We start from the raw sequence: 72,089 nt of genomic DNA on the forward strand, positions 1-72,089 counted from the left end.
GATTTAAAATCTAATTTCATTCATTGTTCTTTTGGAACATGAACATACGCATTACACCCAAAAAATCGTAAATGAGAATAGGAAATCCTCTTACCAGTCCACCGTTCTTCTGGAATGTCAAAATCTAAACATGATGAAGGAACTCTGTTTATTAAATAGACCATTGTATTACAGGCCTCTACCCAGAATTCTTTCCCTAAACCAGCATTTGATAACATACATCGAGCTCTTTCTAAAATAGTCTGATTCAACCTCTCAGCTGCACCATTTTCTTGAGGTGTATACGGGACTGTTTTAATCCTCTGAATACCATTATTTGCACAAAAATTGTCAAACTCCGTAGAACAAAACTCACCACCATTGTCTGTTAATAAGCATTTTATTTTTCTTCCAATTTGATTTTCCACCATAGCCTTAAAAACTTTAAATTTTGAAAAAAGTTCAGATTTGTTATTTAGCATATAAATCCAAACTTTTCGAGTGAAATCATCAAGAAATGTGACAAAATATTTAGCACTACTAAGAGATGTTACCTCTGTAGGACCAAAAACACCAGAATGCACAAGTTCTAATTGAGAAGATTTCTTCTCATGACCCGTCCTTATAAAGCTAGTGTGATTTTGTTTGCCATAAAAGAAATGCTCACATAATTGTAAATCAATCGATTTTAGACTCGGAAGTTGGTCTCTACGAAGCATAACTTCAAGACCTATTTTTCTCATATGACCGAGCCTCTTATGCCAAAGTTCAGCATTACTATCTGCAACCACCATGGCTGCTCCCACTTCACCATGACACTCTAATGTGTACAAACTTCCAGTTTTTTACCCTTTTGCTAAAATTAATTGACCTTTTAACACTTTCCATGAAGCTAAATCAAAACTAACATTGCAGCCTTGTGTATATAACTGACTAACAAAAATTAGATTACGCTTAAGTGTAGGTACATGCATAACATCTTTTAAAATCCATTTGCTCCCATTTTTCAATGACAATAAAATGTCCCCTTTTCCCACTATGTCACATTCTTTATTATCCCCAAGAAAAACTTTACCAAACATACCTTCTTGGTAATTCATGAAAACACTCCGACATGGAGTTGCATGAAATGAGGCACCGGAATCAAGGACCCACGAATTTTAATTTGTGTCACCAATTGCAAGTACCAAAACTTCATCAGTTGCAAAATTAACTCCATTATTTATGACTTTATTTTGAGCCTTCTTGTAATGCCAACACTGCTTCTTTGAGTGCCCTGGTTTTCCATAAAACCAGCAAGACCCATTTCTTCCTCTCGATTTGGAGTGATGGCTCGATCTTCCTCTTGTGTTACTATTATTATTATTTCTTCCTCTCTCTCGACTTCTACCTCTATTGCTCATGCTCACAACTATAAGAGCATCACCAGAAGAGGGTTCTTGATGCTTCCTCTACATGTCTTCACTAAGAAGTGTGGCTGCAACTTCATCGAATTTCAATTTGGTCTTGGCTGCAACTAAAGTGCTCGCAGCCATTACTACACCTTCCTAGTTGTTCGAAAGTGAACATAGTAAAAGAATAGCTTTGATTTCATCATCTAATGGTATACCAACTGAAATGAGTTGACTGGTCAATGTATTAAACTCATTTAGATGATTCAACATTACTCCCCCTTCTTTCATTTTCAGATTATATAGCTTCTTCATTATAAAAACTTTATTTGAAGCAGAAGGTATCTCATATAATGAAGATAATTTCTCAACTAACTCTTTAGTTGTCTTCTCAGCTGAAACGTTAAACAACACGTTACTTGAGAGTGCCAAGAAAATTGTTGCCCTTGCTTTCAAATCCATTCTTTCCCAGTCTTCGTCTAACAATGATCCTTTTCCCTTTGTCTTACCAAGCAACGCAAGTTGTAAATCTTGCTTGATGAGCAAAGACTCTATCTGTACTTTCCATAGCCCAAAGTTTTTCCCAGAAAACTTTTCAATCTTCCATTTTTCTGCTTCATCCATGGTGCCTGCAAAAAAAAAACTTCACCGATTTCCAAAAAAAATTGAACGAGCTTAACCAAGCTTTGATACCAATTGTTGAAAGTAAGTTGTAGACCCAAAAACTATTTAACAACAGAAACAAAATAGAGCAATAACAAGACTAGAGAAAAAAGAATACAAATAGAGACACCAAAATTATAGTGGTTCATCCAGATATTCTAGATTACATCCACATTACAAGCAGGGCCAATATCTCTATTAGAAATAAATCTTGATACAATGATACATCAGCTCTCAGCTCATAGCATATATAAATGCATTCAAGCATCTCCGAGAATCAAGGAGGAGCAGTTACAATCAACGGTGATTGGGCTTCACAAAGAATCTCTACAGAACTGTTACATTGCAGAACTGTTACAGCATATGGATGGACATTTAAAGGAACATTAGCTAAATGATCTAATGACTATTTTGACAATGGAAAAGGATTTTAATCATGGGCTTTTCTCCCAAATCGTGCCTGAGCCCAACACACCCACATGAGAGTGAGTTGTAATTCTTAAGGAGCTATTCAAGAACGATGGATGAGCCATCTTGGAAAACTCCAGGTTATCCCAAAATAATTCAATCATCATGATCATGTTTTTGACCTCCATAGTAAAGAGACAATATTGTTAGACTATGTCACTACCCAAAGGGCACTTGATGCTTTCCTTATATGAAAAGAAAGCAAAATCCTTCAAGAGGATGAAAACTGAAGGCATGCATCACTTGCATGCACCGATGATGCATTTCAATGCATTCACAACACATTAATTCTGAAATTGTATGTTGCAGTTAGTTTTGTAGGCATCATTTTTAACTAGTTTTTAATTAATTTGCATAGTATACAAAATTGTTATTATCAAGCAATCTCTTTGCATGTTATTGTTTAGGATTTTGATTTTAATTAATTATTATTTCTTTCATCACTGTATAATGTTGAGACTTTTAGTTTTTCTTTATAATGTATTCTTTAATTTCAAAAACACACATTAAATAAAAGTGTTTTATTCTGATTTCAGTTGTCGTTGTTTATGCTTTGTTTTTTATTTCTTTGATTAATAGTACAGCATAAGAGATTTTATTTTAGATCATCAATTGGTATCAAAGCAGGTTGTAGGATTTGTTCTTTTGTAGGTAGGGCAATAGTTCTCTCCAAGATCTTTCAAAATGGAAAATGGTGGCAACTTTCCATTCCAACTTCCATTGTTTTATAAAGACAACTATGAATATATTGGAGTATCAAGATGAATATCCTACTATGATTTCAAGATCTTCAAAAATTAGTAGGAGGATACACCAAGCCTGTACACCAGAATGTATTAAATGCATTAACACTAGTTCAACAAAATCAGTTGAAAGAAGATAAGAAGAAGGATAATCAAACTCTTTTTATCATTCAAACTACATTGGATATGTGTATTGTCCCCCATATAGTTGGTATGAAAAAGTCAAAGGATGCATAGGAGGCCCTTTAATCTACATACCAAGGATTTGACAAGCTAGGATTGGTAAGAATTCAAACCCTTCGAAGAGATTTTAAAAATTTTAGGATGAGAGAAGCTAAATCCACTCATGAATTAATTATGAGGGCTCAAACTATTATCAATCATCTTAAAACTCAAAGGGAGACTACCACAGAGCAAAAAGTTCTAGAGAACATTTTGAGATTTCTTCCTTCAAAGTTTGATCCAATGGTCATAAACATTGAATAGAGTAAACATGCATCTACCTTAAAAATTGAAGAGTCGATAGTCTTAGTATGAATACTGATGATACTACATTGGCGGAGTATCCTAAGCATTGTAGAGTATTGATATATTGCATTCATGACCATATTTGTCATTGATATCAAAATAGTAGTAATTCTATTAAGACTGAAAGAATAGAAATCAGTAATCTTAGTATGCAAAAAAGTTGAGGAAGCTTTAGATGATGTGTAGTGGAGGATATGTTCTTGAGGTTGTCCTGATGATGTGGTTTAAAGGACTAAGTCTGATTCAATGTTGTACTAACGTTACACATATTTTATTAGAAGCAATGTAGAAATAGAGTACCTATTTGACAATTTCCGATCTTTGCATTGTATCTTTTCGCCAAGATGTAATGAAGGTGATGCATAGTTAACAGTGATAGAGAATAGTCATGTGATGATGCAAGCATGTGTACAAGATGTGGTTTCACATGTGTGAAGTTTTGTATAGACTGTGAGCCAACAATGTTGTGAATTAATTAATTATCTTATTTTAATTAATTGGGAAAGCCTCAAGGCTAACTCAGGGAATTATTATGAAGATATGGTATAAAGGAAAGTTGTTTTCCTATTTTGTAGAGAGACTTGGATTTAGAGGATCAAGAGGAATGTGAAGTATTAGTGCACAACTTGAGAAGGAGTAGAATGCTTACTAAATGTGTCTAAGTGATCCAAGGGATCATTGGATGTGTAGTATCAGATCTGGTTACAAGATCTAAAGAAATAGAAGACTAATTAATAGGACAAAGATAGAGGAAGATGTATATTTTAGTTCTACTATTCTACAAGGAATAATAAAAATATCATTTGGACAATGGGTTCTTTAATCTTAACCTTGAAGTTGTTTGGGCAGTGACTCCCACTACCTTCCACAACTCCTAACAAGGCTGGAAGCTCCTAATAGGGATTCAAAGTCTCCTAATAGGGACTCATATGTACTAAATTTTGTAACATACTCTTTTCAGGGTCTATACAAGGAATATTTATATTAGTACATCATCTTATGTGTACCATCCCCACCAAAGTTTTCCCTCTAATCACGGGTTTCCCTAGTTAACATATCTAGTGTTAATTGTGCATGAGTATGTTGATGTGGTTTTAGTTTATATTCTTCACATGGTTATGTTTGTTTAAGATTAATTTTTTCAATGATAGTTTTATATATTAGTGGCCTATATATTCTAATAGATAGGTTCTTTGCAATCACATGAAGAGTGAATGCAATGTTCAACAGAGAATCTAGTGGAAATCTTCTAGTCTACAATCAAAATTGAAGCAAAACCTATAGCCCATTTTCAATCAAACAAAACTCAAGGGGATTCTTCTACATCAAGAGAACATGATAAAGGATGAGGAAGAGGAAATAAACAAGGAAGAGGAAGGAGTTCTAAGGATCGAAGAAGCATCCAATATAGATATTGTGAAAGGTATGGATATTATGAATCTGAATGTAGAAAGAAAAAATCTGATTTGAATAAGTCAAGAGCCAACTATACTCAAGAATGTCTTGAAGATGCAAAGCACTCTAAGATCTTTACATGCAATTTGGAAAAAGAACCTCAAAAGGATGTGTAGTTTCTTGATAGTAGGTGTTCAAATCATATGCCAGGTAAATCTTATCTTTTTTCCAAATTAGATGAACCTATGAGAAGACAAGTCAAATTTGGTGATGATAAAGAGGTTGATGTTATGGGAAAAGATACCTTTTTAATGAAAACTAAGCAATGAGAAATTACTTATATTCATGGCTCCTTGCATGTGCTCAAGTTACATCATAATATTTTGAGTATTGGGCAACTTGTAGGAAAACATGACAAGTTTATTTTTGAGGATAACTACTTTAAAGTTTTTGATGAATCAGCTAGCCACCATCTTAGAGCAAAGAATTGTAAGACAGAGAATAGATTGTTTCCTCTCACTTTTTTTTCCCACTAATATGCATGTTCTTAAGGTAATCACAGATGATTCATAATTATGGCATCAAAGGACATGCTGAGAGGACTTCCTACAATTTAGGAAAAAGGAAAAGTTTATTCAGGGTGTGCTCTTAGTAAGCAACATTGAGAAAGGTTTCTGGTGAACAAGTCATGAAAGGAAAAAAATCCTCTAGACCTTGTGCATTCTGACATTTGTGGTGCTATGCAAGAGGAATCCTTGGGTAAGAATACCTATTTTTTGACCTTTATTGATGATTTCTTACACTGCATATGGGTTTATTTTCTTAAGAAGATATATAAGGCACTTGGATGCTTCAAGCATTTTATAGCTATGGAAGAAAAACAAAGTGGGTATTCCATTAAAATACTCATTTAGATAGAGGGGGATAATTCATCTCTAAAGAGTTTGTTGTTTTTTGTGACATGCATGGCATTCAAAGACAACTTATTGTAGCCTTTACCCCCTTAGCAGAATGGTACATTGCAGAAAGATAGAACCGTACCATTATGGAGATGGCACAAAGTATGTTAAAATCTAAGAATCTTCCAAATTCCTTTTGGGAAGTTTTAGTGGCAACTACAGATTATATTTTGAATTGAAGCCTAATAAAAGTGCTTCAGATCATCACTCCAAAGGAATCTTGGAGTGGACACAAGCCCTTAGTAGCTCACTTTCATGTATTTGGTTTCCCTACATATGTTCATCTTCTTATTCAAAAGAGAAAAAAATTCGATATCAAATCCTAAATTTGTATCATTGTGGGTAATTCTGAATCCACCAATGGATATAAATTTTATGAACCTGACATAAAGAAATGGATAATTAGTCAATATGTGGTTTTTGATGAAAGGGGAGTATGGAAATGGAAGAAATAATTTCAACAATTTACACCATCCATCATGGGTAATGAAGATGTTCAAGTCGCTCCTCTCCCTACAAGCTCAAATCAAAGCTCAAGCCCAAGTCCACCAAGTTCACCAAGTTCATTTTTAGGTAAAAGTTCAAACTCACTATCTAGTCCAAGTTCCTCACAAAAGGTAAAAAAAATTAATGAAATATATCAAAGTAGTTCTAATGTGGATCTAGTTTCTAACTTTGCATTGTTAAGTTCCATTCAAGTTGAACCTTCTGTGTATGAAGAAGTTATGATAGAACCAATGTGGATTGATGCTATGAATGAAGAGATGCATGCTATTGAGAAAAATGACACGTGGGAATAGTTCCACTTCCAAAGGACAAATAGGTGATTCATGTCAAATGGATTTACAAGGTGAAATATCATCCTGATTTTTCCATGAAAGGACACAAAGCTAGACAAGTTTCCAAGGGATTCACACAAACACCTAGAGTAGATTATTCAAATAATTTTGCTCCAATTTCCATATTTGATATAGTTAAAGTTATATTGTCTAGTGCTGCTCAAAACAAGTGGTCAGTCCATCAGATGGATGCAAAATCATCTTTCCTAAATGGTTATATTGATGAAGAGTTTTATCTAGATCAGCCTATTGGCTATGAAATTTTAGGTAAAGAACACTTGGTTTACAAGATTGAAAAAGCACTCTATGGGTTGAAGCAAGTACCACATGCTTGGGATGCATGAATTGATAGTTATTTCTTGAGGAAAGGATTCATTCAAAGTCCTTTAGAGCCAACCCTCTATATCCAACATGCTAGTAATAATATTCTAATTATTTACCTTTATGTTGATGATCTCATTTTTATAGGTAATAGCCCATCTCACATGGAGAAATTAAAAGAAGAAATGAAACAAGCATTCGAGATGTTAGATCTGGGAGTTATGCATTATTTTCTTAGGGTAGAGGTGCAGCAACAACCTGATGATATATATATTTCTCAAACCAAGTATATTATTGATTTATTAAATTAGTTTAGAATGATGTCATTCATGACACTTACTACCCCTATAGCCCTTGGTTAAAAGTTAACCAAGGATGATCCAAGTCCCCATATTGATCCTACAAAAGTTTGGTTGGGAGCCTCATGTACCACACTATAATGAGATCTATTATGATGTATGTTGTGAACCTAATCTTTTGGTTCATGATGTTGACCCTATGGCAAGACACATTGTTAGTTGATGCCAAAACACTCAAGTCATCATGGAAGTCAGTATAGCTTGAGCTACTAGAAAGAAGAGTGTTAATCAAACTCATGTAGGAACTGAGCTAACAATGGAAACCAAGCTCTAGTGTTAACCGAGTTAGTTGGCATTCTAGTTTTAGAATGACAACCAAGCAGGTAATGTAGAGTGAACCAAGATAGCTAAGTTGAGAGTGTTTCCCAAGTATCTCCATATCACCCAAGTAAGCTATTGGACCCGAGTATCATCACTGAGTTGACTTGTTTCCCAAGTATCTCCATATCACCCAAGTAAGCTATTGGACCCAAGTATCATCACTGAGTTGACTTGGTAGTTTTTTTTAAACTACTGAATTGTTCTTTTACCTGATGTAATGCAGAGTCACTATTTGGATCAATATATAAGGAAGACACTTTTCTTCATCCAAATAATAATCATAGAGTTACATTATTATCATAAGAAAATATGGATAGTGGAAGAGTAGATTGATTAGGGGGATATCAAGAAGTAAAAAGGAAAAGAAGAGACTCATTTATCATAGTCAGGTAATCAATATATTATTCAAAGGATATTCATCAACAAATAAAGTTTCATAGTAGAGATCAACCTGCCAATTCATCATAATAGGTGTATTAGTCTCAAATCCTCTAACCAATAGGACCTAACAGTGCTTGTAGAATCTCTTAACTGAGTGCATAATTCATTGCATTGTATAAATCCATTCACAAGGTGGACCTAGTAGTCCAACTTACTCTTAATCAAGTAGATCACTTGAAGTGATCAATTATAAGCCATAACAAGCCAACTTTATTATTCCAGTAGTGAAGCATTCTGGGTGTCATTGTTAGAATATTTAGTCCATTGATATAACCGAGAGGGGGGGTGAATCAATTATCTAAGTATTATCATGATAATCAACCTTAAACAAATTAACCATATGAGCAATATGAACTGAAACTACAACAGGATACTCATGTACACAATAACAACAAATATGTTAACTTGGGAAACCCTTGATTAGAGGGAAAACTCTAGTGGGGATGGTACTCACAAGATGATGTACTAATATAAATATTCTTCATTAGAGGATGGACCCTATTAGGATTCTATGAATATATTTAATACATATGAGTTCCTGCTAGGAGACCTTGAATCCTTGTTAGGAGATTCCAACCCTGTTAAGAGTTGTGGAAGACAACTGGACCCACTGCCCAAACAACTTCAAGGGAAAGACCAATGAACCCACCATCCAAATGATCTATGTATTATTCCTTGTAGAATAATTGAAATGAAATGTACTTCCTTCCTCTTCCTCAGTATTGTCAACCACACCTCTACTCCTTCTCATCCTGTAACCAGTTCATAGATCTCACACCCAATAATCCCTTGGATCATTTACACACATTCCTCAAACACTCTACTCCTTTTCGTACTTTGCACTTGATACCATGATCACAACATTCATACACTCACAAACAAGGAAAACAACTTCCCTTTATACCATATCTTCAAAATAATTCCTTGAATCAGCCTTGAGGCTTTTCTAATTAATTATAATAAGATAATTAATTAATTACAATAGCACTGTCGGCTCACAATCTATACAAAACTTCACACATGCGATACTAGGCTTGTGCACTCACTAGAATCACCAATAGACTTTCCTTTGTCACTCCCTGACTGTGCATCTTCTCATTACATCTCAAATGTAAGATAGCAAACAAACATCAAGAACTTTTCCCCAATACTTTGTCTTTGAACCACTCTTTGCAAATAGGTACAACTTTTGTATGTCTTTGACTTAGAGTTTATGCACTTGACCACATCATCAAGATATAGTGTAGAACATTTCCATGACTATGCTTCACCAGGCAATCAAACCATTGTCCATACCATTAAGATCTATGTCTTCTTCTCAACCAACATTTAGAGAAACCATGTTATGTTGACATCAATGACAAACGTAACCATGAATGCAACATGTCAATACTCTCCAATGCTTAGGATACTCCCCAAAGTAATATCATCAGCATTCATGCTAACAATCTCCCCATTTGGCATTGATGGAAACATAGATGAAAAAACATCTAAGTTCCAAGAATACCAAATAGTGTTCTATTGCTGCTATTGACTAGCATCAATTTTCCACACACTAAAAAATTCTCAATACAATAGGTGCATACTCCTACTTCTTAGACAACAAATTTTTACTTCTCAATAAACAATTCACAATACATCAGGTGTATATTTTTGCTTCCTTATATGAATCTTTCAAAATCTCTCTAAAGAGATATCTCTCCCTCATTCATACAGCTCTTCTCCCCCATTGCTTAGGAGATATTTTTCATGCATAATCTCTCGCGCATTGACATCAATGTCAAAGGCCTCAATCTTAAGGTTACAACATACTAATTGTTAAATACCAATTGCTAATATGTTTCTCTAAGTCTTCAACCCACTCAAATTTATAATGATACTATTCAAAACCAAATACCAAGAGCCCTCAATAACTCTTTTCATCAAAGATACTCCCCCATATGGGAAGCATCAACATTCAATCTAGGCTAACAATAGTGCTTTGTACTACTAGACCAATGCACTCTTTGCATCATCTACTCAAAAGTAGGTAGGGGCATAACCCCAAGCATACCTCTCAAGTACTCAAATGTATATAATTTAGGCAAAGGCTTCATAAAGATATTTGAAATCTAATCTTTAGTACTGAGATACTCCAATCTAATCTCCTTTTCTGCTAGTTTCTCTCTTAGCACATGATACTTATTAGATATATGCTTAATATTATTAGATATATGCTTAATATTAGAATGCAATAGAAGATTCTTATACATACTCATTATACTTGTGTTATCAAAATAAATGATAACAAGCTCTTCAAAATCAATTTTGATATCCTTAAGAACATGCTTCATCCACAAAACTTGATTACAGTTATTTTCTACTACAACATACTCTACCTTAGCTATACTTTGAGAAATGAAATCTTGCTTCTTGCTTAGCCATGAAACCAATCTTCCTCCAAGAAAGAATGTTTCACCATTGGTTTTTTTCTATCATCCATATTGCTTTCCCAATCTACATTAGTATATGCACATAGAGTGAAATCAGTTGATCTATCATACCAAATTCTATAGTCATATGTTCCTTTCAAATATTTGAATATTTTCTTTATTTCTGGAAAATGATACTACTTAGGATTAGCTTGAAATCTACCTAAAATCCTAACTACATTTTCTATATCTAGTTTGGTGTGAGTTAGATACTACAAACCTCCAATCATGGATCTATACTTCTTTTGTTGTACTGCAGGTGTCTCATATTTGTTGGATAACTTGTGACCAGTTATCATAGGTATACCAATAGGTTTACAACTTTCTAACCAAACCTTTTCAACAAGTCATTTGGGTACTTAGCTTGTGAAATAAAAATACCATCATTGTTCTGTATAATCTGCAATCCTAGGAAAAACTTCATTTCTCCTATCATGCTCATTTGAAACTCATTCTTCATCTCTTCAACAAAATTATCATTTACTTCATCATTACATCCAAAAATGATGTCATCTTGATCTTTTCATTTGCTATCTCCTCATCCTAAGCTTTTCCCATTATCTCCTCATGTTGATCTTTTCATCTACTAGCTTCTCACTTTAAGCTTTGCTTCCACTATCACCTCATCTTGAGCTTTCCCATCTTGTGCTATATTGGATCAGTCCCACTATCTTATCATGATAAGATTTTATAAAGTGCTCCTTGTAAATCTCTTAGTCAGTCAGTTGTACATCCCCTAGATTCAGTCCCTAGCTTAGTATCATTGTATATATATTGCCACTTCACATTGGTTCGTGTCTGATCAGAATCTATAGCTCTCCTAGCTACACATTTCAAAAATTCCTCATGCAAGATCCTTATTCATCCAAGTGTTGTCCTAAAAGTTTTAGTTTACCTACATCTCATCACCACTCTAGATACCACTGATAGATCCTTATAGGATACAACTTTCCTCTCATCCATTCTTGGTCTGTACAACTCTTGCCCTATTGATCTCTTTGGCAGAAAGTTATTTTCTATGGATTTACTCTTTCTTTCAATATTGGATTTCAATTTTGGTTCTTGATTATCTTTTCCACATAATTTTAGTGTTCCCTCCTCAAGGTCGCCACAATCTTTTATATCATGGAATGCTACTAATCGGGCAATTCAAGAACAAGGTTTTGATCAGGTCTTTTTTATCTTCTTTTCTTCTTGTGAGTCAATTGGATATGACCCTTTCATATTAAAAACATGTGATCACTTGTGGTTACATGGTGCGCTTGGGAAATATCATTTACTTGTGGGTTACCTAGTATCATTTTCACTCTTCTTCCTTTAGGATTCATGTATGATACTGGGGCAATCCTTACATGTTTGTTTTGAGTTAGTCCTATGTAATATTGGTGCAAAGGCCTCGATGTTCTTGATAACCTTGGCCTATACCTTGTTAGTGTTTTAAAAAGGTACTAAAACTACTAAGCGACAAAAGCTTAATACTAGAATGACAGTACATACACAATCTAAAGACTAGCCTATTCTTATCAACAATTGCATATGTAAGGTATTTGGACCCAACTTCAACAAAACCACAAATGGTTTTCTACTCTTTTGGCTCTGCACAACCAGGGTGGGTATACCCAGGGATGGTTCAAATATGAAACTACTGTATGAGGATTATTCTTAGTTTCATTTTGATTCTCATTTCAAAATCCTCAAATATACATAATTCTTAATAACTTGCCAAAACACATCCCATAAACAGATAGGGCCAAGAAATCTTCTATAGATCTGCAGATGTTTTTAATAACAATGGCTAACTGAAGCTAAAAAGATTTCATGCAGACAAGTGCTGGCCAATTTTGAAGATCTACAGGAAATAAAAGTAAAATTTGATTTGATGATGTATTTGAAAAACAATTTGTAAGATACTTCTCTTTCAGCTGAAATAACTTGATCAGTGCCTAATCCATTGGGGTTGCAGAGTCTATAGCAAAATCTAAGATCTAATTTGTTGCCTTACAACAAATTGTATCAGCAATTCTCATCAGAATTTATCATTCAAAATCCTTTTCAATACTTAAGGAATCTTATCACATTCATCAAAGCTTTTACTTAATCCATTGAATTAACAGCAATGATAGATGGATATACAACCTAACTAGATTGCATTCAATTGCATAAGCTTTTACTCATACAACATCAAGGTAGCTAAGTATTGAGCAGGAGACAAAATTCAAAAAGAATTGACATGGGGACAGTTCATAGTTTGTATTCATTTCCTTTGAAAATGGTACATCTTTTACAATAAACTCAGAAAAGCCTTCAGAAATAAACACAGTTCATTCTATCTTCATGTATTTTCAGAAACATTTGACAGAGAAACACATTACAAAATTGCCTTCAAAATTTGGACCAAAAACTGGACTAAGCACAATACTTAGAAGAAAAAGAATTCGGACCATTCTTTAGCCTTGGGATCTCACATAAATAGTGTGAGATGCAACAAGCTTCAGGCTAAACAAATCACAGGTGTCCTTCTAAAGACAGAAACAAAATAACAGAAAGGTTAATTACAACAAACATTTCTTGGTGGGTCCCTTTCTGTTATGCTTCTTATTTGTTGAGATACACACAATCTGATCTTACAATCAATCTTCATTCTTGGAGTAAGTAGCCATGAGGTTTGAAAGTGATGTGTTGTCTTCAGCTATCTGTAAATTTACTTCAGCCTGGGGAGTTTTTGTGTCCTCAGTATTAACTTCGGGGGTGATTGTTACTTTTTCACCTTCTCCCTCATCATCTTCTGATATTTGTTCTAGAAACTGATTTTTCCATTTATTAAAAACATCATCCTCTGGCCAATCAAAACTTAGAGCTTCTCTTTGTATCTTTATTAAAAAATTTGCACTTTCTTCTAAATCATCAAATTCTTTCTTTATAGCAGTATAAAACAACTGTATTTTTACTAGCTCTTCACTTGTATTTGCCCAGAACCAGTGGCCAGCCTTACTCATAATGTTTATTGTTCTTTCATTGAATAACACATCTATCTCCCTATTCCATTTTTCCTTTTCCTTTAACGTATCAACAGATTCTAGAGCACAAGAAAATAAGGTGAATTTTTCAGCAATATATTTGGAAAAACAGAGTGTTAATCTTCTCTGTAAAGAATCTCTTTCATCACCAAAATTCTCTAGCTTAATTAACAAATCAAAAATCTTCTCAACTTGGTGATAAGGCATTTGGACTACAGATATACATATGATTGTAATATCATTGTTTCTCTCCCTCCATTTCTGCGCAAGAGAAGTCAGTCTATCCTTTTCTTTGTTCAACTCATCCAAAAAGGTTATAATTCTTGTCAACTGGTCATAAATGTAGACACCTAAAAACCTTTAGAAAATAAAGTATTTTTATTTTCTGAAAAATTCCTGATGACATCATCATTTATTAATTAATTATTTAATTAATTAATTAATTAATTTTTATGCCATTAAATCCCTTTATCTTAATTAAAAATATTTAATTAAGGAATCCCTCCCAAAAATGTTTAAATCTTATTTAAACATTATTTCCTTATTTATTAATTATTTAATTAATAAATTGACCAAAAATTCTAAAATAAATAAAAAAATTATTTTTTGCCCAAAACTTGGCCAATTTCTTTAAGACCACTAACCTCTTCCAAAATTTTCTAATCCTTCTTTAATTTTGATTAAAGGCTAATCCCATCATTTCCTACCCCTAATCCCAACTCAAAATATTTAATCAAGATTAAATATTAATCCTCATGTTTATTAAAAATATTTTAATAAATATCTCCTGAACCCAAACCCTTGAAATAAATAAAACTTTATTTATTTCATAAAATCTTATCCTAGGAAGTTCTAGACTCTTCTAGAAAGTCTTCATCCTCATCCAAAGCCTAGACTCTTCTAGAAGATGTCTTTAACCCTAATCCTAATCCCCTCCTAACCTTGTCACATTCCCTAAACATGGGTTAAGACTTGCTAACTCAAGCCAAAGTTAACAAATATCTCCTCCTTCACCCACCCTCATTAATTGCAATCCACTTGCCATCCACTTGCCTAGTCCTAAGCCATCTCTAACCCTTCCTCTAATCATTTTTACAACCCTAAGCAAGCTTAAAACCCCCCTAAACTCTCAAATTTGAATTTCATGGTATCTCTCACAAATATCTTCAACCACAAAACTTTATAAAGCCCACAAAGTCATAAATGTTCTTACAAAGCACTTATGAAGGGTCTTTATGAAGATTTTATCTCTTGAGCCTCCTTTGTTGACTCATCCTTGCCCTTTCCTCCATCCTCTCACCCTGTGACATGTGTCACTCCCTGATTGGTTGTAAGGAAGCACAATCCATGTGCTCTCCTCTCATGCAATCTGAGCCCTCCATAAGCTTTTTTCCATCCTTGCATCTTAGCCCTCGATCCCTCAAGCCTCTTGCCTATAAATTGGATCCTTCCCCTTTGAAAAATAACACAATCCATGAAGTAAAGTCATAATGCCATTTTGAGAAGCCATTTTACATCAAAAGCATACACTCACACCCAAATTCCAACTCCATTTGAAGCACTTTTTGAAGCATAAAGCTTGAGCATACACCCTATCTATTTAGGCAAAGCTACTCAACAAGAGAGCTTCTCATTGAGAGAGCCCATTAATGGCTCATATTCTCAATTGAGAGCTCATCTTAGTCTATCTTGAAGTTTATGAATTTTGTTTAGTTTGTAGAAGCTTTATTTAAATTTGGTTTCTATTAGCATACTAACATTCCTCATATACAATAAAAATTTGACAATTTTATTTTATCCCTCAAATATATTACACCCTGCTTTAACTTTTCTTCATATTGATTTCTCACTTTTATCTGCAACTCATGCAACTTTATTTTTTCTTCTTCAAATTCCTCTGCAGTATAGAATTGTGGCCTTTCAGGGGTGTCAGGTATTTCAATGATAGGGGTTGATCCAACAAATGACTGTGGAGGGTACATAATTCTAGGCACACTGGATTCTCCCACCTTTCTTTTCCCACGTATCTTCTCCAATTGAGATACCCTATTTTCCAGCTCAATTCTCTTTTTTACTTCTTGATTGTAGGCATCCACCACTATTTCATACTTATTCTGCAAATTAGTCATTTCCTTTTCTTCTCTCTCTGCAGTGGCCAAGGAAAATTTAGAATAGTCCACATTCATGTAGGCTGCCTGTACATTTGAAGTATCAGCGACCCTCCTCACAATGATATTCCTTGTTAGTCCTGAATCATCAGGCTGTAATGGAGTAGTCCTGGATCCTCTTCTTAGTGACCACATGACAAGGGCAGCCTGATCATTACTGAATGTTGTCCCTAAGAATTCCTTTTTATCTGAATCCTGTAATCTTAAATTATTTGATACAGAATTAAAAATTAATGCATCAGCAATATCCCAATTGGGCAATAATAAAATATTTGCATTTTTCACCATCTATCTACCCTCGTCAGGGGTTATATTTTGGAATTCCTATATCATCTGTTCTTTTACTTGATCCTGAATGGAGGCTTCATCCATTTCTAGATGTTCTGCTTTCATATCCCTACACCTTTTTTCAAAAATGTGCATGTTTTCCCTCCATGCAAACTGATGAAAGCCCTAGATTTAACAAAACTGTTATCAGACAAAAATTGCTAACTGGCCTGCTCCAAAACAGGGTCTAATTCCCTTCCTCTGAAATCTGCTACAGTCAATTCAAAACTTGGCATAGGAGGCTCCTGGGGGTTCCCTTCATCAATTTCTGCTTGAGTGACAAAAACTCCTCCTTGCAACCCCATTTGTTCAATTTTCTCATTGGTGAGTTGCTCTTCCTCAATTCTCATTGGAGTATGGGAAGGTGAGTAACCTTCATCATGGGATTCTTCTTCCCTTATTATTTTTCTTCTTTTGGGAGAAGGTTCAGGGGGTCTTTCTTCAAGGATAGTACTAGTAGATTCAATTACCTATTTTTCTTTGTTTAAAATGGGCATCTGCTCCCGAATAACAGTATATCCTGTGCTTTTTCGGACAACCAGTGGACCTACTCCTATGTTAGGGGTGAAACCCAATTTCCTCATAACTTCTCTGGGTTTATCTGGAAAAGAATCAATAAAATGTTGTTTCTTTTCATTCATTACCTCCATTATTTTTGAAAAAGTATTCATGAGTTTATTTATCCTATCTGCATTATTTGCAGCATTATTTAGAGGACTATAATCTTTGTCAAAACAATTAATGAATTCCAAAACTTTTGAATAGACTCTCCATTTTTCTTTCTTTGTTTCTTGTTCCTGGAGGGAATATTCATTCCTTATTATATCTTCAGGGAAATAAAATTCATGCTGACTTGGACGAAGCTTGATTCTACATCTAAGAGCAGAATTAAAGAAGTCTTCTGTGTCACAAAAACGAGCATGAGATACTACCATCTTATACCGATCCAAAAATTTGTAGAGGAATATCCATCCTTCTTTAGTGATTACAAACTAGTGAGCTATAGTGCAAGTAGGAAAAATTGATCCTGTTCCTCTTTTGTGCAAAAAGGTTTCCTCCACTCCTCCCAACTGCCATAAAAATTCAGCTACCCCTACCTTTAAAGGTACCTAATAGGGTAGTACATGGGGTGTCCCTTTGAAACCATAGACCCTAATGATAGTTGAGACTGGATATGGGATGATATCTCCCCAATTATGTGATACTTTTAAACTATGGGGTCTGTCCATAGGCCTAACAAGATGCATTAGTGCCTTAGGAATTCTGGGATTGTCACTTAATATGAGGCATCTTAGTTTAGAAGCAAAATGCCTATCAAATCTGACAAAACTAGCATTTTCTTCCTCCCAAGTCATGTCTGCACTCCACAATTGAACTGGTAGTGCCTCCCCCTCTTGTTCCCTATTTAAAACCATTTCTTTAGCGAAATATGTAGCCCCTTTAAAAAGAAACATATGCATCAATAGGGAGTACTGACCCCAAACCTTTTCCACCTTGCCCTTTGCAATCCCCACCAATCCATTGTGAATCTCATTAGCTAGGTAAGATGCAAAATCAAAAATTATTTCTACACCGAAAGAAGAGATTTGGGTGATCATATACACGGAGCTCACTGGAATAAAGTCTTCTTCACCCTCTCCGAAGACTCTTCACAGGGTCCTGTATATTTCTACTGCCCTGGCATTAAAGCATGATTTCTTGAAAGGTTCTTTAGAAGATGATGTTATTGTTGGTAGATTTCCAATCTTGCCTATGTGGGCTTTCAATGCACCTTGTCTAATTATATCCCTTTTGGACATATATTCTTTTTCTAAGTCTATCAAATTAATGGGCACATGATACATGGTGAGAGGTCCCAGACTGAAAACCTTCCTAATTTCTTCTGGACTAATGGTAATTAAAACCTCACCATCCATTCTTCTCACTACCTTAGTGGCTAGATCATAGCTTTTCGCTACAGTTTCAAGCAGGTCATAATCCATAAACACACTGGGAACAACAAGCTTTCCAAGGTCAAAATTCCATATATTGGCATGAGAGGCATACAATTTCCTCTCTGCGAACCACTTTTTGAACAGACTCAAACCAATTTGAGAAGTCTGAGCATCCTGAACCCAATTACCCTTATCATACAGTCCATCAGCTACCCTTAGCCTAGGGTTCAATGAGGTTAACCTCTTAACTTGTGCTATCTCTACAGTAGACTCAGGAAGCAACTCAAGCAAATCATCATGCACATTCCTATCCAAATAATTTACTGCACCTGAAAATCCCTTCTTTGGAGGCATCTTGAACTTATTTTTCACAGAACTAGAAAGCCTACGAGGATTATGGTAGTATTACTTACTTGAATTTTGTCTTTGTTTTCCTCTGTATCTCTGCAAACTTTTCGCGAACAGACAGCTTCACAATTTCTACCAAGTTTTGGCACACTTTCCTTCAGTAATTGCTTCTACACAAGAATAGCTTCAAATCTTTGCTCACATGAGATGAAACTGATGAAAAATCTCTATATTATACTCTATCTTTTCTCACGGATGATGCTTTCATGTCTAATTAATACAAGGAGTGGCACTACATTTTGTGTTTAAAACTGTGCCGTCGATCTTTAAAGATCCTACAATCATGTGATATGGAAAGAACAACTAGGAGTTGCATTTGACATGTCAGTCACTTTACCCAATGAGAACTTACCACCTATACCATTCTTTCCTTGATGGCACTTGTATCTGGACCCATTGACATCTGAGGACACGTGTCAGCATGACGCTACTTTGTTATGCATAAAAAACAAGCATCTTGCCATAGCGAAGCAGTGACAACCGTCGATCTGATTCAGAATCAATCAAATGATATGCCACTAGGTTTGCTCAGAAAGAAGGTGGTGGGACCTATTCGCTATGTCACTATGGTTATCTCCCTTGCAACTCTTCATAGCGAGAAAGTGACAGCCATTGATCACATACTCAATCAAGGGTGAGGAAACCGCGTGAGGTCTTCTGATTCATACTCGCTATGTCGCATGGCTTAAAAAACATGCAATTTTGCATAGTGAGGTAGCGAGGACCATTGATTCCATTCCAAGCTGATGTTTAGGATCTCTTTGCACATTCGGACAAAAAGGCATTAATGAAAACAAAGATCTCTGCATAGCTGGCGCCTATCAAAATTTATTGTAGTCCTAAGTATCATTCCACGTCACCAAAGGTCACCGCCGATCTTTCTTTTTTACGGGGCCTTGCTACTTCGCTAACGGTGAAGTATCTAATTTTTTTGATAGCGAGGTAGCGAGCTCCGATGTTTTAAAGAATTTCATACCAGAAAATGCAAGGGGCAGAAAATGATAATTGCTGTTACTTAAACTGCGTCTGACAACGTCATTTATGACTTGTCACGCCACCTGGTGAAGTCGAGGCACCGGAAAAATGTAATGTCATCACCCCTTCAAATTTTACGGGACCTCACTACTTCGCTAACGGTGAAGTGTCTGATTTTTCTGATAGCAAGGTGGCGAAGCATTGAAAACAACATCATTCCGGCTCTATTTTCAGATATTCTACTGGGTCCCCTTTCCTATTTTGGATGGTAGTTGTAATGTGTACCTGCACAATAAATCATTCAAAAAACCAATGTCCGATCATTGTATCTTCACTTTGGGGTCCCACCTTGTAGAATACTCAGCACTCGCTACCTTGCATGGCTTAAAAAGCATGCAATTTTTCATAGCGAGGTAACGACAGCGGTAGATCTACTTGGATCTGACGGTTAGAACGATTGAGAAAAAGGGAACCTTGGGGAAACAGGAAATAAAATGGACAAAATATTCTTCTCATTTGAAAATTTAAAAGTTTCGCGCCCGACAGTTTATGAATAGATAGATCGTAGGGTTTTCATGAGTTTTTTCTTATGGATGGATTACTCAGAAAACCTATGTTTCAAAATAAATTTTTGACTTTTCTATAATTTAACAAAACTTCTGTTGTAGAAAAAGTCACACCAACATACCCAATATTCCTATATCAAAATAAGTGCTCAACTACATGGTGGTGCTCCCCTTTGGAACACCCCCACACTCAAGCTTCAATGGATTCCCTCACATCTCACATCCATAGAAACATAAGCCTTTTTTTTCCTCATCCTATCCAAAACTCCCATTCAAATCAATTGTACAATCAATTCAAGAAAGGATAATTACTTAATAAAATTTTGCAAGAAATTCACTCAAGTCGCTTGGTCACATAGGAAATAGCACTTCACAATAACACTTTGAAAATTCATGGTGAGAAATGAATTTGATTCCATGCCTTTTGTTAAAAAAATTCCATTAATGCTTGGAATGAAGGTAGGTGTGCTAACATAATGCTTGACAGTTTGTCACTACTTGTCATTGATCATTTGACAAAGTCTTCATGACTCAGTAACCATAGGTGCCTTTGTTACTCCCAACCTTGCTCGGTAGACTCTATGACCCAACCTTACTCGGTAGATAAGTTAACTCACTAATAACTAATACTGATCTTGCTCAGTGATCCCTTTGTATCTTCTATACAAATTTGGATCTTTGTCACATTTAAATTGAAATTGTTTTGGATATTGTCTTTGATAGCCTAGTTCCAGTTCTTCTTTGAGAACTTAATTGGAAATGGTAGAGTCACCCAGTTCTTGAGTGACTTGCCCATCATTGCTCGGACTAGTATCCTTGGTAGACATAGGAATCCATTGTTGTCTCATCTACTCTCGGATGTTATTAGCCTTTGCCTTCTTCTCATCTTCAATTTTGCCAGTATTCATACAATTCTTGGCAAGATGACCAAGTTTTGTACATATGAAACATATTTTAGTGGTATCTCTTTTTCTCATATGATTTTTAACATAATCAATACCAATGTGTCCAAATTCTCCACAATAATGACATCTACACCAAATATTGTAGTCCCAACCAAGTATTTCTTTTACAATTTGCTCTATATGATTCAATGTCTTTGTTTTGAATTTTGATGCCTTGTGTTCATGTTTCTTACATTTATGACAGTTGCCTTCAAATCTTGTTTTCTCTTTGCATTCATTAGCCTTATGACCATGTTGATTGCAATTGTAGCATTTTCCATTGAATTTTTGTTTCTCATTACTTGAGTATTTATTTGATGTATGACCTATCTTACCACAGTGATTGCAAGTAGGTCTTTGATTCTTCTAAGCACCTTGTTTAGAGGATTCATCTTCTTCTTTGTATCCAATTCTTGCTTTTCTTTTTTGCCTATAGAGGTTTTTCTCATTCAGTTGATCCATGTCAGCTTGAGATTTGTTCATTCTTTTGCTTTTCAGAGTTTAGGTCATTCCTCAATCTTCAATTGATTTGTCTTTTGGATCTCAGATCATTTTTCATTCCTTCATTGATTTACCTTTCAGAATTTATATCATTCCTCATTCTTTCATTTTCAAATCTTAGGCTTATGATTTCCTCATTTGCATTGGAGAGTTGATCAATAAGTTCTACTTGCTGAAGGGATTGATTTTGAATTTCATTATTCTTTCCATTTATCTCTTCTTTTATCTTTTTCCTTTGTTCCAAGACTTCACATAATCTTTTTGACTGAATTTCTTGTTCTCTTTTTAGCTTTCTTACTTGTTCTTCCAAGGAACCATTCTTCTCTAGGAGTTCTTTGATTGCATTATTTGCTTCATCTGAGCTTTTTGAAGGGTGAAAGTCTTCAATTCTTTCTTCAATGTAAAGATGGTCATTCATTTGGTTAGCAAGTTCCTTTCTTCTTTTCAAAGATTGGGAAAGTTTCTCCTTAGCTTTCTTGAGTTGGGCAATGGCCATTTCTAGATCCAATTTTTCATTGTCAACAGCTTTGTCTAGTCTAAATATCTCCATATCCTTGATCTTTGCTCAAGTTATTAAACTCTCTCCTAAAAACCAAAAATCTCTGATACCAATTGTTGAAAATATTCAAGACTATGCTAAGTTACTGAGAGGGGAGGGGTGAATCAATAACTTCTAAAATTTCAAAAAAATTAACCTTTAATCCAACCATTCAATTATCATTTAATCCATCATATAAATTATGATCTAATTCAATGCATAAGAAACTGAAAATATGAAAGCATCCATAACACTTGAACACAAAGATTTGGTGACCCAGAAACCTTCCAAATAGAAATTATAAGTGGGGTGCGGATGGTACCCACAAACTTTAGTACTATAATATAAAGTTAGCTTGTTAAAGCTTACATTAATCACTTTTGATGATCTACCCAGTTAAGAGCAATAAGGACTGTTAGGTCCACCTTGTGAGAGAATTTACAAACACATAATGAAGTATGCACTTGGTAAAGAGATTTATGAAAGACTATTAAGTCTACCTTGTTAAAAGATTTTGACTAGTTCACCTATTAGGGTGAAGTAGTAGATCTCTAACTTGCAACTTGGTTTTCTAAATGAGATTCCTTTTTGTACTAATCACCTTTCTGTGATAGATTTGTCACTGTTGCTCCTTATATTGATATGGCCTTTACAATTCACTCTTCTTTCTATTGTTCTTTTATTGAAGTTGATTACATTGCACCTTTCTTTTACACTTGGATGTGATACAATACATTACATATATATACCAATCCAATTTACATAATTACAAAGTTAGCCATCACACAAGTTAACACAAATATTACAAAGTCGGCCCACATGAAGATACTCGGGTTCTAAAGATTGACTTAGTTAGGTTCTGATACTCGGTGTCCACTAGCATTGCTCAGCATTGTCATACACTCGATAGACGTAGAAGCTCAGTCCATACTAATCACTTCCAAGTATTCTTGAACTTGGTCTGCATTGGTGACTCAGTAAGTATTGTGCAACTCGAAAAACACTGAATCACTTTTTTACCATGACATGACTCAGTTAACACTATCACCTGGAGCTCAGTATAAACTAAATCATTTGGTTAACACTAGATTTGCATCACATGAACTACGAGCTCGATACACACTAGATTGCTTGGTAAGCACTGATAAACTTGGTGTATACTAAAATGCTCAATTTGAACTGCTAGACTTCACACTAACTGATTATGCTCAGTAACCACTAGAAATAATCCAAAAGACTCAATAACATCTATAGTACTTGGTGGCTACTAATTTACATGGAAAATACTGTAAGCTGGTTAATGAGCTCGATTATTGTATAGAATCTGAATAAGTGTGTGCCACTAATAACAAACTTAACTAATATGCCAACAACATTGTCACCTACACAAGTAGCCATGGTTCAAATAAAAGAATCTCCAACTTCTTTCTCAAACTTTCAATCAAAATCTTGCTTCCTTTTCTTTTTCTTCTTCTTCTTCTCCTTCTTCTTCTTCTTTGCTTCTTTTCTTCTTTTATTCTTTGTAGTCATTTTGAAAGTTATTGGGTTTTCCACAATTCCAACAAATCACCTTAGACTTACAAAGGGATTTTGATCTCCCCTTCATCTTGAACTTATAATGGACATGTTTCCTATTTTTCTTGGCCCTTTCTCCTAATCTTCCTCAATCATTCAAAACATCTTTGGAATTTAGAGAGACCTTCCTTCTCATATCCTTAGAAAGTAGAGAATCGACACCATCCCTTTTCTTCAAGATAATTGTAGTACTCTCTATGGCCATGACAAGGTTATCTCACATGTCTAGCAATAGACAGAAATATTTGGCAGCTTTCTTTGCCATCCATTGGAACCCGTACTAAGGTGAACTAAGTTGCCAAAATATAATCAAGGCTTTTCAAATACTCCAATATTCATCAACCTTCTTCCATTCTCAAGGAATACAATTTATTTCTCAATAAAATCTTATTTAAAAAACATGATTTTTCTTCATATATCACTATTAGCTTCTTCCAAATCTTCTTTGAAGTAAAATTTTCATGGACATTTAATAGAAGTAAATTTGTGAGATACAATCTTATGAGACCTTTATTGTTTCTTTCTATTATGTCATATAGCGCAACTAAAGTATGATTTTGTGGGTCTTGGGACATTTTCATCCTTCGCTTCCCATAGATCTTGATCGATCAACAAATATTCCTTCTTCAACTTCCACATTTTATTTATGCCAAAATAATTCTACACATCAATCCTCCCCTCTTTACTATCCTACAATATAGAAAATGAAATACTTTGCATAAGCTCCCACTCAAACCTTAATTATCTCAAAAAACCCTGAACTGAAAAAATAGAACAAAAACTTGACAGTTTCTAATATCACTTGTAAGTAAAAAATAGATATGTGGAATTGCTTCCTATGCTAATCTTGAGAGGATGATTATGAAATTTTCAAGTTAAGCATTATGAATATTTTAAGACACAGACAAGATCATTAATGAAACAATGATGAGCACAAAGTGCAATGATTATTGTGGGGAAACCCTAATGGGAGAAAAACCCTACACTATAAGATGTGAGAAATGTATTATTGAGTCTATGGAGATTGCAAAATACTTCAAATATAAGTTATTACAAGAGTATCACCTCAACCCTACAATGTAAGATGTGCATAATGTATTATTGAGTCAATGGAGATTACAAAACACTTCGAATGCAAGTTCTTACAAGAGTATCACCTTAACACAAACTTGGAGAAACTTCATAAGTGTTCTTCTAGCACATGATCTTGGAAATAAAAATGTTCAAACTCCTCCCCAAGTCCTCCTTTTATATTTTTCTCACAACCTAGAAACCACATGGGGTTTTATAATACCATGTGCAATAACCTCATCAACACATGTTACACATCCTTGACTTGTATTTCCCAAGATAGGCTTGAATATAGTTAAAAATAGTGTCTCACATCCAAAGTCTTATTCCCTATTTTTAATCCTCATAATTGTCACACCATGTGTCATATAGCTTGTAAAAACAATCTCCTATATTTTGCTATGGAAAGCCCACCTTTTTAAAAATAAATTTACATTTTCCAAGGAACCAACATCTAGAAAACTTCTAAACTACTTTGTAGAATTATCTAGAGAATATTGTAAGGTTGAAACACATATTTTCTCAATACTATGCATTTGACAAACACATCTATCAACCCATTAGAAATAACATCTAACCTAAAATACTAAATACTCTTCAAATTTTAATATGATGGATAGAATACCCTATTTCAAATCTCCTAGTTTGGAGTTGACTAGGGGATGTTGGAAAAGGTGAGTTGATTGGCTTGGATGAAACATTTTTTAATCCTTCATGAGGAAAATTGTGCCTTTTGTAGGTAGCAGTGATAGAAATCCATGATATCCCATCTCAAGATGTTTGCATTTTTGTTGATAAAATTATTTGCATCATATTGATTCTCACCATAAATAAGGTCTCATACAAGCTCATAACAAATCTCATAATGCATTAGATGGTAAAAAATAGAAGACTCTTAATTTAATTTTATTAGTTTAGACTCCAAATACACATCATTTGACATGAAGCGTTCTAATTCCATGCATATATTATACACACATTACCGCAACTAATGCTAAGGAAATCAAAATTTTAAAGAAATCCTAATAGACTTGGGAGGAATGTCTGTCCCATCTCTCATACGAATATAGTGCTTCAAATAGTGTTGCATTTAAATAAAATGTAACAATTATGTGGTTTATTAAAATTGACTTTTAGAACCTTATAGATCTCATATCTTAAGTCTTTGTCAATATCTCTTTTGAGCATGCAAGGAAGCTTGGTAGAGAAAATATTACTAGCAATTGCACCAAAGGTGCAATGGGTACACCATAGAAGTGTGGAAGATCAACTAATCCAAAAGTTGGTTTTATTTATTGACATATTTGTGTAGTGAATTTAGACAATTAATAGACATAACAAATAATATTGTTTATGTCGGAAAGGTCTTAATAGAGCATTACACAACTTTTGGTTGAAATATGTTGAAGATTCATAACCATTGGGATGCACTAGAAAGCAATTTTATGGCACATACAAAAAAGCACACTTAATGACACTTTTCCAACCAAATGTGTTTGAGAACCACTTGAGTTGGGTATATATAAGTGGAAATGAGAAAATAATGAAAAGAACTTTGAAGAATATCGACTAATTATCTTATAATAAGTGACAAACAAAATTTAAAATAATGATAAAATAATTTTATTTTATTATGTGTCACAAACATATCAAACGTATCAAGTTAAATGCTTCTGGTTTTTAGATTTTATATTTTTATATTCATTCTATAAGTGTATTATAATTTTATTTCTAGTATAATATTGTAATTATATATTTCATATTTATATATGTATAATAACTACTAATCTTAAGTTATATATAATATAATTTTAAACAATTCTTAGATGCAATGAATAAATGTTTCATTCACAATTTAACTTCTACTAATAATATCACAATTTAACTTCTACTAAAATATATCTCTATCTAAACTTTTAAAAAAGACTGACCTGTGTCTACAACTAAATTTGTTGTGATGAAGCATGAGCTGAAGCAGAAAAATTAGAAAAGCTTCTACTATTAACAATAGTTTTTATTAGAACACCCTCTTAGTGTTTCTGCTTGAATAAAGCCAACTTCTATAAAAACTGGATAATGTAATCCATTCAAGACAACCTGGATAATGTAATTGGTGTTGCAATATCAAAAAAAACTTTAAAAATATAAAATATAAATTCGTGCATGCTCTGTTTTCTGAGTTTTCTTTCCTCCCCTGTTTTCAAATCATCGGATGGTATGAGAGCTTCAAGGAAAGATTGAGGACATGAGTGGCAGATTGGGGCAATGGTGTTTGCTCGGGGTTGCGATTAGCAAGAGTGAAGCATAGAGCTGTCAATAAAATACTTTTTGATCAGAGATGGTCTAAGTTTTAAAGCTACAGTATTACAAATTGAAGAAAGAAAGTTAGTAGTTGCTACAAGATCATTGCATATAGTCTAGCCCTGTTTTAAAGTTCCACCGAATGTTACTTGTAGCCCAGATCAACATATGGTATGCTATTAGGCTATGCTAAAGTTATCGATTGACAGAAAGGGATGAAGATTTAAAGTTATCTGGGTGCAATCTCGCAGATTATCTTTTCTACGGAGCCCATGTTCAGGCGATCTGTGACTATGAGTTTGGAAGACGACACGGGATTGGATATAAAAATGCAAGTATATATATACAGAATTTCCAATGTAGAATAAAAATGCTTAATTCATTCATTCAAATTATATATTTACAGTTATAGATATGCCAAGATGACAATGGCATAAAGAGTGAATGTGACTAAAAACAGAAAAAGTTGAGAATGTGGCTATCCGTAAATCAAAAAATAAACAAATGAATGAGATGAACCCCCTTTTACGCTGGGAACCGTTGGTTAGAAAAGTCAGGTTGACCTTTTCATATATAAAACACCTTTGCTATAAAAATGAAAAGAAATATATAATAATCTTTGCACACCATAAAGTGGATTACTTAGATATACATTAAGATATAAACTTGCTATCAAATTCAACTTTTGAGAATAAGATGTAACATGTTAAAAATTATTTAATTCTTTACAGTCTAATTCTTTACGAATTAATAGAACTATTTGAAACACCCAGTGATGTCGGTGTAGACATATTGTCTATTTGTGTTGATATGATTTAATTCCATTCCTACCCTTCATAACTCCCCAACAGACAGGAAATGTTTTCCTGACTCTTCTATAGGCAGTTAATAATAGAGTACCAAATGTTGAATGTCCGGTGTTTAAGGACAATTAGGATCCCCACTATGAACAACATGACAAAAACTGGATAGAAAAGTAATGCAAATAGCCATCTTATACTAATCCCAAGTAGAGAGTGGAGGAGGTTGGGACTACCCTATCAACAATCATCAAGTAATTGCAATATCTTATATCTTCGATTCCTTTCTTCCCCACTTTGATAGGGGCTAAATTTTTGTAGTGCCCACTGACATCAGATATCATCATTTGATCCTACTCAACAGAGCTTGAATTTCTCAAAACCTATGCCCAGAATCTTTAGCATATCCAGAACATTTTATCTCAACAAAGAGTGGTGTTTCTCACAATAAAAATTAGCTGTAAAGATGTTAATTGATCAATTAAGCTTTGGATTTTATATCATTTAAACTGATATTATAATAAAATCTAGCAAATAAACTTTTTAATAACTCTTGCAAATCTAGATTTTAATGTCCATCTCAAATGATATCTCTAATCACAATAAACTTAATAATGAGTTTAGAATATTTCAAAGATGTTTAAAATATTTACAATAGACAAATTTATTATTAAAAAAAAGTCATCTACAAACTTAGAGAAACAACAGACTTTGATTTTTTTCCCTAGATCATTCAAAGATTGTTTTAAAAGATATATGTAAAATGTAGGAAAAAATCTACACTCTCAAATTTCTTATATAATATTAACCTTCATTAACTTTTCAAATAAGATCACCTAGAAAATAAATGATTAGAAGAAATTTAGAACAAAAAAATAGAGTTACAAGAATAAACTATACTATATATATTTTTTTAAAATAAAAAGCATATCAAAATTCTATAATCTCACAGAACATTAGCAGATGGCTTAAATGTCACTTAACCTGTTAATGAGATGAATATTAAGAACAAGAAGTTAAAGATCATTAATCCTTTAGATTCTACTGTTAATAATTTAAGCATAAAAATATTTAAAACACTAGAACTGTTGGTCTAATGGCATTAGAAGATGGAGATGTCTAGATGCGAATGGCTTAAACATAAATTTTTGAGTTCGTGAAATCCGCATAAAATTTTGGAGGAACCAAACAAGAATAGAAATGTATAACTTCATTTTCTATTCGAAAATAAGTATTTGAAAATTAATATTCTTATTACCATTTTTATATTCCCGCAGCTAATATACAAATGTTAAATAGTCAAGATTGATCTATTTTCTTCTTGATCTCAGGCTAATGTAGATGTCTAATTGTGCTGACAAGATTTAAAAAGGCAGAGTACTTGTACAGCTGTTAATACTAAAATTACAAGTACGATCAAAGCAGAGAAGAACCACCATGGCCTGTAACCATAAGTCGTGATAAACTCTAACAACAGCCCAGTAAAATCACCAATAAAATCGCCCCATAGAAGACGATGTCTAACAAAAGCCAGACGTTTCTGCCACTTCTTATGGTAACCATTAATGGATTTAGCAGCAATATCTATAGATTCGTACCTGGGAATTTCTGTGGGCGTCACCATCCAATTCCAAAGCTGAGCGATCTCTCCATCATTTCCAAGCTTGGGAGCATATTTCCAGGGCAATCAAGTTTCTGAGTATCACTTCTGATCTGTCATCTACTTTGAACTCGGGCAAATACAATGTGGAATTATTCTTGTCAAACTTAATTTGTTTGATTCCACCGTCCAGTTTCTTGAATTTCATTCGTCCCCTTCTTAGCTCCCCTATAGATGGAACATGTCCTTCTGTCTCATCTGGTGTCTGGGATAGAAAGTTCATAATAGAGTACAAAATGTCAAAGATGAAGTTCTTAATGTAGTCCAAAATGACTAATATAATCCCCAATATGAACAACATGAGAAAAACTGGAAAGAAAATTAGTGCAAATAGCCATTTCATCCGAAGCTTCAATAATTTAGTCCAACGGGAAGATCGCTTTGGATCGGCGACCGGGCTGTCAACAATGTAGTCATGAAGTAGTTGCAAGATATGAGTATCTTCGTTGTATTCCAGATCCCACTCACGCGCGGGTGGTATTTTGATGGGAGATAACATTGTAAGTGCCGACTCAAGCCAGACATAATCAGTTGATCTCTCAATATCATTGATGATTTTCTTCAAAGCCCAGAACGTACTTGATTTTCCATCTTGAGCATGTCTTTCACAATTTCTGTCAACAGAGGATGATGTCGGTTCCTGCTAAGAATACTATCCATGAAAGTCGACTTCTCTGCATCTTCACTCCTTTTCGCTTTATGATCTGCATTTTATCCGAGTCTGTGGAGGACTTCGAGAACAAAACAGGCATCCATCACCATCATCCACGCCAGTACTCCTTCACTGCTCAGTTTAATTTCTTTAGCATAGCTTTTCTTTATTCTGTCCTGTTTATCTTTTCCCTTAAACTTCTCAACTACTGATTTTAAACCTTCACTAGTGCTTCCATTTTCGATGATGATTTTACGATGCATCTTCGTTGCCACTTCTGACTTGAGCAATTCAATGTCATCATTCAATACATCTCTTTTTCGGAAATGGTAAGGCCCGAAGGAGATTACATGGGGGTGATAGAAAACCCTATCAGTCGATTTATGGAAGAGAGATTTCGGAACGGTATGAATGAGACCACGGTGCGATATATCTGATCTGCTTTCCTCCCCTAAACTTTTTTCAACCTCAACAATCCAGTCGGAGTCTTTTCTCTCCTTTTTCCCCATCTTCGAAGAGAACATGAGAGAAAGGTTCAACTGCCTAAGCAAATTGAAGATGTCCTCGCTTCCTTAACCCAGCGGATGCTCGTGGAGGTGGAACCTTGACGCTGGATCACACATTGCCGAGCTAGGTATGAGCGCGCATTAAAGAAAACAGACCAGAGCAAATTTCTTTTTCTTCTTTAAATACCGCACATGGGCGAGGTCCGAGCTCACCTGCGGTCTACATCAATCTTAATTTCACTGCTCATCTGAGATACGACGCTTAGAAGTGGCTCCAATGAGAAGGAATCTCACATCAATAAGGCCCCGTTTGGTTGGGGAAGATGAATTTTTCTCATAATCAGGTTATCTGATAACCAGGTTTTCGAAAACTTGGTTATGTATTTTAGGAAGATAGTTGGACCGTTTGGTTGACACAGAAGATGAATTTTCAAATCCATATTCTGCGTTTGGTTGCCAATTTAGAAATTGGAATTGGAACAGAATATGACTAGGAATATCTTTTTGTTGCGTTTGGTTGTTCATTTTGTAATTGGAATTAGAATTTGATGTAAATTTTTTTAATCTTATTTAATTAGTGAAAGACAAGGATTAGAATGAGTAAAGTATTAATATTTATGATTTAATTTATTTATAATTAGACTACATTATTATTATTTTTTATTCTTGAATATTCACAGTTTTATTTTGTTAGTCAATAATAAATAAAATGATTATTATTTTTTATTTTAATTCTATTTATTAGCAAATAAAAGTAAAAAATAATCACACATGCAATCATTTGTACGAAGTTATTTTTTGTCCCATTGTTGAAAATTGTGATCATATATATTATATATTTTTGAAAAATTGTGTAAGACAAATTTATCGTCGAATTGAATTTATTGTCAAGTTCATCCGAACTTCATAATTGTCGAACTCGAATTGAAACTTGAACCTTGTGACTTAGCCGCTAAATATGTGTGTTTGTGTCCTCTCTCTATCCCTCCCTGTGTTTGTGTTCATCCACGTGATTTGGCAGAAGGATTGGACATAATAAATGTTGTTTATGCAGATGAATTATTGCCTACACTATATGAGAATTCTCGCATCTCTTAAGACTAGTTGCCGACACAGAGAGAGATTGTGAGGTGTGTTGTGGCTCTTGGTCGGTATCTTCAGAATCCATTGGCCGTGGTTGCAACATTATATAGTCTTGGCAAAGAAATATTATCATTGAAGCTTCATTCACTGGAACATTTCCTTACTCCAGATGAAAAGTATGAAGCTGTTGAGCAGGTAATAGTTACAGCAACCAACTGTAGAGGCTATGAAGCGACTTGTCTTTATAAATGCTATTGGTTTTTTTAAGGGTTAGAGGGAATGGACAAGCAGCATCCGAAAACCATGTTATGGATCCATTGGATGATACTAGAATTCATCCAAAGTCATATGAATTTGCTAAGAAAATGGCTAAGGACATATATTGTGAAGAAGCTGGACATGATATAGATGATATGGATGAGGAAACACAAGAAATGACTGTTGAGCATGTCAAAAAATATCCTGATCTGTTAAATGCCCTTGATATTGATGAATATGCTAGAAGTGTGGAGCAATGGACATCCAATAAAAAGCAGGAAACCCTTGCTGACATAAAGAGTGAATTGTAACATGGATTTCAGGATTTGAGATCGCCATATAAAGAGCCATCCTAGGATGAGGAATTTTATCTACTGACTGGAGAAAATGAAGAGACCCTGTTAATGGAAAAAATTGTCTCCGCAGAGTCCAAAATCATCGTATAATTTGTGATCTGGAATCAAGCTTGACATGAATAATATTGAAAGAGGAGCTTTCTGATGATCAAGATATAGATCCTTTAGAAAAAATTGCAGAAGGTAGCATCCTTACCTATTGGGTGAAAACTATGACAAAAGTGAAGTACCTAGTTGAGTTAACTTGCAAAGAGAGTTCACTAAAGAATGATAACTATCAAGGTGAATAGGATAAGGATAAGGAGGTTAAGGATCCATATTTTGCGGAAGAGGATTCCATTTCACGAAGTGAACAAGAGAATGAAACCATTAAGTTCCTAATAGATAAAGAGCCAGGGGAGAGTATTATCCGTCCAAGCTTGAAAGGGCCTACTCACTTGATTCTAACACTAAACATTTTCAATGGAGTTTATGCACACAAGGATATTGTGGAGGGAGGAAAAGACCAAAAGAATTTTGCTAGCTATCTTCGACTTGGAAAATACTTTCAATTGGGGAGGAGACATTTGAAGATCTTGATGAGGTCATAGACAGATATATATTCAAGAGAGGATAAGATATTTCAGTATTTCATTCTACTATTTGGTGAGTCATAAAACACACATCAACAGACACCTTTCTACAGATGCAGGAACACACAAGCTCCTCTCTCTCTTTCTCACTCTCTCCCTCTGTCCCTCCGTCCCCCCTTCTTATCCCACACTCTCTGCCCCTCTATGTATCTCTCCCTTTTAATAAATTTATTAAGTTAGTTAATTATTCAACAAAATATGCAACTAAAATTTTACGTGAAATATTATATAGGAAAAAATATACCATTTTACATTCACATACATTAAACATTTGATGATAACTTTAACAAGAAAAATGATGCTTTGTTAATAAATGCTCTTAAAAAATGTGGAATTTTGGCAACATAGATTTTACATGCAATTTTTAAAAAAAGATCATGAAAATCATTAATCATATAAATCATATTTTAACATCATGAAATTCTAATAATGAATTTGACATAATTACTACAATATGAAAACTTGCTAACTTGATAGAACAATATCCATGATTTGATGGTGGTGTGAAAACACACCGTTAAACACGAAAACATTGAGAAATCCACGATGTATGCCTTTATGCCCCACATTCGACGACACACCGTTACATATGAAAACACTAAGAAATCCACGATGTATGCCCTTATGCCCCACATTCGACGGCAACCCTCTCACGCTGCTCAATCTTCCCATTACTGTTTGTACTGTTAGATGGTCAATCTTGCATATATGAACTAAACATGCTTGAAAAATTAAAACCTGATTTTTTTTTAATGGAATACACCAAGGAGTGGCATCAGAAATATTGATCGTTTACAAACACAGTAAACAATCATCAGATAGCTCATTTTTTATCAGCATGTGTGGTCTTGCAATATTAGCAAATCAAGAGCAATAAAAAAATACAAGAGAAAGACCCTTTATCAATACCATTGACAATCTTGTCAAGAAGCACGTACATAGGAAACCAAATTGTGGAAAAAAAAAAAAAAAATTTAAAAAATATCCAAACAAATTAGGAATATACATATAACATGGGACAAAATCATGACTGTACAATCATCTACCAAAAATCCTCAATATTTTTGATAATCTTGTCAACGAGAACATACATAAGAAATCAAATAGGGACAAAAAGACAAAAAAATAAAAACATATGCAAGCAAATTAGGACTATAGATATAACATAGGACTGAATCATGAACTATACAATCATCTAGCAAATCACATTTCTATATGCTTTCAAGTTCTACAATTGAGCATTCATCATTTTCCACTCCTTGTGTATTCCACATATGTATGGTTCAAATATAACTCTAATTAACAATGCAATGAACAACTATACCAAACTTTTACGAGATCATAAACTACGTGTTGTGAGAGATCAATGCAATACCATTAAACAAAGCCAACTAACCCTCTGGAATTATTTCACTTGCCAATCGTGTGAATGCCAATGAAATGAACAACTAAACAATGTACTAACCAATGCCAATCATGTCAATGAAATGAATGACTAAACTATGCATATATCAAGTATGTATACATACGTACATACATGTGTGAACATACATATGCGCAGACATACATACATACACACATACATATATACATACACATGTACATACATGTGTACATACATACGCACGTACATACATACATACGCACATACATGCACACATACATACATACATGCTTAGCAAAATAGAAAAAATGTGCTCAGTAATGATTTCCAATATAGTGTTGTGACAGATCAATGCAATACCATTACACAAAGCCAATTAACCATCTAGAATGACTTCACATGCCAATCGTGCAAATGCCAATGAAATGAACAACTATCCTACATATTGACCAATGCCAATCATGTCAATAAAATGGATGACTAAACTATGCATAGATCAAGTTTGTATACATACGTACATACATGTGTGTACATACATATGCACATACATACATACATACGTACATACATGTGTGTGCATACATATGCACATACATACATGCATACGTACATACATGTGTGTACATACATACATATGCATATACATACATACATGCTTAGCAAAATAGTAAAAATGTGCTCAGTAATGAGTTCCAGTATAGTGTTGTGAGAGATCAATGCAATGCATAGATCAAGTATGTATACATGCGTACATACATGTGTGTACATACATATGCACATAATACATACATACGTACGTACATACATACATGTGTGTACATACATACTATTTGTTTCAAATCTGTTTAGCAAAATAGTCAATATGTGCTCACTAATGAATTCCAGTATAGTGCTGTGACAGATCAATACCACTGAAATGGACAACTAAACTTTGTAACAGTTTCTTGCCAGTAATGAGTTCTAGTATAGTGCTGTGAGAGATGAATGCAATACCATATAAATAGAGCCAATTCATAAGCTATGTATAGATCAATGGCAATCATGGCTTTTATCTAGACATAATCAATATGTGTTCAATAATGAAATTTACAAGTATATCACTAGCTTTTATCTATACATAGCTAACCTATACATAGTTTATCATGGTTCTATTTCTATCTGCTATCTGCTTAGCATAGTCAATAGATGTGGTAACTATTTGTTTCAAATATATTTAGCAAAATAGTCAATATGTGCTCAATAATAAATTCTAGTATGGTGCTATGAGAGATCAATACCAGTGAAATGAACAACTAAACTTTGTAACAGTGTCTGGCTGTTTGTGTCAAATCTGTTTAGCAAAATAGTCAATATGTACTCAATAATGAATTCCAGTATGTGCTCATGTGATCACTTGTATATATCATAATGCCAATCATAATAGCAAAACATGGCAATCATGCTTTTATCTATACATAGTTGACCTATACATAGTTTATTATGGTTCAAATCTGTTTAGAAAAACAGTCCAATATATGCTGTAACAGTTTGTTTAGAATCTGTTTAACAAAATAGTAAATATATGCTCACTAATGACTTCCAGTATAGTGCTGTGAGAGATCAATGCAATACCATTAATCAAAGTGAATCATGCCAATGAAATGAACAACTAAACTATGGATATATCAAGTATGTATAGATCCATGTAAAATCATTCAACATACTTATGACATCATAAACTATGTACAGATCAATGCAATACCATTAAACGCAGCCAACTCATAAACTATGTATGGATACATGGAAGATCAATGGCAATCATAGCTTTTATCTATACATAGTTGACATATACATAGTTTATCATGGTTCAAATCTGTTTAGCAAAACAGTCCAATACATGTTATAACAGTTTGTTTAGAATCTATTTAACAAAATAGTAAATATATGCTCACTAATGACTCCCAGTATAGTATTGTGAGAGATCAATGCAATACCATTAATCAAAGTGAATCATGCTAATGAAATGAACAACTAAACTATGGATATATCAAGTATGTATAGATCCATGCAAAATCACTCAACATACTTATGACATCATAAACTATGTACAAATCAATGCAATACCATTAAACGCAGCCAACTCATAAACTATGTATGGATACATGGAAGATCAATGACAATCATGGCTTTTATCTATACATAGTTGACATATACATAATTTATCATGGTTCAAATCTGTTTAGCAAAACAGTCCAATACATGCTGTAACAGTTTGTTTAGAATTTGTTTAACAAAATAGTAAATATATGCTCACTAATGAGTTCCAGTATAGTGTTGTGAGAGATCAATGCAATACCATTAATCAAAGTGAATCATGCCAATGAAATGAACCACTAAACTATGGATATATCAAGTATGTATAGATCCATGCAAAATCATTCAACATACTTATGACGTCATAAACTATGTACAAATCAATGCAATACCATTAAACGTAGCCAACACATAAACTATGTATGGATACATGGAAGATCAATGACAATCATGGCTTTTATCTATACATAATTTATCATGGTTCAAATCTGTTTAGCAAAACAGTCCAATACATGCTGTAACAATTTGTTTAGAATCTGTTTAACAAAATAGTAAATATATGCTCGCTATTGACTTCCAGTATAGTGCTGTGAGAGATCACTAATTAAATAGTCAAAATGTGCTCAATAATGAGTTTCAATATAGTGATGTGAGATTAATATAGTTTCAGTTTAGTGCTATTAGAGATTAATGCAAAACCATTGAATAGAGTAATCGTGCAGCATAAGTCATTGCAATCCAGTTAGTAGCTGAAATGGCTAAATGGTACCAAATGTCATTGCAATCCACTCCACTCTCTCCACCTCATCCATCATCAAGAACCCTTTGGCTCTTTCACATTGAAGCACGAAGGTATCATGTGCTTTCACGAAAATTGCTCGACTCAGTTCAGGGACAGCTTTGAGAGTAGTATATGCAGCAGTCAAAATATTATCATGATTTCGCATATCACATCCAATGATGCAGCCAAAGATGTCTTCTTCCTCTTTCCCCTCCTTGATGATGATGGTGGAGGAGTCCCTCTACCACTTGCACTTGACTGATTGGAATGATATAACTCTTCATCAATATCTGGTTGGCTGTCAAGAGGTGTACCACAATTGGTATCATCCTCATCAAGCACATTAAATGCATCGTTCATAGGGTGCCCTTCTTCAGCATCAAGGGGTGTTGTAGATGCGAACCCTTTAGCAATGTCATTACCGACAATTACAGCCAACTCATTGAAATATTGGAAAGGTGACCTCTTATACATTTTTGCATTTTTGAATTCTCTCCTCTACATATAAGCATTAATAGATGGATTAGGTTGTAAGTTTTTCATTATTAAAATAAGAAGGGAAAATCTCTTCAATGAAAAGAGTACAAAGATCATCCTACCTTCAAAAGGTCATCCCACACTGAATCCTCAGCATCCACAGTTTGAGTTTCTTCATTCCAAGCTAACCCACTTGTATTTTTCAAGTCCTTCATTACTTTATATCCTACTTTCCATGTTTCTAGCTTATTCTTAAAATGATCTCATGACAGATTCGAGTTCATTGCTGCATTGAATGTCCTCTCTATCGCAGTCCACTCCTCTTTTTTAAACCCACCTTCACCTTTTCGTCCGAGATGGACTTTTTCAAGGAGCAAGTCTAAAAACTTGCGTTCCATCGATTTTGTGCACATTTTCTTCTTTGAAGAAGAAGATTTGTTGCTCACAGCGAGGGATCCATCTATATCACTCAAAGTAATGGGAGAACACATCTGGTTCACATGATCAGATCCGTCCATGCTCATCATGAGCTCGGTATATGCCATTGTGTACTCCTTCTTGTATTTCATTTAAATTTGAAGTAGAAAATCGTTAACTATCAATTTGTAATACGTCATAATGAAACAAGGCTAACATATTGAATAGGTAAACGTATTACGATTTAAAGTAATCATATGACTGAAATTGAAAGTTATTGCTCTTTAAATTTAAATGGAATGCAGCAAGTAGTAACATCAGAAAAATAGGATTTTCAACGAATTCGTTTTTCTCTTCTTACTAGTGGGCTTATGATCTTCATCATTTGGTACTCCTTGCTGTATTTCATTTAAAATTGAAGATGATAAACTTTAAATATCATTTTTTAATACATCCTAATGCAATGAGGCTAACATTTAATAAACTTGAAAGAATTTAACTGAAGATGATACACATTTTAAGCAATAATTGATGATAACACATCAACATCAAAAAAACTACCAGTAAGACAAAATGGTGATATCAATGGCAAGTAAATAGTCATGAGCCCCATTATGAAGCATGTTATTGTACTTTCTCAATGCAAAGATGTATAATAATTGTGCTTTCTTGCATTTAAATCAATGTAATCTATATTTCAAGTTGAATTGTGTATTGCAGATATGATCAACAATTTTTGTACATAATGTAGGTGTGAAATTGAAAGTTAACATTCTTTTTATTTAATTAGAATGTAGCAAAGACTAATATCAGAATAATGAAATCACACACCATCATTGTATATGCATACATCAATTTAATCATATAAAGCACATTGCCTTCTAATAAATCATTTATTCTCGAGATCTATAATCTTCCCACATCCTATTTGCTATATCTTCTCGAAATTGGGCCCACTCATTTCTATCCTCCTGAGACAACCCATATGTCTCAAGAAGTGGCACCTCTATCCCATCACGCTCATCTTCCTCTTCAATAGCTTCTTTTGATGAAAGGCCATCCTCTATCGTAATGAAATTGTGAAGTATGCAACATGCTAAAACAATATAGGATTGTGTCATGATATCATAAGACGTTGCATGTCTTAAGATTGGAAAATGCTGCTTCAGAATACCAAATGTACGTTCTACTGCATTTCTAAGAGAGGAGTGTCGATGGTTGAACAACTCATGTGCAGAGTTTATTGGGTTTTCTCTTGACCACTCTTTCAAGTGGTAGCATGTACACCGATAAGGAGTGAGAAATCCAAGTGCATTTGGATATCCAGCATGCACGAGATAATATTTTCCTATATAAAGAAAGTATATTGTCAATACTTGAACCATTTAGCATAACCTTGAGTATATTAAAATGTGATTTTTCTTACCAGGGGGAACTACAAGTGGATCTGATCTAGATAGAGCTTGAGGCTAGAACACGGCTATCTACAGCAGAGCCTTCCCAACCAACAAGGCAATACTGAAACTTACAATCAAAGGAACAGACACCCATAACATTTTGCGATAGGTTCCCTTTTCTATCACGATATTTACCCTGTATGTCGACATCAACTCGCACTGGAATATGGGTACCATCGATGGCTCCAATGCAATCCTGTGGGATATGATACACTGATCAAATGTATGCTCAAGTAATAATAAGATAAGGACAACATTCTAGACAATAAATTTTTAATAATGTGTGATTTACCTTGAAGAGTGGTTCAAAACGATCCTTCCCACTAATTTCAGGAGGAGTGCCTGGACTAGGTGGTATGAAGTAATCTCTGTGAAGGGCTAAGATAGCCATCAAAACCTTGTGGAAGTACCGACTGACTATCTCTCCTGAGTGCCCAAAGATATGGGCAATCTTGCGGTTCCTTAGATTGTGCCCAAGGGTGTGGAGGAACATCACTAGTTGTTCCTCTAACTTCAAGTGGATTGTATCTCTCAAGCTTCCTTTCAGCCTCAAAATACGAGCTAGAGAAAAGAAGGCTGCCCTACTCATCTGAATCTGATCATGACAATCCACCTCATTCGAATGAATAATGTCTCTACAAAAGGAATTTCCTTTTCTTATTCGTTTACCCATTTGACTACCTTCTCGGGCTACTAGTACTTTGGCTATGCCAACAAAAGCAAAAAGAATTGTGAGAATGCGAGTGTACGTGGTCTTCCTAACTATGCTTCCTTAGACCTCTATACTCTCCATAGGATCCATCAATGACCTGAAAGGTGGACAATTTAAACACTATCAGTTAGGAAATATCAACTCTCACCTATCGAGATACAACATGATTATTTGCTAGCCTCATTGCATTAAGAAGTCAATTATTTATTCAAATACAGCAAGGAGTACCAACTACCGAGGATCATAAGCCCATAAAGAACAAATTACAATGTGTCATTATACTCCATGTAATCTATCTATACCGATGAAAGCATAATATTGATTCCATTTGTCTATATGTATACACACATGGATGTATATATGTATGTGCACACACATGTATGTATGCATGTATGTACGTACACACACACATGTATGTATGCATGTATGTACGTACACACACATGTATGCATGTGTGTATGTACATACACACACATGAATGTATGTATGTATATATGCATTTATGTACGTACACACACACATGTATGCATGCATGTACGTAGACACACACATGTATGTATGCATGCATGTACGTACACACACAAGTATGTATGTGTGTACGTACACACACACACATGTATGTATGCATGTACACACATGTATAAATGTACAGACACATGTATGTATGTACACATACACATGTACAAACTATAACTTGAATTTGGGCTTTTATGAATGTGTTTTAATAAATCGTCGGGTCCGCTGAAACTGAGGCTTGTCTTTTAGAAGATGAAAAGTAGCATAGTTGGCAATGGGAATAGAGTTTCTTTCTGCATTGATCTATACATAGTTTGAAATCATGGCTTTTATCTATACATAGTTTATGACCTCATAAGTATGTTGAATGATTTTGCATGGATCAATACATACTTGATATATCCATAGTTTAGTTGTTCATTTCATTGGCATGATTCACTTTGATTAATGGTATTGCATTGATCTCTCACATCACTATACTGGAACTCATTGGACTATTTTGCTAAATAGATTTGAACCATGATAAACTATGTATAGGTCAACTATGTATAGATAAAAGCATGATTGCCATGTTTTGCTATTATGTTTGGCACTATAATATATACAGGTAATCACATGATCACATACTGGAATTCATTATTGAGCACATATTGATTATGTATAGATAAAAGCCATGATTGCCATTGATCTATACATAGTTGATCCATACATAGTTTATGATTTGGCTCTATTTAATGGTAGTGCTTTCATCTCTCACAGCAGTACACTAGAACTCATTACTAGCAAGAAACTGTTACAAAGTTTAGTTGTTCATTTCACTGGTATTGATCTCTCACAACACTATACTAAAAGTCATTAGTGAGCATATATTGACTATTTTGTCAAACAGATTCTAAACAAACTGTTACAGCATACATTGGACTGTTTTGCTAAACAGATTTGAACCATGATAAACTACGTATAGGTCAACTATGTATAGATAAAAGCCATGATTGTCATGTTTTGCTTAATTGGCACTATGATATATATAGGTAATCACATGAGCACACACTGGAATTCATTATTAAGCACATATTGAGCACATATTGATTATGTATAGATAAAAGCCATGATTGACATTGATCTATACATAGTTGATTCATACATAGTTTATGACTTGACTCTATTTAATGGTATTGTATTAATCTCTCATAGCAGTATACTAGAACTCATTACTGGCAAGAAACAGTTAGAAAGTTTAGTTATTCATTTCACTGGTATTGATCTCTCATAGCACTATACTGGAATTTATTAGTGAGAACAAGTTTATGACTTGGCTCTATTTAATGGTATTTCATTCATCTCTCACAACAACATACTAGAACTCATTACTGGCAAGAAATTGTTACAAAGTTTGGTTGTTCATTTCACTGGTATTGATCTCTCACAGCACTATAGTGGAATTTATTAATGAGAACATATTGACTATTTTGTGAAACAGATTTAAAACAAATAGCCAGAAATTGTTACAAAGTTTAATTTTTCATTTCACTGGTATTGATCTCTCACAACACTATACTCAAATTTATTAGTGAGCACATATTGACTATTTTAAAAACAGATTTGAAACAAAAAATTACCACATATATTGACTATTTTGAAAACAGATTTGAAACAAATAGTTACGTTTGAATGAACCAAAAAAACATAAAAAAATCCAGTATGCAAAGGTGGGTGTGAGAGGAATTTCGTTTACCGCCGCCGCTGTTCAAAGTGGAGAAGAGAAATCGTGGAAAATGCCACAGCCACAGAAAACCCACAAACCAGAAACCCTCACAAACCACGACCACAGAAAACCCACAAGCCCAACAAACGCAGCAAACCAAAAACCCTCGCCTTCGCACAATAGAGCACAAAAACAATACAACCGTCATCTTCCAAAAAAACCCAATTTGTTCTTCCAAAAACCTAAGGCAGATTTGGCGGACGTGACGATTTATTCAAACGCATTCATAAAAACCTAAAACCTGGTTTTCATTTCAACTTCCACCTATTTCTTGGAAGAAATTTCTTCCAATTTTTGAGCGAAATTGGCAGACGAAACCCGAAACTGGGTTATGCATTTGATGAACCAAACACCATCATTTTCTTCCATAACCCGGTTTTGGTGCTGAAAACCCTATTCTGCAGCCGGTATTCCCATAACCAAACGGGGCCTAAATGCTCAACATGAAAAATGTGAGATGGAGAGAATACTAATACTTCCATCTAAGGGTGGTGTAGGGGCAAGTTAAGCTCCAAGACAAGTTGTCTATCTCTAAATTTTTGGGGCTCTCCATGTAGCAACATATTTGCACCATGATTAAAAAACATATTGCTAACAAATAATAACAAATAATAGTATGTTAGTAATTATGTTATTTAATTTTAAGTGTTGGCAAATTACTTACATATATTAATACAATTAGCTAACATAATTGATAACATACTATTATTTGTTAGCAATATATTTTTTAACAAAGTGCAAATATGCTGCTATGTAGACCATGCCAATTTTTTTCCATATCATACATAAATAGTACTTAATAATACTTGCCAATGTACTTTGTATAGTCATGGGGTGTCAAAACATGTGACTTGTGTGGATGCAAATAATGAGCTTAAATGATGCAAATCACGAAGAGAAACGTGAATTTATCTTGACATTTTTTACTAGCCAAGCTAACCTTAGCAACAAAAATAATGACTACTGACTATTAACCGTGTGTTGACTATAAATAGCTTTCCCACTCATCATGTAGTAATTGTACTTAATTAACTGGAGTGAAAGGTCTTAGGTTTAAAATTTTGTAGGGATAGAACAAACTCGTGTCATTTTCCAATATTAGCATTCAGATTAATTAAAATAGAATGTGTTGTGACTATAAACAACTAGTTTCTTTGAGTGTTCTTAAAGAACTCGTAGCCTTACACATAGCTACGTCCACATACATTGGGTTTTTGATTGACTTTTTGGACATTCCAGGTATGATACATTTCATTTATTTTGAATAGTGTTGTATGGTTTCAATAATGTTGAATATATTATTGTATCTTCTTCTATTTTATAGGGTAGTATCTGAATATTTTCAAACATTTTCATCCATCGTCTAGGTTATTCATAATTAAGTTAATAATTTTTGTTAGAAATGTGGTTAAATCAGCTTGCTAACAAATAGGGTTTTGGTTGTATATTTTGTAGGTTATTCATATTTCTTTTAATGTTCTTGAAAAATTAATGTGTTTGAATCAAGTTGACAACAAATTGGGTTTCAACCAGAAATTTGATATTTTTTTGTCCTTAGATAAATTTACTCATTTCCCTTCACCCTCTATGTTATTGATAATGCAGTCAATGGTTAGGGTTTGTATATTTATGGTTTTGTTCTGACGATTTTGTTTTGATGTTTTTTTTCTATTTCTATGTGTTATGAACAATAGGTTTGACTATTTTAGGAGAAATGGTTGGCTTATGCATAAAATTGCAACGATTAACTAGTTAATTTAGTAATAACATGTATGTAGCATCAAAAAATTTCTTCCAAAACTACTTATACTTGGATTGATTTGTAGGGGTTCAGTAATTAATTTGATTAGGTGCATTACGTCTTCAATAATTTTTTAATAAGCTCCAATTCTTTATGTAAAAAGAATTAACACATTCTTATCTTTGTTTACATTGTTTTCCTATTATTTATATATTTCTTGCATGCCTATTAAAAAGAAATAGAATGAATAATAGATATGTCTTATAAGACACATATCTTGCAAAGAAGCAATTTAAGGTTAACTAAATTTATAAGGAAGCTTTAAAGGGAAGGAATTGTTAGTATATAAGACATATAAGTAAAATATATGGTAATTTGAAACATCTAATAAAAAAAATATGAATCCTCTCGTACACAATTTACCCCATGCTCTTCTTTAATGTAATTTATGTTTAATTAGTATGTATTGTGGTGCATGTTTCAACATAATTCATTAATCAATGCTATATGGGCATAAAGAAAATTATGAACCAGGTGCATGTATAAATGGAGAGTCAAAAATAGATGCTTGCTAGATGTTATTTGATTGATTATTGTTGTTTAGTGGGATTGTTGAGTATACAGTTTTATCTGGCTTCATTTCCAAAATAATAATGCAATCTTATATCAATGATACAAAAAAAATTAAAACTGTTATATCCAATCATAAATTCAAAGATAAAGTGAAAAATCGATCTATAAAATGAGACATGGCCTACAAAAACAATTTAGATATCCATTGAGAACTAACCATTAGCTCATGTTCCCATGCTATAGAAAAGAAAACTAGGTGGAAGAGATTAGCTGATGTTTCCATGCTACAAAAAAGAAAATTGAGAGGAGGAGAGTGCAAAAGTTGCAAAAAGAAGTATAAATTCAAAGCAACCATAACAGGGGTTAAAACAATAGAGCAATATTAACTGATACCTAACGTTCAATAAAGAGTAAATAAAAATGATCACACACTATGTATGATAAAATAATATTTGATCTTTAAAATAAGGTAGTAGAGAATAAATTCAAAAAAAAAATATTAAAAGAGCACGAGATTCACAAAATGAGGTTTTCAAGGTGAAGCAATCAAGAACAAGCTCAGAGAAAGGTATCAAATCTACATGACAGTGGATGAGCCATCTTGGAAAACTTCAGGTTATTATAGAATAATTTAATCATCATCATCATCATCATCATCATGCTTTGGCCCGCAATATAGTAAAGAGACAATATTGTTAGGCTATGTCACTACCCAAAGTATTTTGATCACTTGATGCTTCCCTTATATGAAGAAAAAGAAAAATCGTTTAAGAGTATGGAAACATACATATGTAAATTCGAGTAACAAAGGATGTCCTTGACCTCTACGGGTCCAAAACCCCATTTGCAAAAATGATTATCAATACAGAGACATCATGGCTCACTGAGAATGGAAACCAAGACTTAGATGGTCACGGTTACTATCCAATAACAATAAAATTGATAGATCATGACAAAGTAGGTGTTGGGGTATGAATTTGGATTCATAGTCCATCATATCCAACCCTTGTAAATAGCTCATATGTAGCATTATTTAGAACAAAGTGCCACCCTTACATATCACATACTAAGGAAGAAATTAAGTTTGAAAAAATAAGTCAACTTTGACTATTTTACACTTTTAATTTAGGAATCAAGTCTCAATGTGTGATGTTTACATGTCGTCTAAAAGAAACCTTGATTTCTCTTTATTACAAGATGAAACATAAGTTATGATTGAATTGTATATTGTATGGGAAGATAGTCAATATTCTTTTGTAGATTCACATATGCTAAAGTTTCTCAAAGACATCTAGTGAATCAAGAGGGAATAACAAGACATGAAAGTCAAGACTAGGTGATGGTGATTGTGGAGTGTTTGATAAGGTGTTGATGTGTAGAGGAGTTGCATCATAAAAATTACTACTCACTATCAGACTGTCCATTTAGAGATGGCTTGAGAGTGTTCCTTAAAATATAGAGGCATGCTAAATTTAAGGAAACTAGGTTGATCTAAATTAGTCCCAAAGATCCCAGATTAGAATGGAACCTATGTATGCTTATTGTTTATTGGAAAAATTAATGGGACCCAAGAGGGAGCATTCACATGGGTATTGGCTAAATCCCAAATTAAAATGTCAAGCATGTAACAGATGTTTGAAAGAAAGGCTAAGTGTTCCCTTCAGAAGAGATGTATTTTAGTTTAGAGTTTAGACATTGCCATTCACATGTTCTCTAACATGATGTTGCTAAAGATGAGATTTTTTGGAAGAAATTTCACATGAATACATATGTTGATAATCAACAATGACAGGTGTGGATAAAGACTATAGGTGTTGAGACATCCCTACTATTCAACAATTAGGAGTGCTATAACTGTTAGGTAGAAAATATTGACACATGTCTTCAAGTAAAGCACATGAAGTCTTCTTATTACCCAACATAGAGTTCATGAGTTTATAAGAGTTTAATCAATCATTGAATCTAGGATAAGTGAGAATAAATAATTAGAGGAGACAATAGAAAACAAATGAATTGTAAGTATTAAGAATTGGGAATATCACAGCCTCTACTATAAACTATTTGTAACATTAACTGGCTATCCATTGTTCTAAAAAATATCAGATTTGTATAATGTAAACTTAAATCAATAAAACATCATAATAATATCCAAACAAGTTTGACACTAGGATTTAATATTGAAACCCAATTTGGGAAAAACCACTAGGAACATGTCACCAATTTTCACTCTTCTGAAGTGAGCCATCTTAAGAGCCAACCATATCAAATGGTACAATGCACACTATTAAATGTGACCTTGTTAAAGGATTTAATCACCCTATTAGGAGTGGCATTGCTAGAGGACTTTAGAAAATTCCATTAGAATGTCACCTGGTTAACTAGACTATTAGGTCCAGGTATGACTATTAGGTCAACCTTGATTAAAGGTTTTTAAATTACTATTCACAATGGTTAGAAAGTAAAAAGAGGTTTGATCTATTAAGTACAACTCACTTTGCATGTTCAAATCTCTCTTCAACTTCTCATACCGATTCACTATCTAGCCTCCATTATCATATCATTCTCATATTCACTTGACAACCCTTTAAGAAATCAACCTTCACTTCTTCTCAACTCAATTAAGCCTTCTTCTTAGATTCGTAAGTCAAAAAAATGAATAACAACTTCAACTCTCTTCCACGCATGCTGAAAGTTCACCTCTATAGCTCCTTAAATAGGTACTTATGATAATTTTCCACTTAATCAATACTGTAGATCTTAGGGGTCATTATTTGATCTATCAAATGCAATGTATGTAATAGCAATTATATTTATCTCTTCTTTTCTAGAAACTTCTATTGGCAATATGGCTAGGTACAATGAGATAGAGTTGTCATTTGTGGCAACATATATCTTAGGATGAGATGGCATAATATATTGTTGAAGATTCTACAATTAGAGACACAAAATTGTCTAAGTATTAGATAGTTTCTCTAGCAGCACAAATATAGTTTTTGGGATAGTGAAGGCTATAGATATATTTGGTACCTATGAAATTAAGGAAAGGTATATTAGAGTGTCATGATGACGTAATTGTTGCAAGCTAGAGTTGTCAATGCACCAAAATATCAACTTGTTAATGCCTGATACAACCACTAGACTTATAGAATACATGAGGTGGTTAAGCCATGTCACAAATCTCGAAGGGGAATGTTGGCAGTTAGTCCAACAATCCCCCCCTTAGTGTTACCTGAGGAGATTCGAAACCGTTACCAAGCTCTGATACGACTTGTTACAAGCTAGAGTTGTTGTTGCACCAAAAGATTGACCTGTTAATACCCAATACAAGCACTAGCCTTATAGAACATAGGAGGTGGTTAATCCATGTCAAAAATCTTGAATGAGAATGTTAGCGATTAGTCCAACAATAATTAAGTGCGTAAGTCACTATGGACAATATGGACAAAATCACAAGTGAAATACCAATTAAGGCACTATGCACAATAGAATAGAGTATAGCAGAAATAAAGGTATGAAGTGTTAAGGAATTATTTCGGTTATGAAATAATTACTTAATTTTGTAGGAATGACATCCTAGATGTTTACACTTAGTTAACATAATGTGTGATTGCATCAAGCCAACTATATAAGAGTTTTGTAAATGAAAAGAGTATAAGTAAAGAGTTGTTTTATGTGGAGTAATGTGTAAGTGTGATATATGTGATTGCAAAGTATATGATGAGTATGAAAACTATGTACAGGACATGCAAACTTGTATGAAAGATCTGTGATGTGAATTTTGATGTTTGATCAGGCTATGCAAAGTACAATAGTCACACTGAAGGAGTTTTTGTATCTATCTCTTTAGTATAATTGCACTATATTGTATAATTGTATGTTAGGGTAGTGGGCTCTTACTCCATACAATTGTAATTATAATACCAACTCCTAATAGGGTTGAGGCTTTTAATAGGGCTTAGTCCTTTAACAAGGACCGAGACACTATATGTAATTCATAGACTAATAGGGTCAACATCCTTAACATTATTCTTTTGTTTAGTAGTTCATTTTGTGGGTACCAGTCCCACCAAGGTTTCCCTAGCTAACAAATAATGGTGTTATGAGTTATTTTTGTGTATGGTTTTATTTTCTATTTAGCATTGTTGGTTTACTTTTATATTTAGGTTGCAAAGTAATTTTAATAATATGCAGTTGTGGGAAAAGGTTTATAAAATATTGATTCACCCCCCCACCCCCCTTATCAGTATTATCTATTTCTAGCAAGTGGTATCAAAGCCCAATTACTTATAAGAAGCTTAACAACTTGAGTAAGATCCCTATGGATATGGAATAGTTAAAGAGGAATCTTGAAGAAGCCCTAAAGAAAATTGATTTTCTTACATAAGAAAGAGACAACCTGAAAGAAAGGTATGAAGATTCAAAAGATTAAATTGTTGAACTAAAAGAGAAGATTGATTATGAAAAGAAAAGAAAAAGGAGTAGTCTAATGATAGTGAAGAAGTAGTAATCCTTAGGAAAGAAAATGAGATCTTCAAACATGAATTGAAAAATTGTTGAACTTCAGTTGAGTCTGAAGAGTGATGTCAGTAGGATTGAATTAGATCTGAATTTTGAGAATGTGGATCTAAGATCCCATCTGACACAAGTTACATCCTAAATAGATTATATCAAAATAGAGCATGCAAAATTAGGAAAATACAATACCATTGTGAAAGGAGAGTTAACTCAGGCTAAGTAACAATTAGAAAAATATTATTTGAGTAGTGAGAAAATTGATGAACAACTATTTTACTAGGGATCTTCTTATGATAAGACATGTCTTGGATATCTTATTGGAGAGAAATCAGCCAAGAAAACTAAATTCTGGAAAGAACTAGATCTAGCTATTGAAACCCATAGGCCTAGACAAATTGATCAGAATAGAATTGAACCAATCATATCTACAAAAAGTATCTAAATAAGTTGACCAAGTTAATCTATCTAAGAAATGTGATGAACCAAAGTGAACAAAGAAAGTTCAATCACCTAAGGAAGCTAGACATGAATTTAGAGGTAGATGTTTTATATGCAATGAAGTTGGTCATATTGAGAGAGATTGCATAGGTAAGTCGTTTAGACCTATCACTAATTTCTATTGTTACAATTGTCATGGTTTTGGACATAAAGTAGTAGATTATAAGAAACCTAAGTTTGATGGTAGTAATGGAAATAGTAGAATGTTTAGGAATACTAACCCTGTAGGTAATGAAAGAAGGAGATCAAAAAGTAGATCCAATGATGGAGAAATACCTAAAGGAGTAAGGAACCAGATTGTATGCTACAAATGTAACAACCTTGGACATATTTCAAAGAATTGTAGAGCACCAAATAATTAAAATGTAACCAATCAAACAAGGAATGCACTTGCACGGAAGTTATGCAATAACTTTGGACACACAATGAGATTTTTTAGAATGGATAGAAGAAATTTCAACAAGAATCCTAACTACAGAAGGAACAATTTAAGAGAAATGATAATGGTAGCACTAATAACCAGAAGCAAGCACTAAAAGAGCACATTGAAGAATTCAAGAAAGTGATTGTGAGAGAAAATAATCTAGAAATTTCACATAAAATTTTAGAAGAATAATATTCTCATGCACCTAAAGCAAGAATCAAATCAGCCATAGTGTGCAATTTAACTTATTTGAATTAAGCGCCCCTTATCAAAGTCAAAGCATCAGAAAGATGAAACAAAATTTCAAAGTTGAGTTGAAGTTGAAAAGTTGAGAGGAGGTAGTAAAGATCCTAAGGAAGCTTTGGTTAAGAGCACAAGTCATTCGGTGATCAAATGAAGGAGAATGAAGTCAAACAAGTTTACTAGTTAACCAAGTAGTAGTCTCACAAATTTTTGTAGATGTGAAATTAATGTGAAACTCAATTTGAAATATTTAAAGGACACGAACAAGACTTTGAGTATCATTCAATCGTGTGAAGAGTTAAGGAGAAATTTAGAGCAATTTGAAAATGAGTAAAGGAAAAATTGCAATGTTCATTGTGTGAAGTTGAAAGAGTCCTAATTCCATGAATTTGGGTATTTTGTGAAGCTTCTAAAGTGTTTGAATTAGTTAAAATGATGAATCCTACTATTAGTGATTTTAGCAAGAGGCCTAGATGTGTATTTAAGAAGCATTCATTCATATCCAAAGTTGATGATCCCTAGGGAGAATTTTTGCAAGTTCCAGAGAATGTTATTCATGTAGAGGATATGAGATCATATATTCACTACAAATTTGAGAGCATCAGAGACAATGATATTCATAAGGACCTAGATATAGTGTGCCAAGATGACTTGTCGTTTAAAAAAGAGTTCACACACCTTAAAGAACTAAACATTACAAACCATATGTTCTTTATGGACTTGGATAACCATGAATGGAAAAAAATTATTTTGAGTTGCATTCATGAAGGAATGTTCTGTGTTGGAGAGATACTTGTCATTATTGATAATATTATGATACATAGGTTAACTAGTTTGTGTAATGAGGTAAGAAACCCGATCAATGAAAAGAGTGTCAAGAAGATGCTAGAGACCAATCTAAAGAAAAAATCAAATGGTAGGAACATGAAGATTGACTTGATAAAGAAGATGGATGTGAGAGTGATCAACAAGATCATTGTCTACAAGATGAATCATAGTTCAAGATTGAACTTAGTACCTGCTAGTTTGCTACATGCATTCTATATGATGAAAACTAAGAAAGATAAGGTAAATATGTGCAACATTTTGAGGCATTAATTGCTATACAAAATTGAGAAACTCAAGAAAACTAGAGTGTGGTGTTCATGTTTTAGTCATTACTAACACACCTATTCTTCTTAGTGATGAGGAAATTCCCTAGTATACCTAATAGGAAATGGGACAACAAAAATTAGTGCACCATGAGCTTGGTGACACATCATTACAGAAGACAAACAAAGGAAAAGGTTATGGAAGACATCAATATAATGATGAAAATTTTTCTAACTACAATGATGTAGAGGTATAGGATACCACCTCACTGGTAGAGAAATACAAGGAGGACATATGTTTCGTGGTTGAAATAGATGTAACATGCATGGAGGTAGTTATACCAAGAGTCAAGCTCATAAACCCCATGGGCTATGAGTTAAATGAAGATATAGTTGAAGGATATGCAAAGATCATACTCGAGTCTGAAGAAGACAAGGATACTGCTAGATGGGGAACTTGTGCTAAAAAGATCAGAGAAGTGGAGAGAAAGCTCCATAGTAAAGATTTCAAGAAGAATGTTGAGAAGAAGATAGAATAAATTCTCAAAGAATCAAGAATGACCAAAGAAGAATTCAATGAGATAAAGGGTATATCCTTGGAGATGAAGGATAGTGGTCAAAATGAGGTGATGAAAGCTACTATTATTTCCATAGCAACACCTTTAGATGGATTAATAGTAGTAGGATCTACTTCGCATATACCTACTTCTCCCTATGCCACAATAGCTCAAGTACAATCTCGTGTTGTACAAACATTGAAGAAGTATGATGAAGAGGAGGTATAGATTGTAGAAGGTAAATCATTTATCCCTCTAGCCAAGAGAAAATAAGAAAGACTCACCAAAGTGAAACAAGAGGTTGAGTCACCTAGAAGGAAAAGGACAAAGAAAATGTCAAGTGACCCTGGGAAGAGAATAAATACATTACAAATGGTTGAATCTAATGAATCTAAAGATGAAGAGAATAGACCTACATAACAAGTAGTTGGCAAAGCAAGGAAAACCATTGGAAAGAAGCCTTTGAAGCCAAAGGTATAAAATTTGAGCAAGAAGATCATAAATGATAATAATTTCATTCAGTTAAATAATTTTTATAGCATGTATAAAAACATGGATAGAATTCAAATATATAATACAAGGAATAAGAGATTTGAATATGTACAAAGACAAATACTAGAGGACCTATATAATAGGTTGATAAATAAGAGAAGAAGAGTCATTGGTGAAGACAATAAAATCAAAGAAACTATGATCAAGAAGCTTTATGAAGTTAAAAATGATGAAGACTTGCAAGATATTATAAAGGGAATCAAGGTCTTGGTGCAAGATAAAAGAAGACATATTATTTTGATGAGAGGAAATTATGAAGAGGTAAACAAAGAGGAAAAAGAAGCTATTGTCAAATATATGACTTTTTTACCCAAGGGAGTGAGCACAAAGTTAGGGGGAGCAAGCCCTATATGTGTTGACTAGATTACTCTAGTAGAAGAAGTAGTGGAAGCTAAGGACACTCAAATGGTAGATCTATCTTCACATATCTCCATTTGAATGGATACTATGCAAATTGGCACTACAAGTGTGACACTCAACAATGGTGAAGATCCTTTCAAGGATCTTGGGCCAAACATTGTTGGTAGTTGTTGGAAATATTCATGAATATGCTAAGTTACTAAGAGGGGAGGGGTGAATCAATAACTTCTAAAACTTCTACCAATTTCAATTCTTAATCCAATAAACCATTTAGCATTTAATTCATCACATCTAATCTAATTAGAAACTAAAAATATAAAAGCATCTGCAACACTTGAACACAAAGTTTTGGTGACCCAAAAACCTTCCAAATAGAAAGTAAAATTGGGGTGGGGATGATACCAATAAACTTTAGTATTGTAGCATAAAGTTGGCCTATTAAGGCTTACGTTGATCACTTTCAATGATCTACCCTATTAGAAGCAAATAGGACTGCTAGGTCCACCTTGTAAGAGGATTTACAAACATACAATAAAGTATGCACTTGGTAAAAAGATTTAGAAAAGACTTTTAGATCTACCTTGTTAGAGGATTTTGACTGGTTCACCTGTTAGGATGAAATAGTAGATCTCTGGCTTGCAACTAAGTTTGCTGATAGAGAATCCTTATTATACTAATCACCTTTTTGTATAGATTTATCACTACTACTCCTTGTATTGATATGGCCTTTACAATTCTTTATTTACTACATTCATTTCACATTCACATTCTTGCACTTGCATTACACGTTCATTACATTCCCACTAGTACATTTGAGGTGATTTTGTGACCAAAATTTGTGACCATTTATTAAAATGTTTTAGATTGGTCGCAATATGGAAGGAAAAATCTCTTTTTTTTAAAAATCCATGCCCGTGTTGGTCGAAATTTTGACCAACACTTAGCATTGGTCAAAATTTTGACCAACACTTAGTTGAACATGTCAAAATGAAAAAGAGTTGCACCCACCCATTTCATTATTTTTTTTGTCAAATAAGGGTTTGGCCACCCATTTCATTGCATCATTGTTTTTTTAAATAAGGGTTTGGCTGCTCATTTCATTGCATTTTGTTAAATTGAGAGGGGATTAGCGCAGAGGGTGGGAGGTATATCACTCGTAGGGCATCTCGATTTGGATGTGAATACACTTGGGATACGGATGTGAACACCATCTTTCTCGTCTCCGTTGGTTTGAAAGATTTTATGGAGTGCGTGCGCAGGAGCTACACAAGCAATTTAGGAGAAGAGGCAAAAATCAAGGAAGAGGCAACGAATCAAGGTGCTTATCACATTTTTCTGCCATTTTTTGCTCAATCTTAGCCATGGCACTGCATAGTTGGATTCAACCTTTCAATTCTGAAGGGATCCCGTTCATATGTAGAATTTTCTTTAAAATATGTCACGTTGTTGCTAATTATGACCTTGTGACTTAGCACCTCTATTGTGAATCATGCTTATTCATGTGGACCAGATGATTATCATGATTGTAGATGGAGTATTGAATGCTGTCATGACTCAAATTCCTTGTTTCCTCACTGGTGCACCTCGTTCAAAGATCATAGCCATGGAGGCTTGGCTTCCATTTCTCCATATGGCAGTTAACCTTACCTCTACCATTAATAACTATTGGCTTCACAAAAATCATTAGGTACATTCAAAGATTTAAAGTTCAAATGAATGCATTCACCTTTCTTCAAGGACAAATCAAGAAGTTAAAGATTTACATTTAATATTTGATTATGACAATATATACCTCATGTATGACTTGGAGACTCAAATTACTAGTTATCGACAATGGTATTGTATTTATGTTGCTTAGTAATGTCTCTAGTAATCACTGCTCATAATGATATTTTCTCTCCATCAAAATCTAGAAACCATGCTTAGCACTGCAACCTATTATCAATACTTCTGTCCTGATGACCTTTATAACATAAGGTAAGATCTGATGCTATAACTTTTTATGTAAACATTAGTGCCTTGCTTTGTATTCATGTACTTATAATATCATATTACTAGTATTTACATCTGATCTCCATATTTGAATAAAAAACTTTGAGAACTTCAACAATTAACTACCTTTGATCCGGTGGATATTTTTAGTGAAAATTGAAGTGTCTTCAAATATCCAAATTTTTGCACCATGAAAAAGATCTCAACGTCCTAATTCTAACGCAACTTAAATGAAGCAAAAAGGAGTCTGTTTGTGCAAGTTACGCTCGGTCAAAGTTTTGATCAATAGGTAGACAAGAGGGTTAGGTAAGGGGAAAAATCAAACCATCTCAAAAGTGGTCAACAATGGATTTCAAAATGAAGAGCCTGATGAGATCTTTCCAACAGAGTTCATTTCGTCAAAAAATGGACTTCATATGTGGAAGTTATGGCCATTGGAATTTTGGAGGTAAAATGTAATAGTGATGATGTCATCATGATATCAGCAGCTTAGGTGATGACACATGTCAAAAATATGAGCAAATAAAATAGTGCCACATGGCACCTCAAGCTCAAATTTGGTGGTTTAAAAATTTGTTGAGGAGGTTTGAACGCTCAACCTCTCATTCCCTACTTTCCCTCCTTGACACTAGACCATGTGGAGCATTTAGTAACTTTGTAATAGATTTTCTATTTAAACTTTGAATTCCGCCAAAGCCATTTGAAAAGATGCATAGGTGGGAGTTGAAACCTCGACTTGGCCGCCCCTAAACTAGCTACGTGCCAATACACCACTGATGTGGCTTGTTAAATGCATGGCAGATGTGTTATTTAACCTGTATCAAACAGCGGAGCCCCCTTAAAATAGATTTATTTGTTATTTTTAACAACATTAACCCCTAAAATTATATAAATGCCAAAATGTAAAAATGGCAAAGGGGGTTATTCAAAGGGGATGTTTTTTTTTATACCCTTAATTGGTTTGGAGCCAATTTAGGCAAATTATTTTGTATAAAAAGGGGGGTAGGATGTCACTTGGAAAAGGGGAAAATTAAGGGAGACTTGAGAGAAATTGCTCTTGGTGAAGATTTTTTTAAAGGAATAGGGAGATTTTTCTAGGAGATTTTTTGGAGCCATTTTTGTACTTCAAAGTATTGTTATGCTATCGAAGTGCTAGAAGAAATTGTCTTCTTTGGTGCATATTTGTAATTGATTTCTGGAGATTAACCAGATTGGTCGTACTCTATTGGAGCTGACCCAGAGACGTAGTCACATTTGTGGGGAACTCTGAAATCAAACTTTGTTTGCACAAGTTCTATCTTCTTCTCTCTCTCAATTCTATTTATTTCACCTCAAGCTTTTGAGTTTGTGATGCTTAATTTCATTTATGTTAAATGTATTAAGACTTCCACTAATTTGATTTTATTTAAGCATTCAATACTGCAATTAGTCTAGATCCATCCATCAGATCAACCTTAAGTCTAAATAATCTATTTCTTAGTGGGAAGATTACTCTTTCCAACATTATACTATTGGTTATGTTGTTGCTTCTTTGGTTTTTCCTACTAGTTCTTTTCTTTCTGTAGGTTCAACAAGTAATAGTGTTCCATTTCGAATTTATGGTTTTTCTAATATTTTTGATAAGGCCTCAATTAGCGCTTCTTCTATGCTTCTTGAAGGTGTTTCTAGTGCTATCTATTTAGTGGATGTTGGTTCCTTTTCTATTGGTGCTTTTATTTCCTTAGTTTTTGTTGGCTTTTTTATTTGTGTGGGGACTCCATTACTAGATTCTGTTTTCTAGCAAGTTGAGGCTACAAAGGTGAAAGAGGATTGGATTATTGTAAAAAGGAAAAAAAACTCTAAATTTGTCTTCTCTTTTGATATGACTATTCGATCTCATATATGGGAAAGAAGAATGGTAGCTCTTAGTGTCTTTTTGTTGGTGGTAGGACATGACTAGTTTTTTTTCTAGTCTATCCTTCTTTTATTTGGATGGATATGGTCTTTCATGATCTTGTCTCTTGTCATACAAATCTTTTTTATTGGTCCATTTCAAACATGAAAGATGAATTAGCATTTCAAAGACCTGAAGTATTGATAGTAGGGAGTCCATTTCATCCAGTGATGAACCTTTAACTGGGACACCAAGAATAGTAAGTGTAGTCATCGAAGCTATCATACCTATGTTATAACTTAATTGTTTCATTAATAAATATTTAAGAGCCTATCAAACATTTTGTTTCTTTTTAGAGATGTGAACCACAAATGACTTTATACATTATTATTTCTTTGATTAGAGGTTCACTCACCAGGCAGGGGTGCTGCTCTACCTGTACTTTCTTTTATGACTTTGATTCCTTTTCCATGGGCCTCTTTAGCATATTCTACCATTCCATCAGGTGTTCAATGAGTAGAATTAATGGTTATCTGCAACACAACCAAAATTTAAATATCTTATCAAAATGTGTGGTACCAAATATTGTTGCATTCCATTCACTTAAGCATTTCTTAAAATTATTCTCTAGGAAATCGTGTGCAATTCAAATAGGCTTCACAAACCAACCTCATATGAGACACTAAATGATTTGAGAATTTTTGCAGCAGTTGTCATGATTGGAAAATTAGAATCTGAGCCCATTATAATACCCACTTCTAGGCTACCTATAAGAAATAGACAAAAGGAAGAAATCTTAAGACAATAGTCTATGTATGTATTGAAACAAATGATAGAATGAAAAATAAGATAGAAAATAGTAATATAGAAGAATAGAGATATTGGAACTAAAACATCAATTGGGATAGACACCTAAAATATTGAATAAATAATAAATAGTCAATTCGCAAAACTACAAGCATATATCATGATCAATGAGTTGATATTGTTGTACATCAAGGGTCTAATACACCAAGATGATGGAAATGAACTTAAACATATTCATCTGTCAATTGGAATTGCTCCATTTTGCTAATCTATGTGCTACTAATCCTATGTATTCAAGGTATGATACATTGAGATGTTAGAAGGGAACTCAAGCTTGATGGACTGTGAAGTCTGATTTGTGGTCTCTGTGAGCTATTATCATCCAAAAAATATACCCCCTTTCATTCATCTATCCATGAGCTATTTCTTGTGATTGTGATTGTGATTGAGCTTGTAACTCAATGACCTACTTTGGTTGCTAGTGTAGTTTTAGTCTTTTGCTTACTTAGATTCACTCCTCTATCACAATGTAATGTCCCCAAATCTTATTTGATATACTAACAGATTAGATCTAACAGAGTAAATATTATTCTAAATAGAATAGGAAAAGGTGGATTATAATTAATGAGAACTATCATCAACATTTATTTTCCAAATATAATTTTCAAGCCTCTTGGAGCATGCAAGGGAAGAAGCTGACATAGCTTATGAAATTATGCTATGCTCTTATTCTACGAAACCAATTTTTGTTGAGGTTGGACACCAAACATATTACCTCACAACCATGTTCATGGTTGATAAGGCACTATTAGAAAAGATTTCTCAACATATTCATTTTGTTAGAAAAGATTCAATGCAAAAAAAAAATTCATCAATGCACATAAAAATTCAGAAATCATTCCTAATGGATATAGAAAATTAATCAAATAAGGGGGATATGATCATATTGTGTGACTTATGAAGATAGATATTGGAACCCTTAACATGAAATAATATACTACTATTGTATATGTGAAAATGTGGCCTATGCTAACACACACACACTTCAACACAGTCATTGCATGCGGATTCATCTCGAAATGAACATTGGATTGTTCATCCAAAATTTGCCTTGCAAAGAGGCCTGTTTCCTTCTATCTAAAGCGATTTTGCCTATTAATATCCTCAGAATCAAGGTGCGGGCAACTAGACCCTCTAAGAATGAAGGATTTGACAATGAAATTAAGCTAAGAACGAGAATGCAAATTAATCTAAAATGAAAGATGCAATGTAATCTAAGAACAAATAAAGAAAACTAGATTAAGCATATGCATGATTAAACTAAAATGAGATTAAACTAAGAATGAGAATGTATGCAAGAAATGTAAGCAAACGTAAGCATGAATTTCAGCAGCGATTCGATGCAAATTATCCAAATTCATCCTCCAAAATGAGGAGATGAGGGTCTCTTAAATAAACTCTCCTAGAATCCATCAACGGTTGAGATCGATTCAGATCAACGGTCAGGATTGAAGATGAGGTTCAGTCATAAAGGGAGATTCCCAAATCAAAGGGAGTTAACAGACTTAATTTGAGTAAAATAAGGAGTTAACTATTTTAATTTGAGTAAAAAAGGAGTTAACTAATTTAACTCATTTTTGATCAATAGTGAACTAGAAATTTCCCTTTTTTGAACTGAAGAGAGATTTTGTTGAGATATTTAATTTAATAAAATGAGATATGCTCTCATAATTACCTTTTCTATTTAATTAAATAATCTTTAATTAATTAGAGACACTTTTGTTTAATTAAATAACTTCATTTAATTAATTAGGAATGGCTTCCCATTTAAGTAAATAACTTTGTTTAATTATTTAGAAGTAAGTACTCCATTTAATTAAATAATTTCTTTTAATTAATTAGAAATACCTTTCCCATTTAATTAAATAATTACATTTAATTAATTAAGATAGGTGTATTTATTAAATTAAATAAATTTAATTCCATAGTACATTAGCCTTAGGATATAGTTTAATTTAATTAAAGTATAAATACTTAATAATTAAATTAAATATTAATCAATAGGTTTAATGTGACTAATATGAGTAAATACTATAGGAATTAAATAATAAGCATGATGAATGTAGATTTACGTTTTCTGCATCTGACAATTAAGTCAAGTAGCGAATAGCAGAATGAGAATTGCCTATTAGAATAGTACTTTAAGATTGATTAGAAATAGACCAAAATTGGTTGAGATGGCAATGAGCCAATTTTGGGGTATTACATTTTGCCCCTCTTTGAATGAATGTGCGAGCAGCATGTTCAATTCAAAGAAAATCAGAAAGCATGATGTAAAGATGAGATTGGTTCTGAAGGTGATGATACAGAGACCAATTGATAAGCTTTTTAAGGACCATCTCTAGAATAGAGCTTAATCCTAAGGGATCTGAGTAGAACACTTAGACACCTAATAGTGATAGCATTTTAAAAACTACCTGCAAAACGAAGCGTAATCTTTAAGGATCTAGACAAAATGTCTAGATACCTGAAATCGATAGCATTCAGAAGATTATCTCCAGAATAGAGCATAATCTTTAAGGATCCAGATAGAACACCTAGATACCCGAGGATAATAACATTTAGAAGATTATCTCCAGACTAGAGCGTAATCTTCAAGGATCCAGATAGAACACCTAGATACCTGATATTGAAAGCATTTAGAAGACTATCTCCAGAACGGAGCGTAATCTTCAAGGATCCAGATAGAACACCTAGATACCCAAAATTGATAAAAGAAAGATAACAAGGTTCAATCATGAGTCATAGAATCATCCTCAGAATGAGGCTTGATCCTTAGGAGAAGGGTTTTAGATTGTCCCAATACCTGTCTATCAAACTCTGAGAAGAGTTGTTATAAGGTTGATCGATTGATGAAAAGATAAGATAGATGGAAAAGATGCCAGATAGAAGGGAACAAAAACCCCCAAGTGATGAGATGCCCCAAGTGACTAGGACATAAGATGGGAACTAGATGCCCCAAGCAATAAGTATTTAATGATGTAATCATCCTGCCCCCTCGGGAGCGAAATCGAAAGATGACACACTAGAAATATGATTGAAGTAGTACATCAAGAGATATAGAAGAAATTTGAGATTCAACAGAAGGTAGAAGAGATCAGAACTATCTAAAGAAAATTCAGGGTTGATTTTAAATGATTGCGAAGTCGCAAAAACCAAGTTTGACCAAAAGTTGACCAATTTCAGCCATAGTTGACTTAAGTTTTATTATTTTCAAAACGAATTTTGAAAATATGGAGAATGTAAAGTTGAAAGGATTCCAAGAATCATAAAGTATTAGAAAGATTTGGGCTGCACAAGCGTTCGATCACGTCAGTCCCCAAAATTTTAAAATGCATTTTCAAGGCTCTTAGGTGTGTCAGATTTTGAATTTGATCCCAAAAATGGACCCAGAATGGTCCAATTAGCCAGGGGTACAATTTTTGTGCAAATTTGAGCACTTTGAAAAATTTGGTCAACACCTATATAAGGGCTTGAAGGGTCATTTTCAATTCATTTTTGCTTTTTTCTCTTGTAGTGATTTTGAGCTCTAATAGAGACATGGTAGTGAACATGAGATATCATCATTTTGAGTGCTCCAGATGACACAGTCGGCCAGCAGACTATGGACCACCGGTGAGTCATTGATTTTCCATCATCGTACTTTCATTTTCACGCATTTTGAGTTCATTTATGCACATTTTTAGCATATTTTAGGATGTTCAATTCTTTCTTCATGTGAGACCGATCTCTTCTCATGCGAAGATATTCTTTCTTCGCGCGAAGAAATAGGGTGCACTGTTTCTTCGCGTGTGGTCAGAATATTGTCGCGCGGGGCAATTTTGGTTTCGTGCAAAGGTGGAGATTCTTCACACGAGCCAATTCGTGTTTTGCGTAAGAACCTCTTTTCTTGCGTGGGAAGATCAATCTTCGCATGAGAATATCTTTTTTCACGCGAAGGAGAGATTCTTCATGTGAAGAAAAATTAGTTTCGTGCGAGATTTCATGAATTTCGTGCGAAATTCTATGACAGTTTTGTGTTTTCGCATTTTAGAAATCGCACTTTATTTCATTTTGATGCTTCGATTCGACTTGATATTGATCGTTTGATTTTCATTTTTTTGTTGTGCATGCAGGAGGTCTTCGGAGACATGTCATTCAGATCTCATTATTCGCCGTATGGAGAGTTATTGCAGAGTTTGGATGACGCAGATCAGGCACACATTGCCTAATTGGGTTTGTCTTCACTATGCCAAATTCCAGCCGTGATGGTGAATCATGGCCTTCTCACTGCATTGGTAGAGCATTTCCATTTGGAGACGAACACATTTCATTTGCCGATGGGTGAGATGAACATCACACCAGAGGACATATGGAGGATCTTATGGATTCCTTTTCATGGCGCCCAGGTCATGTATGATATAGTGCCTCGATTAGGGATAGAGGCACTCTCCATTTTTTCTTTGAGAGAGCTACTGAGAGGTAGGGCCATCAACTAGGATGAGCTGATGCATACCTATGGACCCACACATAGGTTAGCATCTGTGCTAGGTATTTTCTTGAGCTGCTTCCTATGTCCTGACAGGGGACAGCATGGGTTGGAGTGTGGATGGGGTGTCATGCTCCGTAGGATGGTTGAGGCACCTGAGATCTTTGGTCGGGGTTAGTGCATGTTGGCCCATCTTTTTCATGAGATGCATGAGGTCATCTTCCATGAGAAGAAGACCATGGCAGTAGGTGTTTATGTGCTACAGATCTGGGCCTAGGAGCATCTCCCTGTATGTAGCCCAATTTTTGAGGATTCTCGAGAGCCCATGGAGCCCTACATCTACAGATATCGAGGGCATATTACCCAGGCCCACTTGGGTAAGACTGAGCATTGGCGGACACATCTCGATGACCTAGTGTTTGTTATATGGTGACCCTAGAGAGAGACAGAGGATTGGGATGATGCCCCGAGAGAGCTGCCCTGGATGTTTAGTTCTTGACTTCTGGTAGGTAGGACGACATCAATCATAGAGCGATTTTTCATCTCACGAGTGTGGTGGCAGTATGGCCGACCACAGGACATTTCATCTGAGTATTGTGCCTATACCAGGGTGCAGAAGGATATTAAGCGAGGATGGCCTCCATAGATGGATCTAGGATGATCCATGATAGATATCCACAGCCTAGTTGTAGTTCAGTGGGACTACCTACTAGAGGTAGTAGATGTCGGGATGATGCCTGCATATCAGGCATTTTTGATGAACCATCCATTCCCATGCTTCACAGCTCCACTAGGGATGGCAGGGCAGGTACAGGGGTAGGGATAGGTGCCTGAACAGAAGCACGCATAGCCACAGGTGCCACAATAGGTCCAGCACCAGGTACAACAGATACCTATTCCCCCACATCAGATGGGATCAGACCTAGGTGCTGGGGTAGTGGGGCAGGACATAGTTGGCGAGGGAGGCAGAGGACAGAGGAGCAAGCCCCTCAGTAGGAGGTCCCACAGTAGAAGGTGCCTCCATAGCCACAGGTACCTCCACCGCAGCAGACACCTCCACAGCAGCATGCACCAGAGATGGTTGATGAGGATATGCCGGATTAGCCAGTAGGTGGGGTACAGGACATAGTACAGTGGTACCGAGAGTGAGTTTGTGCAGCCTCCCAACATTTGGGAGAGTTGCAGATTGCATTGGCAGTCAGGGATGCGCAGCTGGTAGAGAGACAAAGAGAGATAGATCATCAGAGAGAGCACACGGAGGCTGCAGAGCGGAGGCTAGAGCTGATATAGGATGAGATTTGCTTTCAGTTTGCTCAGGCTGCATATTATTATGCAGCATATACCAGTGCAGTACCTGATGAGACATTGCAGGTGCAGTGATTCTCTTAGTATGCACGAGAGTCCGAAGGTGCACGACCTCCTTTGTACATGTCATTGTCTATTTTTTTTTGCTTTAATGTACATGAGATGTATGTTGTACTTAGATGGAACACATATGTTAACTGACATCTGACGTAGTGTTGCATGTTTTTGTTTGACAGTCACAGGTATTCCATTGAGGAGAATTAATCAGTGAACCAAACGCTTGTGCAGCCATGGAAGAATCTGATGCATGTGGAGTATGAATAGGATTACCATCAAATCATGTGCTAATGCAAATGAAGTATGCAAGACTATGTTAAATGCAACCCTAGGTATGGTTACCAAGCGTCGATGATTTATCATTATTCGATATAAAATAAAGCTCGTATGTTATACAATTTCCACTGACATTGCAATCATGAAAATATGAATATAACATACGTTATTGGGATGTCATGATTAAATGTAAGCATACGAGGCACAAGAAGCCAGAATGACCAGAACATTTTTCCATTTTAATGTAGCAAGTTAACATAAGCATCAAAGCATGAATGCTAGGATGGCCTGAATGTTGCTTGCATGACAGGCACACCAAACACACGGGAGATTCCTCTTATGCTAAGTATTCAGTATTCATTCTGTTTGCAACGACCCTTGCGTTCGTAACCTAAGACAGAAGTGTACTAGATATACTCGCAGTGACCTGTATGTTCACTTAATAGGACGAGTATCAGTATGCACTGTAGCATGAAGAGTTCACTCCAACAAACAAGGAGAAGAACTAATGTCAATGGTGTATGAGATGGAGGCTCTTATAGTGGGCACCCCTCTTATAGGAATAGATAGACTTATTAGAAATAAACTACAAACAAAAAGCAAAGAAAAAGATCATGCCCCCAGTCATTACTTCTCTAGTCAAAGATGACATCATCGAGTTGCTCGAGGAGATATGATAAAGAAAAACAAAGCAAACAAAGAAAATGCTCAGCATATCCAAATAAGTATATCATTGAGTTTAATGTTTTTGAGATTGATGTCAAGTGTCAATGTCCAGAATAAGTAAGAAAGAAATCTCTTCAATAGGGTGACAACAGTAGGCAGATGCAGTCAGAATGACTAGTGACTGAGGTCAAAAAAGAATCTTCATGTTGAAGAACCTAAGAAGAACTAAGCGACAGTAGACAGACACAGCCAGGATGAATGGTGACTGACGCAAAAGAGATCTTCCATAAAGGAATCTTGAGACATGACTCGAGCAACGGTAGGCAGACACAGCTATAACAACTGGTGACCATTGAAAAAGAGATTCTATGAGGAGAATCTTGAAAAGAGTGACACTAGTGATAGTAGGCAGATGCAATCAAAATGACTGGTGACTGTCACAAAGGAGATTCTATGAGGAGAATCTCAAAAAGAGTGACACTGGCGACAATAGGCAAATGCAGTCAGAACGACTGGTGACTATCACGAAGGAGATTCTATGAGGAGAATCTCGAGATGAATGACACTAGAGGGAATACCCCTGAGCTATGACAAGACTCAATCCATGGATACATGAGCAAGAAAAGCAGGAAAGCGAAAACACGAAAGCGACTATACAAAGTAGCCAGAAGATGCACTGCAAGATGGAGCATTGGGAACAAGAGGCACCTATTTACCAGGTTCTCACCTTCTTGGCAAGATTTTCCTTTTTTTGCTACCATGATGCCTATTTCTAAATTTTCATCAATGGCACTTTTTTGTTTTTTTTTTTTTCAATTTTTTTTTTTTTTTTCTCTTTTTGATTTTTTTTCTTTTTTCTTTTTTTTTTTTTGGTATTTTTGAGATTTTTCAATTTTTTTGGTGTAACAAAGGCACCTATTGCTAGGTTTTCACCAGGGTAACAATTTTTTTAGGACTTTTTTTGATTTTTAGGATTTTTTTTCAAGACATTTAGATATGTACAGAGAGCTTGCTGAGATTGAATCAACTATAAAACCACTCCAGGTGGAGAGTGTTCATAGGCTCTTTAAGCACTTCTCCTTCGGTTGTGGAAAGTTGATAGGCGCCAAATCCATATATTGCAGTAATGATTTAAGGACCTAGCCAATTTGGTTCAAATTTTTCCTTTTGCATTCGTTGTTGTTGATTCTTAGGATTCTCTCTCAGGACGAGATCACCCAGCTGGAAGTCACGTGGCCTAATTCTCCTATTGTAGCTTCATGCCATTCTTTTTTGATATGCTCGTAGATGATCACAAGCCACTTGTCATCGTTCATCTAGCAACACAAGGTCTTGAAGTCGAGCTATCCTATAGTCATCATCTATGATAAGACCTTTCATAGAGATTCTCAAGGTAGGAATCTCAACCTCTATCAGAAGCACAACATCCACCCCATATACCAACGCAAAAGGAGTCATGCCTATTGGAGTTCTAATGCTTGTTCTATATGCCCATGGGGCTGGATTGATTTGGAGATGCCAGTCTCTCCCTAACTTACTGACTGTGCGATGAAGAATTTTGAGGATCATCTTATTGGATGCCTTAGCTTGGCCATTACCTTGGGGGTAATAAATGGAAGACCAATGTTGTGTAATTTTGAATTTCTTGCATAGTTCCTTAAGGTCTTTATTTTTGAACTGTTCTCCATTGTCAGTAATGATTGAGGATAGTATAACATATCTATAGATGATGTAGTTTGTGATAAAAAGTGCTACAACTTTGCCATCAGCAATTGTGAGAGGGACTGCCTCTACCCATTTCGTGAAATAATCTATAGCGATGATAATGAACTTATGTCCATTAGAAGAGGTTGGGTGAATCTGTCCCACCAAGTCAAAGGCCCATTGTTGAAATGGCCATGTTGTAGTAGAGGGAATCAACTCTCTAGTTGGAGTGTGAATGAGATTCCTATGTAGCTAGTACTGTTTATAGGACCTAGCATATTTAATAGCTTCTTGCTCTATTTTAGGCTAGTAGTAACCAACACGAAGGAGTTTGCGAGCTAGTGTTAGGCCATTTGAATGAGATCTACAAATGCCTTGGCGAACGTCAATTAGTGCGTGTTTGGACTCGTCGGGTTCTAAACACCTAAGGAGTGTTCCATCGAGACCTCTCTTATATAGATCGTCAACAATAATGATAGAATGTGAAGTGTTACAGATTAGGTAACGTTTCTCATTCCAGGTTAGACCTTCCGGAATGGTTTGATTACGAAGGTAGGAATAGATGTGATGGTAGCAGGATGATTCTTGTCCTATAATAGAATAGATCATCTTGGAATCAGGTGTGTCATAGGCTGGGTAATGTAACGCTTCCACCAAGAACTCATGTCGTAGATCATTTTCTGGCATTTGTAGAACAGAGGCCAGAGTGGCCATGGCATCAATCGCTTTATTATCTGCATGTGGAACTTGTTGGAAGGTGATGTGTGCAAAATATTTTGTCAAGTCATCAACCATGCATTTGTAAGGGATTAGTTTTTCATCCTTTGTTTGATACACATCATTTACTCGGTTGATGACAAGCTGAGAGTCACCGAAGATATCCAACTGATCTACTCTCCATTCAGCTGCAATTTTTATACCATTGATCAAATCTTCATATTCAACAATGTTATTTGTACAAGGAAATAGAATCTTGTACGCTTTGGGCAATGAGTATCTCTATGGTGTGATGAAAAGTAATCCAACACCTGATCCTTGTTGTGTGAAGGATCCATCAAAGAACATAACCCATGTATGGTGAGTGAGTGTTAGAATTGACTCATTTGAAAAATCAATGTTTATTGGTAGAAGACTCTGTATGGGTGCCTCGGCCAGCTGATCTGCAATTGCCTGTCCCTTTATAGCTTTACGATCAACATATTGGATGTCAAAATCACTTAGTATCATGACCCATTTAGCCAATCTTCCTATGAGAGCTTCCTTACTGAGCAAGTACTTTAATGGAGCTATTTTAGCCACAAGCCATGTAGTGTGGGCAAGCATTTAGTGTCTCAACTTTTAGAAAGTAAAGACAACTACCAAGCAAGCTTTCTCAATAATGCTATAATTTTTCTAATAAGAGACCAATGTTCGGCTCAAGTAATAAATAGCTCTTTCTTTGTTATCATTATCTTCTTGAGCCAACAGGATCCCTATAGATGTTTCAGTGGCTGAAATGTATAAAAGCAAAGGCTTCCCATGCATAGGAGGCATTAGGATTGGTGGATTGACAAGATATTGTTTAATCTATGTTAAGATTTTCTCACAATCCTGGCTCCAATTGAATTTCACACCCTTATGTAAGGTCTTTGTGAAGGGTTGTGATTTATTCGCCAATTGTGAAATAAACCTGCGAATAGATTGAAGCCTTCCCTGTAGTCCTCTCATCTGAATGATATTTTGAGGTGGTGGCATGTCCATTATTACTTGTACTTTTTCTAGATCTACTTCAATTCTCTTTGCAAAAACAATATATCCTAACAGTTTTCCTGATGTGACACCAAATGTACACTTCTTAGGATTGAGCCGAAGACTAAAATTTTCCATACGATCTAGGATTGGTCCCAAATCGTGCAAATGAGTATTGCATTTAGCGCTTTTGACCAAAGTATCATCAACATAGTCCTCCATAGTTCTATGCATCATGTCATGGAAAATTGTAGTAACAGCCCACTGATATGTAGCTCCAGCATTCTTTAAACCAAATGGCATCACATTCCAACAAAAGGTTCCCCATGCACATGTGAACGCTATTTTCTCTTGATCTTCTGGTGCAATTTTTATCTGATTGTATCCAGAAACACCATCCATAAGTGAGTACATCTCATAGCCAGCCATCATGTCCACAATCATATCAATATTAGGGAGTGGAAAGTCATCTTTAGGACATGCCAAGTTAAGATCACGAAAATCTATACAAAATCTGATAGACTTATCATGTTTGGACACAGGGACAATATTGGATATCCATTCAGCATAATCAATTGCACGAATGAAACCAGCCTTCAGAAGTTTCCCCAATTCAACTTTGACTAGCAATGCAACATGAGGATGCATTTTTCAAAGCTTCTGTTTAACTGGTTTTATGCCTGGTGTTATGGACAAGTGATGCATAATAAGATTAGGATCCAATCCTAGCATGTCAGAATATGTCCAGGAAAAATTTATTTTCTTTCCCTTGAAAAAGGCAATGAATTGTTCTTTCTCTTCAGGCGACAATGATTGTGCCAGATGTATCAGATGAGGATGTTCTTCTGTGCCTAGGTTAATTGGCTTTGTTGGCTCTATTAACACTGATGATCTCTCCTAAAAGTGACTTGGAAGGACATCAAATATCTCATCCGCGGGTGCCTTAGAGAGGTTTTCACCCTTGGATATGTCTTTTGTTTTTACTTTTTTTGGATCTGACACTGCCACAATGTGGTTTTCACCATCGGACCTTTTACATTTTTTCTTTTTAATCTTGTGACTGAGATATTTGATGTCAGCCTCAGTCATGTTGATGCTCTACTCATTGGTGGAAGATGTTACAGGTTTGATAGCATTTAAATAACAGGCAAGAGCATAGTCATTCTGGAATGTGGGGACTTTTTTAGGTGCATTGGGGTTCCAATCTATAAGCTTAGGATGTGTGAGTGAGAGAGTAGTGGATGGTTCAATTGCGTTCATAGTATAGTCATTAAATGCATGGACCAGCAATTTGAGGCCTACGACGACCTCACCCACAGGTGTATTCAAATGCCTCAGAGTACTAACGTTAGTAATTGACAACTCTAGGACACTAATTAGATCAGACCCCTATGACCTATCCCTAGACATTTCACTCGCTTCGATTTGATTTTCATAGACATGCACTTGGTCAATGTCTTTATCAGTAGTTGCTTATGAAAGATTGTCAAATTCATATTCATGAGAATCAGTGCTACATGGTGAGAGACTATTGAACTCCCCATCAGTGATAGGGACATACTCTCCTTCAGCCTCTGGATTCTTACACAAATACTCAATATGGCATGACTGACTAGATTCTCCCTTTTCTGAATGATATTTGAGTTGCTCAGCGTTGTCCTTAGAAGAATCCCTAGTATTATCCATAGTGCTAACACATGGCACAAAGTCATTTGGCTTAGCAAATAATTTAGCAAGATCATAAGGAATAGGATGAGGGTAAGAATCCTCATCATTAGATCCTTCCTCTTGAGTACCTAACTCAGATTGTGACTCATTTTCAAATGAACTCTTAGGTACGGGTATGAATTTATTGGATCCCAAATGGAAAGGGACCTTCTTGAACCCTAGGCTATTTGTGTCACTGTTGCTTCAAGTTGTTGCTTTGATAGGATCTATTAAACCATTGTTATTGCACCCAATAGGGTTGGTTCGCTTGTAGCCAAAATGCTTCATAAGCTTAAGACCAGGTCAATACTTCTTAGGAGTGATTCCTCAAGCTTGTTCTGTTAGGTCTACTGGAGACTCTTCTTTGTAAATCCATGCAACAATGGCTCTATTTTCTCTTTCATCTTCTAAGGGAACTGTAGCTTTGACAAAAGAGCCATTAAACTTGGTCTAAGGTGTCAACACGAATGGCTTTTTTTCTACTGAGGGTATCCCAAAATGTCGAGGGGACCCTGGAATAGATGTTAATGATAGCACTAGTTCCATGTGGTACTCTCCCATACCAGTTTCTTTGAATTTAAATGATTGCTCAATTTGTTTCAACTTATTGTTGTGAAAATCAGTAGACTCATAGTTAGCAGAGACAAAAGAATCAGCAGCATTGAGCATATTGCAAGTGTAGCTAGTAGTGGTAGGAATAGTAACTTCGGAGCCATGAAATGGGAATTTTAATGCATTGGTGGTATGTGTATGGCACAACGCACATCTCATGTATCCATGGCCATCCCAATAGAATGTTGTAGGCTAAGGGAATGTCAAGCACCTGACAGGTGACATCCCTTTTGACAGGACCGATGCGAATTGGAAAAGTCACAAGACCTAGTGACTTTTGTTCTACTTCATCGTATTCTTTAATAGTGATCTTTTGTCGAGGATCAACAGAGTCCTCAGAACAATCCAATTGTCTAAACAGAGCAGCAAAAACAATGTTTAGGCCAGTGCCATTGTCAATGAGTACCCGACGAACACATGTCTAGTGGATCATAACCTCAATGTGTGGGTGATTCGGTGAGTTTTCATCCTCCTTGGAGAAGGTCATAAGATGAGGTGAGGTCAAGTGACATACCATGGATTGAAATCGCTCAAGATCAAGATCTTGAGGAACGTTTGCCTCAGTGAGGGCTTTGTCCAGAATTTACCTATGAGCAAGCGAGATTTTAAGCAGCTCAAATATGGAAATGTGAGCATTGGTTCGTTTCAATTGATCTATAACACTATAACTAGTTGCAGTCAAGTTCGTTGTGTGTTTTGTACCTTTATCAGATGGACCAGCAAGGGCTTTTTCCTTGTGTTGTTCAAGATTTGAAGTAGGAGGTGTAGGGCCTTTGAGCACCAATTTTGCATGAGAGTGAGTAACAGCGTTAGCATAGTGTTGCGAAGATGCATTATCCATGTTATTGGAAGTAGGGCCTCTCAAGACAAATGGTGTCTTGGGTTTATCATTATCTTGCTTCCCCTTTATAGTAATAACGTTGCAATATTCAAAATCTATAGGTTCAATCATGTGAATGACATTGTCATCATTGGAATACATATAGTTGACCTTATTGTAGGGTTCTGGTTTTGAAGTCTCTCCTTTTTCATAAGCTGAGAAAGGCTCTTTGAACACGTTGTGGTCCGAGTTTTTGTTATGTCCATCTACCACAAGTTCACCAGCATCAATCATGTCTTGGACTTTATGACATAAGTTTATATAGTTGCTGGTTTTGTGTCCCTTATTTTGGTGATAGTCACAGAATGAGGTCTCATTCCACCATGGTGGACGTGGTTATGGATCATAGGGACGAGGGTTATCCATTGGTGAGATAAGCTTGTGTTCTAGCAATGTTTTGTAAACCACATCCAAAGGTTCTCTTAAAGGCGTATACTCTCACTTGGGTCGTGCTGCCCATGAGTTCCTTGGTTTGTTCCTAGACACCTTATTGTCAGGAGGAGGCTTCTCAGCACTTTTGGCCACTTTGAAGTAGTCTGTGAGGTTAAATTCTGCTTTAGCAGGTTTCAGTGTGACATTATCAACAATCCCATCATGTACAATTTCTCAGTTCTTGTTGACATGTTTGGTTTTATCCCTGTTGGAAGTGGAACCTTGTTTTGTGTCTC

General features: G+C 34.8%; 1 pseudogene; it reads right to left on the minus strand.

The window, feature by feature from the left end:
* Positions 1-29,348: 29,348 nt before the first annotated feature.
* LOC149549868 (putative UPF0481 protein At3g02645) lies at positions 29,349-30,824 on the minus strand (annotated as a pseudogene).
* Positions 30,825-72,089: the final 41,265 nt, after the last annotated feature.

Source organism: Cupressus sempervirens, chromosome 7, assembly GCF_028749045.1.
Source record: "Cupressus sempervirens isolate cs-2001-9-10 chromosome 7, ASM2874904v1, whole genome shotgun sequence".
NCBI lineage: Eukaryota > Viridiplantae > Streptophyta > Pinopsida > Cupressales > Cupressaceae > Cupressus > Cupressus sempervirens.